The 72089-nt window shown below is 36.5% G+C and overlaps 4 protein-coding genes across 4 annotated transcripts in view; all 4 read left to right on the forward strand.

Annotated features, from left to right (window-relative positions):
- Nucleotides 1-908: 908 nt before the first annotated feature.
- On the forward strand, nt 909-14884 carry LOC113105894 (UPF0687 protein C20orf27 homolog). Its single transcript, XM_026267269.1, has 6 exons — nt 909-1101; nt 4394-4492; nt 9827-9963; nt 12295-12433; nt 12984-13109; nt 13847-14884. The coding sequence occupies exons 2-6, from the start codon at nt 4474-4476 to the stop codon at nt 13945-13947; spliced, it is 522 nt and encodes a 173-aa protein (XP_026123054.1). The 5' UTR covers nt 909-1101; nt 4394-4473; the 3' UTR covers nt 13948-14884.
- Nucleotides 14885-17907: 3023 nt separating this feature from the next.
- LOC113105880 (ventral anterior homeobox 2) lies at nt 17908-37151 on the forward strand. The gene is made up of 3 exons (XM_026267248.1): nt 17908-18996; nt 22105-22292; nt 33431-37151. Exons 1-3 carry the CDS (start codon nt 18747-18749, stop codon nt 33917-33919), a joined length of 927 nt encoding a protein of 308 aa, XP_026123033.1. The 5' UTR covers nt 17908-18746; the 3' UTR covers nt 33920-37151.
- Nucleotides 37152-57158: 20007 nt separating this feature from the next.
- Nucleotides 57159-68057, forward strand: LOC113105867 (shootin-1-like). Its single transcript, XM_026267224.1, has 17 exons — nt 57159-57300; nt 57441-57538; nt 57885-57945; nt 58138-58232; nt 59049-59229; nt 59346-59443; nt 59584-59665; nt 59752-59846; nt 64281-64415; nt 64507-64654; nt 65073-65271; nt 65378-65436; nt 65592-65692; nt 65928-65957; nt 66188-66241; nt 66609-66762; nt 67680-68057. Exons 1-17 carry the CDS (start codon nt 57249-57251, stop codon nt 67826-67828), a joined length of 1791 nt encoding a protein of 596 aa, XP_026123009.1. The 5' UTR covers nt 57159-57248; the 3' UTR covers nt 67829-68057.
- Nucleotides 68058-69829: 1772 nt separating this feature from the next.
- The window catches only part of LOC113105892 (protein TEX261), a 4439-nt gene continuing 2179 nt past the window's right edge, over nt 69830-72089 (forward strand). The window contains exons 1-3 of the mRNA XM_026267263.1: nt 69830-70026; nt 71013-71092; nt 71930-72083. Coding sequence (XP_026123048.1) covers nt 69957-70026; nt 71013-71092; nt 71930-72083 — 304 coding nt within the window. The 5' untranslated portion in view covers nt 69830-69956. The remainder of the gene's footprint in view (nt 70027-71012; nt 71093-71929; nt 72084-72089) is intronic.

Raw genomic sequence — 72089 nt, forward strand, 5'->3', positions numbered from 1 at the left:
CATGTAAGAAGAGGAGGATGAGGAGAGAAAGAGGAAGGTTTAGAGAGTGTTATCAAGGCTGGATCTGTCAGACCACAGGGTTTTTTCCTCTTTGTCTAGCAGAAAAGACAACATTATGTGATGTGGACATAGTCCTCAGGCGGGACTATGCACAAAGACATGATGCTGAGAAAGAATAAATCTCTTATTGATCCTGATTCTATAACTGAAACTAACAGTATTTGAGTGTAACATACTGTACTACTCATTTAGAATTTGAGTTGACTTTTCTGTGTGTGAGTTCTGAGTAAATGAGAGATGGCTTCAAGAAATGTGTTTTAGCAATTCAGAAAAACTGTAATTTTGCAATATTTTTTTTTTCTGATGTGAGCTGTTGACAACAGAGGATAGCGTTTACAAGCAGCAAAAATGTTTGTTGTTATGCAAGTATCCTTTTTTATAGTTTTTGGCAACACTAATTAATTTCCATCCAGTCAACAGACATTCACATGCCATTCTTTTAAATAGTAGTACTATGATTAACAACGATACACCACGTAAAACAGTACATACATATAGTGTTTTATCGATGTTAGTGACTGGTATAAATATAACATTGCACTAAATGGATATAACTATTTTAATACCTTTTATGCCGTTCTCAGAAGGTTAATCGAACAAAACGCATTTGTTGTAATTTATCTGCGTACTCATATTAGATTTATATTCATGCAAAAAAGGCGGATACGGCTAATTCATGATTCACTGGTGTAACCTGTCTATGTGAACGACCGCGAGAATCAGTGAGCGAATCATTTTGGTGAGTTGACTCAAATGACTCGAGTTGCTGAGGTGAATCAAAAGTTCCAAACACACACTCAAACACCCTCACATGCGCTGTGCACATCCAGACAGAACAGAAACCACGTGATTAACGCGGAACTTGTAGCCCCCGAGTGAATATTAAATCGAGAGCAGTCGATCGCACAGCAGTGCCTGGCCAGTTCTGACTGAAGCTTTGGATCGAGCGGTTCTGCTTCTGGTTCATTTCTGGAGCCTTTTTCTACACGCGATTCTAGACTGAAATATACAACAGCAGAAGCTCATTATCAACGAGAATAGGTGAGTATATTTCAAGCCATTGCTTTTGAAAACGATCGATGGTACATAAGTTTGTGCACGACTATTAGAAGATGACTCGAGAAGATCCATGCATTGTGTCTATTTTCATCGGATCTGCTTTTAACGCTTTGGAAGTCTGCATTTCATTGTTTTAATGTCTGTGGAATATATATCTACAGTCGTTCGAGTCTCAAATGCCTTTGAACAGTCTGCAGACATTGCTTTCTCAACACCAGACAGGATGTGAAGGCTTCATTAAGATATTTTGTAATGCAACATACTGAATGGCATTGAAAAGCGGAAAAGAGTTATAGAAGGTCCATTTGAAATGAGGAAATACCTGTCAGTCCAGGTTAGGGCTCAGTCACTTGCCTCAGGAAAATTACAGTGAACCATTAGTGAAGAATGCATGACAACAGGCCACAGCAGATGCTTCCGGGGTTTCTGTGTTTTTTCCAGATGGTTTTCAGGGTTAGGATGCATGTTGAATATGTTTCAGTTCTAAAGGTTTTGACATGAACATAAATGTCCTTGTTATATCAGTCCGTATGAGACGGTTGACCCAGTTTTATCTCCCTTTGTATCTTGTTAGTTACAGACTGGAACTGGTTCATATCTGTTGCTTCACTTCAGTTGTCACTTCAGCCAAAGTGTGTGATGTAGAGATGGAGGGGAATCTGTGTGATTTGACAGAGATTAGATTTCTGGTTATGATGTAGTGAAGAAATGAAGGGATTATTACAAGAGAAACTGCATTATTTCTGCCCTTCTCACTCTGAATTTATTTAGTCGTTTGTGGAAGTAAACCGAACTGAGAAAGAGAATGAAAGTGTGTTTTTTTTTTTCAGGGCACGCCCAACCACAGCTGCAAGGATTGTACTGTAAAATGAACAAGATATAATTTTTTCTACAACTGTCCTACCCACTCCCAAGTCTTCACATCTTAAGCTTCAGTTGCTCCTGCTATAATGTATTATATTAAAGTAAATCGACTGCATGTATTTCTGTAGCTTGCAGCCAAATTTAATGCAAAAAAAACAAAAGTGTATATATAGTTTCAGCATTTGGGGCATAAAATTAGTTATTGCAGTTAATGCACAAAAAAAGTTAATGGTGCACATCAGTTGCATTTGGTGCACAAAAATGGTCATTCCATTTAGCACATAAATAAATTGTTGATGCATTGCATTTGATGCACACAAAATATTTTTAGCATTTAGTGCACAAAATGTGTTTATTGCACAAAAATGTTTTTTTTAATTTGGCACACAAAATTAGTATCGTAATATAATTTAGTGGACACCTTATTTATTAGTGCACAAATGTTTTAGTTATTGCATTTGGTGCACAAAAAATAAGTGCACATAGTTTACCTATGGGTATGCACCAAATGCAGTATTTAAAATTGTATATATTTAGAAGAAAATGTGATGGTGTTTGGTTGTGCAAAACCCACTGCTATAGAGTCAGGGTGTTGCTAGGGGTATTCTGAGTTGTTGCTAGGTGGTTATTTGCTTGGCCAATTTAAAAGAGCCCTTCCACTCCACGATGATTGTCTTTTTCATGCAAGTCTGACATGATTTGATACTTAAAATTACGGTTTTGGTCAGGTCACTAACCCTAGCATGAGCAAAAGAAATAGGGATGCTCTTTTAGAAAGCATCACTTATGGCTGTTGTACAGCTTATCCTCTGCACTTTCCTTATCTTTCATTATTGAGATAGACAGGCAGGGACAGTCGCTCTCAAATGGCTAGAATAGCAATGAGAATGATTCTGCTTTTATGTTGTCCTGTGCTGAATGTCTGCTACGATTATGATCTGAGCTTTATGCCATTTAATTACGTTATCAAGCTTTCTCCTCGCCGATATGCATTTAACATACGACATCAGGCTCTTGCGGTATGTTTTTGTTTTGAAAGTAGAGTGGATGGGCTTTACTGAACAATACTAGACAGGTCTGATTCTCTCTTGCAGTAGACGCTGGTGATTAGGTGGGCTCCATGTATGAATGTGTGTGTCTCAGCTCCCGAGTTAATAAAAAAAAGTCCCTCCATACTCGTTCGTCCCAGTCTCAGCGCTTCTCTAATGAGTTGCAGAAAGATGAGCTCAGATAAAAGTACAGTCACCATCCAGAGGAAGAAGGGAGATTGATAAAACACAAAGTCTAAAACTTAAAATTGCTGACTGTTCAAACAGCACTTGAAAGTTGGAAGTCATTAATGCACATCCGAATGCGCTGAATGCATAACATCCCATCTGCTGAGTTGCCTTGATCTCGGCGGTGTTTGAGGTCTGGATTTGAGCCTTGAGCGGTCTAATCTTGGGCTTAGTCTGGTCTCATGGGGTCTAGTATTGGTGGGTCCCATTACTCAGTGTCCTAGTGTGGATCTGAGTCTCAGCTTATAGTCTATGACACTATTTCCAGTGTATTAAAGCTGATAATGACCTCAAACACTGGCTGGCATGTTATCTTGGCATTATAGAGAATTAGTTGCAGAATTTGGTGCTCAAAAATTAATTGCTTTTCGTTTACAAAAAATAGCTATCGCATTTAATGCACAAAAAATATGTATTTGGTGCACAACCAATTAGTTATTGCATTTGATGCACGAAAAATAGCTATTGCATTTAATGTACAAAAAATGTTTATTTGGTGCACACAATTAGTTATTGCATTTGACGCACAGAAAATATTAATTTGGTGGACCAAAAATGGGTTGTTGCATTTGGTGCACACACAAAAAAAAAAAAGAGCGCGAAAGAGAACAAGATAAGATTTGTTTATTTATTTTGAGGGGAGATATATTACTAAAGGATCAATTTTTGACCATTTGTGTAAGACAAAATATATTTATTTTGAAAGTTGCCCTCATAATTCACTTTTAATGCTTATTTTGCTTGTGCCTCAAGTGGTCTAGCCCAGGTTTAGCATTGGTCTGGGAGGGTCTCCTCTTGACTTGAAAGAAATTACTTTGAAATGGATGAAGAATCCTAAGAAGCACTCAGTGATGCTTTAATCCAGCTCTCTCAGAGTGATTTTCCTTCATAATTCTCCGCTCTGGGGTGTCTGTCCTGTTGCATTATGGTTAGTACAGCTGGCTCAGTTCACTGTGTGTCATGGCAACATGTGGCGTTTTAACAAACATAATGAGAACCTCTTAACTGTGTTTTTTCCCCTCTCTACATAATTCTTGTTTTCTTTCTACATCCGCTCTCTCTGTACGTCTTGCACTTTAAGCTTCTGTTTAATGATTCCTTTTTTTTGTGGTTCTTCTCTTTCTGTTTCTCAGGGTTGTTTTGAGGACAGATGCTATCTACGATGAGGCCTTAACTGACGCTTTCCTTGAGTTTCGTGTCGATCGTTGCTAGAATGGCCACTGCTAAGAAAGGTACGTCCAACCTTCACAACTAAACTTTATCATTTTGCAGGGGTTTTGACCTGAAATATGACCTGTGAGTGTTTCCTGTTTCTTTTTTTGTGTAAAGAAACATGCTTCCTGTGCCATACGTCACATACAATATATACAGTACTACTGCAGAACAACAGACATGAACATTATCATGAATTATTAGTGGTGCTTGTATGGCAAATATCACTCTTACTACTATTCTACTGACCTTACAGCGCTATATATATATATATATATCATTTTTGTTTTTTTTAAAAGAAGTAGGATTTTCAATAAAAAATGTTTGATGGAAATTATTTTTATTCAGAAAGGATGCATTAAATTGATCAAAAGTGACAGTAAAGTCTTTATACATTTATGGTGTTTCCACAAAATTAGAGGCAGCACATTTTGTACATGTTCAGTGTCACTGTTTTTACTGTATTTTGAAAAGCTTCTTTTTAAAACATCAGAAAAATGTACCAACCCCAAACTAAAATAACAAAAATAAAAAAAACTCATAAAGAGCTGCTTTTTAATAATAATCTGACCACACTTGAACTTCAATCTGTTTCTCATGAGTTCTGACAACCTGCTGCTTTTCCATTCTCAGGATTCAGGAATGAGACTTCGAGTGATTTTAATAAAGCTAAAATAATAATCAATTCTTGCTCAGTCGGTGGTGACTCAGCAGTTGCAAAACAAGTGGGCTGTTTCTTATTATCAGGAAATGTGTAAGATCTTGTCTGTTTTCACATCTGCCTTTCCAGATCCGTCGGAAAAACTCCCTAAAGATAAAGACGGTCTTCTTTCATTCCACTATTTATTGTGGGAATCAATCTGTCTCTCTCGCCTCTAGTTATTGTCTGAAGGCACAAAGATGGTCTCCATTTTTGATTCTGTTTACGAATGCGATAAAGTTTAATTCTGGATGAAGGCAGAGAGTCTGTTGTTGCAGCAGCTCCAGAACAGACAGCTGTGCAACATTCACAAAACATCTTCCCATCACCGGCTGTGTCGTTGAATATTAAAGCACGAAAACTGACCCCAGAACAGCTTTTTGCAAATGCTTATTTCCATAAGCCGGTTCTCAGAGGCCAGATTTCTTGTTGTTGCCATGGTGACTGTGTGAAGTTTTAGATGAGGTTCATAAAATGTAGTGCCTCTACATCACCACCAGGCATTCGTTTAACATCTCTACTCCCAGCCAGACTGCAGCATTTCAGATTGGTTTCAAAGAACAGATTGAGGTTCAGGCTCAAAGAGTCACATCTGGAAAACATTGATGACTCAATATACTCCAGGATCACTCTGATGATCACTCGGAGGAATACAGATCTTAAGTTAAGATCTTATATTATTATTTTATTTTTTCAGGAGACACTTTTATTTGCTGATACTTTGATATGCATGTTCATATATGCTGTTTTTGATATTCTATATTTAATATAGGGTTATATAAGGACAACTGAACCATTACCCCAAAAGTGACCTGTTTTGTTTTGCTTTTTGTTTTATTATTTCTTGCAGTTTTTACATTCTTATTTTCTGTGTAAGTAATTTGTTTGCTTTAGATTCTTGCTTTAAAAATAAAGCTTTTTATTAATCATTATTATTATTATTATTATTATTATTAATAATAATAGCAGTACTAAAATAATAATTGAATCTGTTTTTCTAGCTTGTGTAGAGTTCCACGGATGCTGAAGCCTTTATTATTATTATTTCTTTTTTTTTTATATGATTTATATTTATGTATTTTAGATTCGTTTTTAATTTAGTTATGTTTTTGTGTGCATGTTTTCTCTGTAAGCACACTGAGAAGCTTGCTTTAAAAATAAATTTTATTATTATTATTATTATTATTTCATGCTTTTTGCCAAATATCTGGCACTGGTAAAACATGTACTACTATATTTCTTATTATTTATTAAGTTGTTTTGACATTGCATATCAGGATAACCACTAGTGAAACGTCTATGTTCTTGTGACGCTTTTTCAACACGATACTCCTGCGTATGGGTCTCAGACGAGGGTCACAAAAACCCGAAAGTCATGGACATAAATACATAAAGTCGTCAGGCTCTGCTGGTGTGGTGATGTAGTACTCATGGGTCATAAAATGTAAATGACTACATGTGTGTCCATCTTAATCCCAGATCTCTGCTCCAGGTCAGAGAGTATTTTAACAGTGCACAGATGCATCTGTGTCGGTCGTGAGAGTGTTTATAGTGCTCTACATTGGCCGAACGGTTGGAGTCACATAACCTCTGTAATGAGGCCAATACTGTAGACACTCCTGCACAAATGCTGTCCCATCCCAGCTCACATTACATCATGTGTAATTTTAGCTCAGTAGCCATCTCTTCAAATATACTCATCCTAAAATTGCATGTGCTGATCTTGTTTATATTTTACACTTTGCATTGCACAATGCTTTTATAACATAATGCTCTTCATTTGTAGCACGCTTTAGATGAAAGCATCTGCCAAACGAATAAATGCAATGTTTATCGAACATAAACCTTGAAATATCTAGCCAATACTCTCATCTCTTATTTGTTTTTATAACTCCTGTTCTTTTCACACGATGTTCTGTGAATTTCAAAAGTCATTTATTTGTATTCATAGCGCAGGGATCTAAAGAGTCCCTGATGTAATCTGCAGTCTCTCAGTCGCTCAGTGGCCGCTTATTTCAGTCCACGTGTCCCGAGGGCTGACGATGTGCCCTGGATTAGCTTTATTTGACACACACAGTGCTAATGTCTGTAACATCACAATCTTATATTGTGGCCGCTGTTATTGTTGCTCATATTTTGGTTTAGTGATCTGAAACTCTGAACTCACATCCTGCAGTTGTGTCCGTGCAGTCATGTGGCTTTTTGGCAAGCTGTTAAATTACTATTTGAGTCATATCCAGATATTAGAATAGCATGGAAATGAGTTTTCGACTTTGAAGGATGATAAACCTGGAGCTCAAAACCCTCCACTTGTATGAACAAGGTTAGCATCTTTGTGAAATGCTCATTTAATTTAGATTTAAAGTAGAAGAAAAAGTTCACACAGAAAGGGAAATTAAGTGTGACATCTTATCTCCAAAATGCAATAAAATCAAGTTTTATTTGCAGAGGCTTTGATCAGACATGGAGGACTTTAGAGTGAAAATGAAGGACAAATCTCCACATCTGGTTTTCATTACAGTGTGAGCGTTTAGATTCTGTTCAGATGTTTGGCATTAAATTGATTAAATGTAACAGCAAAGGCATGCTACAGAAGATTACGATTTTTAAAATAAATGCTGTTTGAACTGTTCAGACTGTCTATTCATTGAAACATGTTTATTTTCACAAACATATGAATCAGAAATGTTTCTTGAGCAGCAAATCAGTAGATTAGAATGATTTCTGAAGATCATGTGACACTGAAGACTGGAGAGTAATGATGCTGAAAATACAGCTGTGCATCTCAGAAATAAATGACATTTTTTAAAATATATTCACAAAGGAAATGGTTATTTGAAATTGTAATTATATTTCACAATATTACGGTTTTGTCATTCAATAAATGCAGCCTGTGAGTAGTAGAGACTTCTCTCAAAAATATCCCTAAACTTTTAAAGGATGTGCGTGAAGACGTTAATACTTGGTTTCCCTAACCTAGACGTACCTGTACCCTGATCCTGCACCACAAATGGACTTTAAATGAAGAATTAGCATTGATCATGCACTTTAGTTTGAGAAATGTACCCCTGAGGCCCTGATTACTTGCTTTATTAAAGCAGACTGTTAAAGAGAAGAGCCTGGAAGAACATCGCAAGAGATTCTCTTTCTTTTAGCTTTGATATTTTTAGTTCTGGTGCTTTAATTAGCACTTTGAATGTGCTGTAGGTGTTCGACAGCTTGCACAGTAAAAGCTGTAAAGTATTTTAATAAATAATTACAGTTTTAAAAGGCTCTTATATTCCTGTTCCATTTTGTTGTGCTCTATCTAACTCTTTTTGAATGCATCTTACATGAACCTTTCCTAAAACCACATCAAGTGAACCTGAAACCAGTTTTTCAGTGAATAAATCCTGTGGGAAAGAAAGACTAAAAATAAAACCAGCCATATCAGTTATGTTCGGCTCAAAACATATTCATTATTAACCAAGCATTCATATCTGCATACTAGTCATATCCTGTTGTCTGCATTTATTTTTAAATTCTTTTTAGGTGCTTGTTTGATCCAAAGCTTCAAGGAATCATTCAGCCAAAACATTTACTCATCTTCAGGCCTCCCAAAATGAGTTTGTTCTTCCTCAGATTTGGAGAAATGTAGCATTACATCACTTGCTCACCAATGGATGCTCTGCAGTGAATGGGTGCCGTCAAAATGAGAGTCCAAACATCTGATAAAACATCACAATAATCCACACTACTACAGTGCATCAGTCAACATCTTGTGAAAAGCTGCATGTTTGTAAGAAACAAAAACATTTTCAACTTTAAACCATCGCTTTCAGCTAAACTATGAGTCTAAAGACAAGACCATCCTCTGTTGTCTCTCACATCCAAAGGCACCCACATAATTTTTCAGAGCTGTTTTGGTGTGCTTTCACTTTTTAAACGGTGCTTTGCAGATTTCTCCAGATGACTTTTTCACTGGAAGAAGCATTATTTTGGATAGAGGACTTTTGAAATTAAAAATAATACATTAAAAATTAAAAACCGCTTACTGATGGATTTGTTTCTTTACAAACATGCAGCTTTTCACTTCACAAGTCATTAACTGATGGACTGGAGTGCTGTGGATTATTGTGAGGTTTTTATCAGCTGTTTGGACACTCATTCTGACGGCACCCATTCACTACAGAGCATCCATTGGTGAGAAAGTGATGTAATGCTACATTTCTCCACAACTCTGTTCTAATCAAGAAACAAACTCATCTTGGATAAACTGAGGGTCAATACGGTTTTCAGCAAGGTTTCATTTTTGGTTAAACTATTCCTTTATTTTTAAAGCCTGTAAGACCTTGAAGTCATTTGGGTTATTGACCACATCTGTACAATTTATTCCTACTGATCAAAGTGTTTTAAACTGATTTGGTTTTGTATTCATTACAGTTTATACCTTTTTAAGCTGGTAAATTCAATGCACTGACTAATGTAAGGCCACGTTTGCTATAACCTTCTTTGAGTGAAGAAATGAAAACATTTTCAGGGGTCAGCTTGATTTGAATAATTTCAGCTTGCAGAACATTTATCATTCAGAGACTCACAATCTGGATGTGTGTAAACCTGCGGTCGGTGTGTAATTAGCACAGCTGTAAGTGCTTTTCTTTTGTTGCTCCTGCAGCGTCGTCTAAGACGGGGGGCGTTCGCTTCGCTGAGGAATCCTCTGAAGCCGCTCAGTCTCATGTGCATTTTGACGAGAAACTGCACGACTCCGTTGTGATGGTGATACCTGAATCAAACGGAAACTTCCTGGTTAAGGTGAGAGCTAATTAAATATCTGGAATCATTCATTAGCTTAATTTGAAGGTCTTCAGTCACGAATATAACAGGAAGAACACTGAACATTGATTTTATCTTCAGCTTCTTCCTTCCGTCAGCATGTTCTACTTGACTTCTAGCCTTGTTATTAAGTGAAGAGACAGTGACAGAACTCATGCCAGGAGCCATTCCAGCTGTATCTGGGATTTCAAGAGGAAAAACAGGATCAGGAAATGACACAAGCCAGACTTACACATGAGCAGCAGGGTCAATATGTCAGAGCATATGTGCGCTGACCGCTAGACCACAGCTTTGACCAAAGGTTTTTTTTTGTGCAATGCATTGCCACCAAGCTTCTCACTAAGACAAACTCTTTGAAAAAATACCCTTTACTTTTAAGCTGTGCAACTCATTTTGTAATGTGTGAAGCTGAATGATATCTCAAACCATGCAGCTTACGCAAGAAAAGAGCAGATGTTACTTTTCTAAGTGATCAGGCTTAGTTTTTTTAGAACTCCTTGCATGGATGGATGGATGGAACAATGCATAGAATAAATAATGAATGGATGGATGGAGCAAACAATGGATGGATGAATGAAATACGAATGGATGTGATGAACAAAAAAAATGGATGGAATGAAGGATGGATGGATGATAGAAAGAACAGTGGATGGATAGAATGGTAGATTAATGGATGACAGAAAGAATGGATAGAATGATGTATAAAACAATGGATGCATAGAATGAAGGAGGGACGGATGAATGTATAAAATGACGATAGAACAAAAGGATGGATATGATGATGGATGGATCGAAGAATTAATGGATAGAATGTTGGATGATAGGAAGAACAAGGGATGTACAGAATGATGGATGGATGGATAATAGATAGAATGATGGATGGAACAAACTGGATGGATGAAACAATGTTTAGAACAATAGATGCGTAGAAAAAGGGATGGATGGAACGATGGATGGATGGATGGATATATATATATATATATATATTTAGTTAATAAAATTTTAGCACATTGCATAATCAAAGCATTATGCTTTAGTCTTTCAAATATAATTCTTACATTTATATACTTTTGTAGTGTTTTTTTAAGTTTATTTGTATTTTTCATATCTTTATTTTATTTGTATTTTTGTACTTTTGTTTACTATAATGTAATTGCCATGAATCAGTGTGTGTTTGTTTGTTCATGTATAAAGGAATGTGTGTTATGAAAGTAAACGGGGCCTAGTTTGATATCATGTCGACTCGTAACATGTTTTAATAGTTTACTGAAGCTCCACTCTCACAAGTTGCTTGTTGTTGTTGTGAGAACAGTGACTTTTTGAACAGATTTGATGGCAAAGAGACTCAGTGTTTGCGATCCTCCTACTCTCAAATATCTAAGAGACATGATACACAATCATGCTTGCGTTCACTCTCTTCACTGCAGATGTCTCTCTCAAACTGCCCTGTGCTGCAGTATATTAACACCTGTAGCTCTGGACTGTCTGTTCTGTTCGATCAGAGCGTTTTTGACGAGGGCTCTGGTCAGATAAGACATAATTTGATTCTGTCATCCTTCATTGAGACCCAGATGCAGTTTGACGTTTCCTGGCATGCGTTCTGTCGCTTCTCCAGTCCCCTTTGTTTTTATTTCAAAACATCATCTTGATTTCCTTCCTTGTTTAGTAAGATCTTTAAGTAATGAACATTATATCTGACAGATTTTCAGTTACATCTCCGGATCATGTAATGGATTATAGAATAGATTTCGAATGTCTTTCATGCTCCTAAAATGAAGATCTTTCATAAAATTATATTAATGAATTTCATCATATTTTTTAATAATTTAAATCATCAGTATCTACGTGAAATTGCATAGTTTTTCTCTAGTTGGGCTTCTGGAAAGATTAAATTTCCATAAAATAAATAAATATATATAATTTATTATTATCTCAAATGGCAGGCTTTGTTGGGTTACTAAGCCAACTATGATTGTATAAATTATTGTTCGACTCTAAATGAATTGTATGAAGTTGACTATGATTTCATCATTGGTCCATCAAGGCTGATTTCATTAATGATATCGGCAATCAACCATGATTCATGAATGAAAGTCAACTAGGGATTCATAAATAAGTAAACCGTAATCCATACAATGATTTCATCACTCTGCTAAGATTTTATTAACATCATTCATCACAGTAAACTATGATCTCCGATAAAGTGCAAACAACAGACTGACTTCTAATTCTGGTGTCTCATAAATCTCATATAATCATAGACCTGCTGACAGCCAACCATAAGCTCTCTGCTTCTCTCCATCTCCTCAGGTGGGCTTCCTGAAAACACAGCACCGATATGAGATCGTGTTCACACTGCCGGAGATGCCAGAGCTCGGGAAAGACGTGTGTCCAGCCCCCATCCCCAATCCGCACCTCCGGATCACTAACATAACTCCGTCCTCAGATGGTACGTCCCATCGCTCAAGGGTCAACCCTCTGACCCCAGACAGCTGAACATACTGATGAAGACTTGTGTGACTTCTAGCAGTGATTCCCAAACATTTGACCTACAGTACTTCCTTTCCCATTTTTAAGTGTAACTTAACTCTTCAAATCCTTTAGGGATATTGAAAACCTTAAATTAGCTGCTATCCAACTTTTTCTTCCCGTAAAAATGGGTGTGAACATTTGTAAATTCTATGTGTCTGGCTTCTAGTCTCTTCCACATCCAGCTGTTTTTAGCTGCTTGATGTTGTTGTTTTCCTGCTTGGTATTGAAAATCAGTGTCTTACCTTATTATTTTAATGTATTAACTTAATTGTGAACACGCACTGATTTTAAGTGTAAACAGATCATTTTTGTGCGAGATGCTTACGGTCTGATCAAATGAGTCTGTTTTAAAAAATTGGTGGAGTGTTCCTTTAAGGCATTTTCCATTGCCCTGATGCATGGATTGCATAGACGAATCTGTAGATGACTGTATAAATCACATTTTGTTGTTGACTCCTTGTCTTCAGGAGGTCTGAGGGTGACATGTGAATATATGGCCCATCAGGAGGGGGTGATGTGTGAGGAGGTGCAGATTCTCAGTGAGAGCAAAGAGGATTCAAGCGTGAAGGTTAAAGTTCATGCTCGTGTCATGGGTAAGTGACAGCATTTTTATTAGTATCCTGGCAATTTCGTAGAGTTATAGTTGTTGAGAGGTTTTGGGGTGATGTTTAAGGCACACTCTTGAATGATATGCTGACTGAAGGAGATCAGTTGTAAGGTTATTTGCTGCCCTCTACTGGTGTTTTTATGTAAAACTGATTAAAGGGATATTTCAGGTAAACTCATCTGCAGTATGTGGCATAATGTTCATCCCCACAAAAATAACTTCAACTTGTCCCTTGTTGCTTTTCGCAAGATTTTTGAAGAAAATGAAGAACAGAGACAATATTTTGATATTCACAGATGCACCTATCTTGTACCGATCACGGCATTTTAAAAGTTAAAATAACAGTTTACCCAAACATGAAAACGTGCTGAAAATGTACTCACCTTTCAGGCCATCAAAGATGTAGATGAATTTGTTTCTATATCAGATTTGGAGAAATGCAGCATTGCATCCTTTGCTCATCAATGGGTGCCGTCAGAATGAGAGTCCAAACAGCTGATAAAAACGTAACGATAATCCACAAGTAATCCAGTGGATTATTGTGATGTTTTTTATCAGCTGTTTGGACTCTCATTCTGACGGCACCCATTCACTGCAGAGCATCCATTTGTGAGCAAGGAATGCAATGCTGGGTGAACTTTTCCTTTAAAACAGTGTGTTCTGTGCACTGATGATGCTGTCCATATAGAGTTTAACTTGTGACTTGTTTAACTTCTCTGTCAGACCGTCATCACGGGACTCCGATGCTGCTGGAAGGTGTGCGCTGCATAGGAGCAGAACTCGAGTACGACTCCGAGCAAAGCGACTGGCAAGGCTTCGACTAAATGCTTGAACCTCACAGACTTCCCAATCACTGACAGAATATTCCAGATTCTGGACTTCTGTTGTCAGCGTCACTGCTTTCTGCTCGCAGCGTTTGGAAACAAACTGTGGTTACTAGCTTGTTTGTACTGTAACTTTGCAATGCAGGAATGATCTGTTGTTTACTATACTGTAGCTCTCTGTGATTTGTCGTTTTTCTGGTTTGGATAAAAAAAAAAAACAATCAAATGGTGTGAATTTCAGTGTCATGGTGAATGTTTCTTTTAGATAAAAACAAATATAATATGCTATTATGTCTGTATTTCTGCACTTTCTCGCTCTAATCTGATGTGATTTTAAGGTTTCTAAACCAATTCTTTGAATGATGCTCGTGCTCAGTGTGAATCAGCCTCTTGTTTGCACCAGTAGGAGGCACTGCTGACCACAAAATCAATCTTACATGTTTCACATTGAACTTTGTTGGCATCTTGGCTTTAAAGGTTGAATGTTTTGAAATCTATCGAAATAATTTACTCAGAATCATTAAGATCCAGCAAATGTTGGAGATGTTGTCTGCCCTGATAGATTTTTAACAAGATCATCACATTAAGGGCTGTTCATCATTCATCTTTTATGTGTAACACTGGTCTGTTTTGTCGAGCAAAAGTGCCTGAAATCATGTACATTGAGTTTATTTTATTGATGCCAGCATGTAAATCGAGCCATTCATTACACATTGAATGTTGGGCAGCCTTATTCCAGCATAGTATTGTATGTCTATTCTTAACTCAACATAACTGCTATTATGAGGTCTCTGGATCTCTCTGTCCTTTCGAACTGAAATTTTAAATAATTTCTACCAGAGCAAATAATTTTGATGGTTTTCACTGTTGACGACTTGTCTGTTTCTGCATTTTTTTTGTACTCTCAAGCAAATAAAATTAACTTCTTGTTTCAAAATGCTTTTATGATCATTTGTGCATCGTGAAGCAATTGTAAATCAGTGCACTGAACAGCCACTAGTGGTCAGTGTACTCTAAAATAATGAACCTATTCACAGTTCCAGGAATATAAGGGCTTGGACTTTTGGTTGCTGTATTGGTAACTGATGAATGTACAATAAAACCACATGTTTGATAATGCATGATAATCAAGTAAATGATACCATACAAATGTATTAATGTCCACTAATCAATTGTCCTGCAGAAGATTGAATGAAATTAGAAAAACTTGTGATTGTGATCTGACTGGTGAGATTTTATTTCATTTTTAAAGAAGGCTAAAGGTAGTTGAAAACCTCATGCTATTTCTTAGAAACTTCATTTCGATCTTACTTTCAAATAATTCTGAAATGTAGCATCATATATTTACATAATGTATATGTATGAATAAAAAAATAAATGCATCATGCATTCCTCATTCATATTTTCTGTAACCAACATTAAATTAATTTAAGGTTACCGCCATTCTAGAGGGAGCTGTAGCAATTCATCTCGTGTTCAATAATGATAAAGTACGCTCCATATTTTATAGCGAGCCCAAATCAGCTCGTCAAGGTTTGTGTTTCGTGTGTGTCAGGAGGATCTCCTCCTCCGGGCAGAGTATTGTCTCTATGCCCGAGTGTCACTACCTTTGTGTGTCACTGCGACATCTGACACTGATGGACCGAAGCAGAAAACTCTGCTCAAAGCCAAATGAAGCCTCCTATAATACAGCTTCCTCACGACACTGCCACATGTTCACAGATGTGAGAGCATGCGATGCAGCTGGTTTGACTTGAGTGTTTTCAAACTCGTATTGATACAAACCACAAAACTGACAACTTCAAGAGATTCACACAAGTTTCCATTAACAGACTAAAAGATAGCTGCGGGATGGACAAAATAAGTGACTTTACATTTGATTAATTAACTTGCTATTCTTTGTTATTAAAATGTGTTTGCGAAAATACGAGCGCAAAAAACGCGACTGTATTAAAAAAAAAAGTAAAAAATAAATAAATTAAAAAAAAACTCGATATTGTTTGTATGCTATTATAACCTAACGGTTTGTTTTCTAAAATACTAAAATTTCCTTTGTGTTTGTGTATTAGACTACATGTTATTGTGAAATATTATCTACATAGTCTACAGTTTTATATAGCCAATTATTTAGAATAAAATACGTTGATTTTATGTTTTCGATATTAGTCTGTTCGCAAAGGGTTCACGACGTCTTAAATTGTTGCGAGTTTATGCCAGTTTCCTTGTTATCTAATTGATTTTTCGTTCCGGTTTAAACGTTTTCTTAGTTGTACCTATTACTGTTCACTTTAAAGATAACATTTTTAAAAACGTTAAAGGATGTTTATTTGGTCTCATCAACTAATACGGAAAAATGTAGGCTAATTGAATAATAGCTACTGATATTAGTTATTATTATTATTATTATTATTATTATTAACTACTGTTACGTTTTGATTTGAGCTTAAAAATAAATAAATAAATAAATAAATTAGATGCACTGTAACTTTATTTACCCAGGTTGAGAAGCCTAGGCTAACATTAAACGATGTTGAATGAATCGTATTAAGCCTCATTTTATTTAACTTGACAAAATATGTCTGGTAAAATATCCAACCAACTTTTATTAGAAGATGGAACGGAAGACCAGCTCCACTTTATCTTTTTTTTTTTTTTTTTTTTTTTTTTTTGGAAAGTCCATTTCTGTATACACAACTCTTACAGCATTGACTGTTAATTAATAAATTAATTAATAAACTTTTAGCTGTATACGTTTAAAAAAAAATCTTAATTTTGTTGTTTACGTAGGCTATAACACATTGGCAAATATATAATCTTGGATTTTTTTGTGTGAAAGACAAAATTAATAAAACTTTAATCCGTCTTCATGACAGTTATCGGCTACAGTAAAAACACAAGCTAGGTCTACTTGTGTAACTCAAACGTGTTCAAATTTAAATTTAATTTTTGTTTTGTTTTTTTTATTTACGTGATGTTCTGGAATTATTCGGCTAAAACTGGAGGGAGGAGGGTCTGTTTGTTTATTTATCTGTGTGCATGCTATATCTGCTGTTTTGCAACTTTGGTGTGTTGGAGGAAAGGCCCGTGCGTGAGACTGTGGGGCCAGAGAGCAGTGGAGCCAATTAAACCTCTCTTGACTGTACTGTTGGTTTGAGGAAGTGACTGACAGCTCCATTCATCCCGTTCACGGTTTAATCTGTGCTGAGCAGCTGAATTCAATAATGAGCCATTTCAGCACTGAATGATAAACACTGCTGAAAGTGGCAAAACTGCAATTATGTCATTGCGGCCTCCGTAATGGGATTGCGCACTCAGATAAAAGATTCTAATTGTGTTGTTGTGTATTATGGCAGCGGTTCAATGATGAGATGAACACCTGCGGTTCGTGCACCGTGAGGTAAACACAAATAAACCTCTCCTTCATATTTAGGGTAGACAATAACTGACAGAATGTGTACAATAACCTACATCTTACGAACCGAGCCCCTTTCCCATCTAACAATTCTGGAAGCAAATTCAAAGGTTGGGCTTAAGTTGGCTGAACATTTGTCAATGTTGAGTCTAAAACCCGAATATAATTAAACAACGGTGTCAAAGCAATATAGAAATGGACAAAAGTCATGATATATAAAAAAAAATTCTAAACAGTTTGCTTAGTTTGATGGCGAATATTGAATAGTTTATTCATCTACGCGTATCTCTGCAAAAATAAACATAGCCTACATCCCTAATTGTTTAATCTACTTTAAGATTTAGTTAAAAGACTTTTAAATAATTGTTTAGTATTTTAATAGTTGTGAACGGCTACTTTTTAATCAAAACGCATTCGTTTTGGACGATATTAAGAAACTAAACGCGGTTTCTGTGATATAGGTTAAAAAAGTGTAATCTAGCCTAACTGTAATAAATTATACTTAGCCTACCGAGCGTAAAAAAATAGTCAAAAAAAAGTCATTAAATCAAGACAACATCGGGGATCGTTTACTTCGCGGAACGCTAAAGTGCGTTTAAACCGCCTCGTGCTTTTACTCGTTTCTGTTTACCGGAAGTGACGTCGCTGCTGTCAGTCAACGTAAAAAAAAAATACTTGCTCTACTCTGGAAATTATATGTTAATATGACGGCTGCAGCCTTTAGATTGTGTTCAACATATTCTAATCACACCCACATTATGCCCACACGTTTGTATTCTGTTGTCTATTATAAGATACTCCTGAATTGGTCCCTCGTAAAAAAAAAAAAAAGACCTCCCCCTCCTCCCGAAGAAATCCTGAAATCCGTCGGCTCTTTCTCCAGAGCTTCTGCTGAGCCATGATCAGATACAAAAACACACCCAGTGTTCACAACGAGGAACTCGACTGTACGAGTCTAGAAAGGGGAAAGTTTGCGCTGCTCGGTCCATGTTTGTTGTGTGGAATTACTTCTACGTGGTGAAGCAGTGAAGCGCCTCCCAGTGCCTCGGTCATAGACCTTGAAACCTAGCACATATATGCAAAACGCATTTTGGGTTGAGCGCGATCCTGAGCTGAGGAGGGTCCTTCCACTTGCCCACAGGGCCCCCTCCACCTCAACCTTCCTCCCTTCTTTATACATCTCCTGCTGCATGGACGCCCGATGCCGGGACATGCTAAAATATTGGGGCAGAAACTCGGTTCCGTCGCTGGATTCTAATTTGATGTAGGCTATTGCTGGGAATAATCTCCCTGTTTCTGACAGAAAATAACTTATTCTGACTATTTATTCAAAGTCAGAAACTGCTCAAGAAAACTAAGTGAACACACAAAACAGTTAATTTATTAGATGTTTGATCAAGCCACGAGTATGGGCGATGGAATCGCCGAAGACCGAAACCACTGTGGATCCAATTCGGTGTGCCGTGACCACGGCAGAGACTCTAAAAGCCGGACGGAAGTGGGGAACCGGTCACCTGTGCAGAGTTCTACCGACACACCCGGGACTTCGGCGTCCACACCGACTTCATCTGGCGAGGAAGGACACGATAAACTTTTAGGAGTCGATCCGGACTATTGCCGAAGGATTCTGGTCAGAGGTGAGTGAGCGAATGTCAATCGTAAATGTGCTGGAGCTAAAAACGAATTCAGTTCAAAACTAATATTTTTTTTACTTATGCAACCAACAGACTCACTTTTATTTTATTGCCATTTAATTAAAAAAAGCTAAAATATTTTACCAATATCTCAACACAGACCAAATTTTACACGAAATGTTCAGTTTCGTTTAGAGCATTTTGTTCTTATAGTGGTCGTGATTATTATCATAAACACCAATATCTGAGATTAGTTTACAATACTGACCAATTATGACAAACATTAATACAAAAATGCATGCACAAAACTGTAGGCATAAGCTCCCAATAGACCACCACAAAATCTTAAAATTATGCATAAAAAAAAATATATATATTAATATAGGAAACTTAACAGATATTTAAAGCATCATAGTTGCAATTTATATAAAAAAAATATATGTAGAAATAAAAAATATAAGTGTTTTCGAGAGGTGTCTTTTTTATATTTTTTGCAATTTATGAAAGGGATTATGTAGGCCCATTTAATATCATACAAACTGCAACCAGCAAACTTGAGTATTGGGCTTATTTTATGTGTATTATTAGGCTAAATGTTAATGTTTGCGAGCCAAAAAAAGGTTAAACAACAACATAAACATGCAAACATTAAGCATAATCGAAAGTGGTTATTTAAATTTATGAAAAATATCTAAAGATGTAGCCCACTTTTAAATGTAGGTTAGTTTTTAATTATTATTTTTTTTTTTTTTAAACACAATGCATATTCTATATTTCTTTGGCAGAACACCCTTTATTTACAGAGGTAAAGTATTTCTAAAGATATTATAAAATTGAGAAAAGGGAACAACTGTCAGAACAAAAACTAAAAATAAAATTAAGTCCATACAAATGGTATTTCTATAAGTAATTTAGGGAATATTGTAAAATAATTTCTGGTAAAGTGATATTATAGGCTATTTTCGTTCAGGAGATGTAAGCCATTCACCTCGTGATAAAAAAAATTAATAATAATTCACGTTTATATGCATATGTTTCGTGTTCCAAAACACGAGCCAAAAATGTAATAATACATAAATATCAATGCACTAAATATCTGACTATCATCTGAATTGTTTGCACCATGTAACTGTAACGAATTTGACATTTTAAAATGACAATTTGTGGCCGAATTAGTAACTGCATTGCAATGCTATTCAAAGCATTTATATATTTCCAGTGTAACTTTTTTTATGAGATTTATTTTGTTGTAATATATACAACAGAGCAATACTTGATTATAATATTTATCATGCTCTATATATGATTTCATTTAAATTCCTTTTAACTATATGGTTTATGAAATTAAATGCACACAGACTGTCCTGCAATAGTGAACAGCCGAGCTAGTATTTGGGTTGTGATTGGACGAACTGTAGGGGATCGTAGGGGATCTGAGGGGTTTTGGCGCAGTAAGCCCGCAATCCCCGGTGTCACTATTTGTTTTTAAAGCTGACGATTGAATGCGCCCGAGTCCTCGTGAGAACCGGGGTCAACGAAAGGTCAGCAGGTCTGTGTCATAGGCTCATAGGCTCGCGGTGATTTGAAACAGCCAGGAAAAATAAATTAAAGAAGGGTTCGCCATTAACATTCTACCTCTTTACATTAATCTTATTGTGATATTAAATGTGATCATAAGACACTGAGTTTGGTTGCCAGGCAGACATTCAGAGAGGCGGAGCTAAATATGAATACTTTACCACATAATTTTAACACCAAGCTAATTAAACCCATTCTAATAACATATCACATTAATATGATTTAAGTTACTATTTTTGAAGCTCTGAAAAAATCATGAAAGCTAGATACTTGTCTTGTTGTAGTCACACCCTAACAGATGACTCACTGCAATATCAGTTTGTTTCCCCAAAGCATTTCCCCCATAAAATAATGCACATTTTGGTTTGAGACATACGACTTAGTATTTCTTTACTTTACTACTTTTGTAAGGTTTAATGATGGTGAGGCATCAATCAATATGAAAAAGTCACTTTATTAAAATTCCAATATATTCAGTTTCATTGGCAAGTTTAAAATGAGTTCACATATTAATTTCGGTTTATTATTTGTCAATAATATATTTTATAATGTTTGGTTTCTAGGAACATTTGAAAAAAAAAAAACTCCTAATGCTATATAATTGTGTAGATAATTCATTTACTATTTTGAGTAAATATTTTTTTCAAATGATTCAATTCTATTGTACTGTATAATGAGCGTATCTTATTTGCTCAAAGACTCAAAACCGCTGGATATTTAATTCGAAAGTGACGTGGAAATCAATAGTATAGATAAAAAATATAAAGTGGTCAATAAAAATATTGCATTTTAACAATAAAACCTTTCTTACATTTGTTTATAAAATGTATTAACCAAGACTAAGAATATATTGGTGGCAGATATTGTATGAATGTAATTATCACATAATTATCTGATATTATAATTTCTGATGTTGCATGTCATTTGTGATATCAATAAAATGTTGTATTACTGTGCCGATCATTTTATTTCATGTCGACAAAAAATAATCTTGAAGTGACCGCAAACTATGCACTTTCTTGTTCTGTCTGGATGAATATATGAACACAAATGTTATAATGTAAACATGTTTTCGTGATTTGATCCAACAAACAGAACAAAAGCTCGCAGATCTCAAACCAATCAAGGACAATGACAGGATACTGGAGTTTAAAGCTCCTCTTTGGCAACCTAATTGATGTGTACTAGATTTTGCATGCTATAAAGGTGAAACAAAATTAAAGCTAGATCAGTGGTCAAATTTTCTACATTTTCGCCACTAAACGTATCACTTCTTACTGGTACTATCAGTAATCAAACGTCTTTAGAAATCGAAAGAAATGCACATCTTTATACGGAGTTAAATTCAAGTCTGTTTACCTGACAATATGTACAAATTGTTTTATTCGGTGATGCACACTCTTGTCGTCGTGCATATTTTTAAATGCGTTATAATATATGAATCGGGGGTTTCTCCCACTCCTAATAATGTAAGAGAAATTGCTTATTTCAAAACGAATGGTGAATCATGTAATGCGTGTGTGTGCTGAACAGACGCCAAGGGCACCATTCGGGAGATTGTTCTTCCAAAAGGCCTGGATCTGGACCGGCCGAAGCGCACGCGGACCTCGTTCTCGGCGGAGCAGCTCTACCGGCTCGAGCTCGAGTTCCAGCGATGTCAGTACGTGGTCGGGCGCGAGCGCACGGAGCTCGCCAGACAGCTCAATCTTTCAGAAACTCAGGTATGAAACGCACTCATGCTTGTTAAATATGATAACAGTGAGCTTTGCTTTTGATTGACGTGCCGCTTTCCAATGCAATGCAAATCTAAATTTTAATAGCCTATAAAAATGTTCTGTTTCATCGTTAATGTAGCCTATAGCTAATTATTATTATTATTCGTCTTGTAAACTATTTCTAAAAATGATATTGATTACATTTCTGTTTGCAATTTGATTGTGTCTCTGTAATACTCCTGAATTCCTCTTCATGTGATATGTTTTGATAATTTGATCCCATCGAAGTTATTTTTCAAGATTTTTATTGTAGCACTGTGTCGTATAGCGCGGTAAAGGAGATTAGATCCGATTAGATTAACTGGTAGAGAGGTGTCATAAATATTTACGTCAGATAGCCTTTGCATTTTTTTTTTTTAGAGTCAGCAAAATACCTCAATATTTATTTTAGGGAATGCTTGTTATTTTAAAATTGTTCTTGATTTTTAAAGTGTATTTACAAAAAACATATTTAGCCTATTGGGTTATAAAACTAAATAGGTTAAATCTTTTGCGTAATATCCTCAAAGATAATACCATGTTAAAAAAAAAAAACTACAACACATAGTCAGCTAAAAACACTAAAATGTTTTAACACGATAGATATGAATGCATTGATCTGAAATTGAAAATAAATATATCTACAAGAAAATAATTAATAAATGAATGGATAGATGGATTGATAAATAAATGACTGAACGAATGAGTTGTTTTATCCAAGCAGTCAATGGTTGGTCAGATGTTATAGCAAACTTGCTGAAAATGTAACAAGTGTAGACGTCAAATTGAGCGCTGGAGCAATCTCTGCAAATGCTGCATGTCAGCCACCATTGTTATGAACACAATACTCATAATCAGTATTCGCACAATGGGCGTTAGTGGGAGGAGCATTGGGGGGGGGGGGGGGGTCAGTTGTCCAGTCATCATCCATGCACTTCAGATGTACTTGATCTATTTTTAATGTTGCCGAAATCAAACATTTTCTTATTAATTAAAGTTTAATTTACTTAAATGGTATCATCCAAGTGATTATTTACTATTGGTCATCTAATATAGGCTAACTTTACCAGCGTGTTTTCAAAACCGACTATCACACAGAGAATATCCTGAATAAATCACCTCTATAAATGGTGTTAAGACGCAAGGTATTACGTGGACATTCATCATGGCTTCAGAACTCAATTTTTCAAAACACGCAATTTTGCTTTAATGCTGTCTTTTTTATGTATATAAATAACAGACAATGATGTAGCAATTTCAAAGCAATTTCAATGTATTATCTGCACTGACCACGGGTCTTAGATTGCCATAAAGTTGGATCTGAAAAATATGATTTCATGCAATGATAATCTATTGGTTTGATTCAAACAATGGTTTCATCACATCGCAAAGGTTTATTCAAACAAACCGATTTTATAAGGTTAATGGAGCCATTTATGATGTTTGCAGTCATGTTTTCAAACCTTGCTATATTTTGATTTAAACTGATCCAAAAAATAAATAAAATAAGTGTTACCCAATTAGAAATTCATGAATTAATTAAACGAATGATTAATAATACCCTTAAATCAAATTCTTGTAGAACGGTGGCATACTGGACATTAAAATATGTTTCACCAAAAAAAAAAGAAGAAGAAAGAAATCATCACGTTTGTTTAAATGTAGTCTGGTGGCAGGTCATAAATGTGACGCTAGGGGCGCTGTGCGGATGTCATTATTACAGATGCATTTATCAGTGATTTTTTTAAAACGATAATATACAAACACATGGATTTTGAAAGATCCATATAACACCATTATGCTTACAAAAAATAAAAGGAGAGATCTCTAAGTTTTAGAAGAGCACACAATGGTCACCTGATATACGTTTGAAGCCTTGTGACTTGCACCATCTTAAACTAAACCATATCATGCAATCAGGTTTTATTTTTTTTTAGCTAATATTAATTGATATTACATTGAATAAAATAGGCTATTTGTAACTAAATCGTGTTGTTGTTTTTTTCCATACTGCAGGACCATTCAAAATTAACTAGGTCATTAAAATGTCGAAAAACGTAAGATATAGTTAAGCATTAATCTTGATGATGAAAGAAATATTATATAAGATATTTAAACTAATATATAAGATATACGTCAACTAGACTGAATGCTATTAATCGAATTACTCAAGAATCCAAAGTCAGCTTTGAATAGTGCATTTTCCTGGCTCTCACAAAATAGCCTATAGAATCAAAATCGTGTAATATTGTAATATTTCTATAGAATTTTTAGAAGCACCAATTCTTGATTTAAATTAAAACTAATTAAAGCTTTGCTGGTCTGAAGAACTCGCAGTCAGTGTATAAACAGGTTTTTAATTCGTGTCAAAAGTTTTGTTAAGGCAGAATTAATCTCTTCATTTAAATTAAAATGAAGAGCCAAAAAACCCATCAGACGCAGTATACGGGTTCATTATTGACAATGAATATATATATGTATGTACATTTATGTATAAAAAAAAAGGAAAATCCGCTTTCATTAAATTTAATTGAACTTAATAAATAAAGTCTAAATAAAATAATAAATACAACGTAAATCGTTTGATCACAAATCATATCTGTTGGATCTTAAAACTATGAACCAGCTGGTCACCAAAGTGATAAAATGATGTCTTTGGAGGCAATAAATCATGTTCAATACAAAAAGCGTTTACATGTTCATTTAAATGAAATTGCTTTTAAAATTTACATATCACAGATTGAGTGCTAATACTTATTCATATCCATTTATGCTCAGGCAAATTATCTTGGTGCAACAGCTTTCAATTCGACCTGCAAACTGCGAATGGAAAATATGTGCATTTCATTTTATTCCACTGCGTTATTTGTTGATGTAAATATGTATCCATTAATTTAATTCATAAATAAATGAAAGCAAAATAACATAAAACTAAACTAACCTAATGAGTGTTTTATTCTGCACGTGCAGTGTTTTGAGCATTTGACTCACGTGTCTACAGAAATGAAATATTTTTATAAATAATGCGAATTTAGCCTATTTTGTATCCTTCGACATCACAGTGGGATCTGTAGGTGTTTTTATGTTTCTACGTGTACAATATCGAAAGACTTCACACTATTCAATCATTTATTCCAATATTATACAGCTTTATCGAATTCCAAAATTTAGTCCAAAATGACTTACTAATTATTTACAATTATACTCATAAATATGCAGTCGCGCGCTCCCGAGTTTAGGACTGTTTTGTATATCTTATGCTAGTTATGAATCGCATGCATGTATTAAACTAGAGGAAAAGAGAAATTAACAACTCCTGTCAGGCGCGCGCACGCGACTTGTTGCGCTTCAGTTGTGAAAAGATTTGCAATGGCAATGAATTTCTTCATAAAACACGACCAGATCCGTATCTTTACCTTTTCAGTCTTTTGCGTTTGGGTTCTAACCCAAGGCGATCAAATACAGCCCTCGTTTATTTTCTCGGGAGAGAAGCACAATCAAGTATGGACTCAAGGTCTCGTTTGAGGAAAGTGACGATGCATTAAGCTGCTTTTTGTTGTTGTTGTTTTTTCAAGCTTTTATTTCTTCAATGCGTCTATCACGGTTTTAATAAAATAATAAAATCTAGCCTCCATATTCAACGCAGAATTGTTTTCGTTCTCGCATAATAATTTACATAGAATAAAGGAAGTGGTGAGTCTTGTGAAAGCAGATAATAGAGCTTTAAATTATCTTCAAACTGGATCTATTTTAAAGATATGGCACCAAGTAATCATAGTAAGAGATTTTTCCTCAATGCCATGGATAGATAGATAGATAGATAGATAGATAGATAGATAGATAGATAGAATCATGTTGCATGATTTTGTACCATTTACCTATGACACCTTCACTGTACATACAATAGTACGTCTTTTGTAATGGTGTAACCACTCTTACAGAGGACAGTCATGGACCGTTAAGGAGTTTAATTCAACTTTTTCTTTTGATAAACTGTATTTCACAGTTGAAGGTGACTCAGCTTGTGAGGTTTAAAAGCAGCTCAACTTTTTCCCTGCAGCTTCTCAGGGGATCAGTTTACATCACATGGGGGGGAATAATTGGCTAAAAGTGGAGTATTTATAAATGATAGGAATTCCCAGTTTGTTTACATCAAAACAAGGGTTTTTGGTCAGACCCTGTCCCCAGCAGATGGCTCCCCGCTCCAGCGTAACACAGCAGGGATCCGAACCGCACATGACTGTATGGGTGTTCAGGGCCCGTAGACTCATTGATCATGAAGCAGATCCCATGTCTGCAAGACGTTTATCATCGGAGATACTGCTGTTAATTTATATACAGACTGAATCGGGAGCCTTTATTCAGGCTTAGTTCAACTTTTAACCTTATTTCAATTGTGCTTCGATGGCTTGGCTTCACTGAAAGAGAGCCCACAACATAGAGGCTTGTGGAAAAATGAATCGAAGAACAAGAACAGCTTGAGCCGTGGCATCCTGACCTGTTTGCTTAAAGCGTGAGGAAATAAACAGTTTTTTTTTTGCAGTACTTTGTTTCCTTGTGTTTATTAAAGTGAGAGCTTTTTATGAGCTGAGTGAATGACGGTTCACCTCAGCGTTTCTCTATTTGAGCACAATGAGTCTCTTCCATCAGTCTGACCTTAACAGACATCAGCAGAACACAGGGGCTGGCTTCAGACCGGACCCTTTGATGAAAGCCAACAGTCATGATTATGATTTATAAGGTTCTCTCAGCAAGTTTCAGCTCGCAAATATGTTTTGATCGAATAAATATTTGGGTTTTGGGTTGAGGTTGATGTACAAACAAAGCGGGCAAACATCACATCTGAATGTTTCTCAATTCGCAGGTCCTTGCAGTGATAAAAAGCAGCTTTAATAGAATTAAATTGGCAGGTCTGAAAGCCTTGAGTGAGTCAGTGTGCGCAATCTTTTTAATCAATACAGCCAGCAGCATGTTGCCACAAAGCACAACGCACGGATGGAATCTCACACACACACACACACACACACATTCTTTTTAATGACACATGAATACCTTTTTCTGTCATTTTCATTTTGTTAAGGTTGATCTTTCAATGCTGAGATTTTTGTGTTTCTCTTTACCTTGAAATTGGAGTTTACAGTTATTTTTAAGGCGAAGAAACATCCACATTTGTTGTTAAACTCTTTAAAATAAAGGTTCTTTATTGGTGTCTATGTCAGCATGAAGAACATACATGGAATCTTTCCATTTCACAAAAGGATTTGTAGAATGTTTTTCTTCTAATGCATTGCTCTGAAAACCTTCTGATGGAAGTTTTATTTTTAAGAATGTGCCATTAAATTTGGGTTTACAGGAATGTTTTGGGTCATAAAACATCCGGTTTCATTTAAAGTGGGTTGAGGATGTTGACGTCAACACTGGCTGTATCTTCTTTACTGCAGACAGGCAAAGCTTATATAAGAGTACCATTTTGAAACATTTAAAGTTGAACTTTAACTCTCTTTTGAGCCTTTTGTGTATTTCCCTTAAGGTTTACCAATGTTTGGTGTACAGAATCATCCTGTTTCACTTAGAAATCGATTGCATTAATCAAAGTGGAATGTCATCTTTCTCAGTGGTTTTGTGTTAATCAAGCAGGGCCTTGAATTTTTTTCTTTTCATTGTCTTTATAAATAAAATATCACAGACAGTCAAGGACAGAAAGACTCTTACTTTCCACATTAAAATGGTTTTAAAATGGGAATGCATTGTTTGGTGAATAAAAGCGGCATGAGAATGACCAAGGAGTAATTACCTTAACTGTGTAGCAAATTCAGAGAATGCATTTGATGCATTTGTGTTCGATATCACTGAAAACAACTACGAACGTATACATTTATGAACTGAATGGCGTTTTTACTTGTCTGAATATTATGTGCTTAAATGTAGCAACTGGTGGCTCCACTGTGTGGTCTTTATTCCCAAGATCTCTGGGATTTGCTTCCCTCACATTGTACCATTCTTTTGTTGCTTTTGGTTCCATGAGAAAGCCATGGATTTAATGGATGAAAGATTGTGTAAGCCATGAATAAATAGGAAGTGTAAGTGACTGAAACAAGAGCTTTAGAAGGAAAAACCTAGTAACTTCATGATAGATAGATAGATAAAGCACGTTTCTGGTTGCTCTTAACTCGAAGAAAATCATGTCTTGCTGTACATCCACCACTGAGCTGGTGACTTAACGAACGCTTTCGTTGTTCATTGTTCTCTTCTACATCCAGACAGCATGTAAAGTAACGTAACGTCTGGCGGAGAAGAGAAGAGATGAGATCTAGAAGAGGAAAGAAAGAAAGGCACCAGTTTAAACAATCTGAGCACTTAGATTAGAAGATCAATTTCATTTTAATTTTGCAGCTTTAATTTGCTTTGCTGATAGCAGTATGTGAGAAAGCTACTTTAGGAGCAGAAAGTATGGGTCAGGACTTTAAGCAGCATGCGCAGGTCAGGCCTCAGAGGAGCGGAAAATTTGATAAGATTGAAGGGCGGTGTTTGTATGTAAGTCTGCTGTTTGTCATCCGTCAGCCAGATTGTAATACAATTATCTGATAGGATCAGAGAGAACCGAAAACTCTAAACACTTATCTCTGTTTAAGAGTCCCAGATCTGAACACTGACTTTAAAACGAGGAACAAAATAAGAGATGAATTATAAGTGAGAAAAAAAAATGCTAAAACTGGCAGTCCCTCCTTCAGCATCTGCATTGGAAATTCCCTCACATTAGTGTTTTAATCTTTTTTCTTCTTCTTTGTTTTATTAATATAACACTATTATTATATTCATATTCATAACAAGTGTTTTAAATATACATGAAATAAAAATAATTACATTAATAACAATATTATAATAAACAAAGTATAGCATTTCAATGTAAATTAAATATTTACAATTAAATATAAAATAATTACAATTATTATAATCATAAAACAAAGTATAATGTTTTAAATGTACAATTAAAATATAAAATAAAAACAATATTATATTAATGTATAGTATTTAAATATTTAAAATATAAATTGATAACAATATATATATGTTATATAGCTAACAGGGAATAGTTTTATATGTACATTAAATTTAATAACAAAAACAAATATAGCTATATTAATATCACAAAGTATAGTGTTTTAAAATGTACATTAAATTGTTTTTAAATCAATTAAATAAAAAATAATAATATTTAAGGTGGGAATGCATCATTGCAGTGGAGTTCTCTATTAGACTGTGCTGTTGAAGGTCGACCACTAGAGGCGCTGTGGTTCAGCAGGGATGCCTTTTAATCCAATGGGAGGACACAATTTCTCAGTATCTGCCCACACACTGTAAGCCTAATTGCCCGATCACACAGGCGATGTCATCCAGTAGTGCTGGGGGAAGGGAACTAATAATAGTCCAAATGCTTTTGCTGTTAGGAGGATTATAGAGCCCTATCTACCAGCCATCGGTAAGACTGGGTTGACCGTTGGCTGAACCTGCGCAAACATGTGCTTCGTTAAAACTAGGAACAAGGGTCAGGGTATGAGGAAAAGTGAGGTAAACAGGTGTAATTGGGTAGGATGATCAGGTAATGGCAATAGGAAGAAATAATTTTATATTTGCATATGCATGCATGCAACGCTGGTCTTTTTTCACCACTTTTCTCTTCCACATTACAATACAGGTGAGCTGCTCGTGAACAGAATGTGTGGACAACAGTTGACTGGACATAACAGCACAAGTATGTTCACGACAAACCATATGTTGTTTCTACCAAGAGAGTTTCTAAATACATCAACTCAGGCCTCGGCTAAATTAAGAATTCCTCAGTAAAGATGCATGAGATTAATGACCTACAAGCTCTTTAAAGAAGAGAGGTCACAGAGGGGTCACCAGAATGCCTCGTCGTGCTGCACAGTGTTATCACATGTCTGGGATCAAGAGGGCAGTTAACGGCCAGTGGAACTTCTGGACCGGGTCAACAGAGGTGTCAAAAAGATCAGCAGACAGTCAGCTGCGTGAGCATCTCACTCTTTTTAACCATAAAATACTTTTTTATTTTGGGATTTTCAATGTGTTGCTCAGGGTTGTGCAAAATTCAGAGCTGAGGAATGCATATCTCTCTATCTAGCATCCATCCATCATTTTATCTATCATTCTATTCATCCATCCATCATTCTCCCCACCATCCTATCATCTATCCATCTATCATCCATCCATCATACTATTATCTATTTATCTATCATTTTATTCATCCATCTATCATACATCTTTCTATCCATCAATTATCCATCTTTTCACATATCTAGTCATCCATTTATCAGTTTACCCATCTGTCCCTCCATCCTTTGTTGTTTTTATCCATCCATCATTCCATCTATCATCCATCATCCTACCCATCCTTCATCTATCCATCCATCGTTCTATCCATCTACTATCCATATTTTTTTATCTATCATTCTATTCATCCATCAGCCATCTCATTCATCCATCACTGTATCATCATACATCTTTCTGTCCATTAATTATCCATCTTTATCATCTATCTATTCACCCATTTATTAATCTGGCCCCCCATCATTTGTTCTTTTATCCATCTATGATTCCATCTATCTTTCTATGATCTATCATTCTACCCATCCATCGTTCTATTATCCATTTTTATCATCTATTCATCCATCGTTCTATCCATCAACTGTTCATCCATCCATTCATCCCTCATTCTTTTTATCCATCCATCATTTTACCCATCTATCTTTCTATCCATTCCTCCATCTAGCTAGCTTGCTAGCTTCATCTTTTTCCAGCACTTTCCAAAAGGCAATGAACACTCAGTTTGTCTTGACAAATTTAGCTCTAGACCGTTCATGCCGCTCGTTTCATGAGCCCAACTAAGAAAACTTGCAACCTTATTTTCATCCATGTCAAATTTAACTGTCAAGTCAAATTTACCATGACCACAGTACATGACATCATCATCATTCATAACTACATGTACAGAACAACAACATAAACAGAGAAGATTACGCTAGAGAATACAGGGTCTCCAATTACAGCAGAACTGATACAACTGATATAGCAAAAGTATCTGATGAATTGAAATACTGGAGTTCATTCTGCACCAGTGCATTGTGTTGATCCTGAGTTCGCTGAAGAACGAGAGCAGGGTGGATTGGGATGCCGCCGGCCAGAGAGCAAATCCAGGTCATCCAGATCCTGCGTTTAGTAATCTCTGCCCCATCGGTGAACCCTCGATCTCATTAAAGAGGATTTCATCCCAATAGTGTAGATGTACGATGGAAGAGATTTGCTTTTGTCTTTTCACTCCCATATTTCATTTTTTTTTCTTTTGCCTTCTATTGAAATAAGGGTTTTGTAATCTAAAACTGTAAGCTTAGCCCACTATAGGGTTTGCAAAAAAAATCTGAATATCAATACATAGATTACAGGCTTAAAGTATAAAAAAGCTTTAAATATATTGAGCATGTAACTATACTCTCGCACACATACTATTGATGAACACATCATGGCATGCTCGCGTAAGCTTGAAAGGGATCGCTCCACAATCTCATTATCCTCACACTAATGGCCGCGTCGAGTCTATGATCTCAGTCTTACAGATCTCGGCTTGCAAAACTGTTTGGCTTATGTTTTATTCGGCTGTTAGTGTCTTACTGAGTTTACACTTCATTTCCGGAGTGTGTTTGTTAGCTGATGTCATCACGGAGGTCATCAAACCGCCGAAAACAATACAGGTCCTGGGTCATACAATTTTAGAGACTCTAATGAATTGAGTTTGTACCAATGACAGGAACTGAAACTGTGTGATGGATCCTTCAAATGGTGAAACACTGTTTACAACCAGATAGACAGATAGATATAATGTATATAAATGTTTGTTTAACACTACTAAATCTAATGTCAAGGCCTCTTTAGTTTCAAATAATGGTTGCTAGTTCTTCAACCCCTTTTTAAAATTAATTAATGGAAAGTGAAGTCAAGTCCCATCTTAGGTTTTTCTTGGTGAATATCCTCACATATTTCACTATACATAAATAACATAAGTAAAACAGGCTGCTAATATTGTTTCACATTGCTTCAAACGTCAAGTTTTCACATGCGGCAAAGCTTAAGTCCTTTTTTCTTGTGCACGGACATATCCATATTCAGAGAAAAGCGTCAAAAGTGTCTCAGAGCAGACGAACACAAGTGTGAAGTGGTGTGCTTGATGGGATCTGAACCTCAATCATCCCATGTTCTCGAGCCCTAAACATTAAGAGTGAGAAAATGAGTGTGAATGTGCATTTCTGAGAGCTCACAATGTGTTGATGTGTCTGCGCGCATGTACAGTCGAAAATGGCGCCATCTCCTCCTTTATGGTCCCCAGGGAGGGACAAAGCAGCAGGTGACAGGTAAAAACCCGGTCAGGATGAAATGCATTTTTCATAGGACTGATTTCCTCTATGTTTATGAGTGGAGCTTGGTCTCGACCCGTCGTCAACCCCAGAATACACTCTGCAATAAAGCAGCGCTGTATCAATTAAACATGCAGGACAAGGACATGCAGAGTTCAGTGCACTTTTTAACCTGGGGTTAGAAGCGCTTTAACTCGAGTTCATGCTTCATCGATCTTTGCTTATGAGAAAGCCATAAGGAGAAGCCTCCCATGTGTGTCAATGTTACTGAACAGACAAACCCTGTTTTTGTGGTAATCTGTGATGCTTGCGAAGACATGTTTTTCCAAACACCTAACCAAAAATTTTACTTGACCCATACAATGACTTTCAAAATCGCAGTCTTGCAAACTATTCAGAGATGAAAGCTTAGAGCTTAGTTTGTTTATAGCCTACATTTAGCTTTCATCTGATTGATTTAGGATTTAAGATGTGATCATTTGTGAAGATTATCATGATGAACAAAATGTGTTCGAATCACAAGCTTCTGTAAGTCACAGAGCTTATTTTCTGAAATCATCCAAAAACGAACTGAAAAATCCCATTGGCTTTTTGTTAAGGAAACCAGGCTAACGAAGATAACTAATCAAACGTCTCGTACTGTAAATTTCTCTTACAACTTTCAATCTTGTTTGGCAGGTGAAAGTGTGGTTTCAAAACCGCCGCACCAAACAGAAGAAGGACCAGACTAAGGACACTGACAAACGGTCGTCGTCCACCTCCGAATCGCTCGCCACATGCAACATCCTGCGGCTGCTTGAACAGGGGCGCCTTCTGTCTGTGCCTGCACACCCACCCAACCCACTGCTGGCTCACCCACACACAGGCAATGGCTCGCTCCTGGGCAGCCCATCCGTATCCACTTCCTCTGGGGTGAGTAGCAGCACCACGCCTCCCGGGGCTGCGGCGGTTGGGACGTTTGGACTGTCGCTGTCTTCTTTAGGCGGCACCCCACCCTCGCCACGCCTCGGGGTCCCACCACCCTCCCTATGCTTTACCATGCCTCTCCTTGGAGGCACCCATCATGAACTGCCATCGGGATATGGGTGCGGATCCTCAGCGTTTGAGCCGTACATGAGGATAGAGAGGAAGGATGGAGAGTTAAATGGGAAGAAGACTGTTTCCTAAAAAAATTCCCAGCTGACTGGTACCTTCCCCCTTCTACATGTCTCAGGGGTCTCACCTGTGCCATGAACAACCGGAAGGTTCGCAAACTGACAGAAAGAGACTGAAAGACAGCCTCTCTTGAGCTAGTGCCTATAACCAAACTGAGGCCGGTCAGACTCCATCGTTTCAGTGGAGGTGAGCGTTTGGGACGAAGCCTGTAATTAAGTATCACGGTGTTCGGTGTATTTCATCATCCACAGGTTTCCTTCCATTTTTGCATTACTTGTGTGGTGAGAAACTTATTCTTTGTGAACGATGGAAAATGCTGTAAATGTAACTGTAATTGTAAAAGGCTAAAAATCATTTCGCAATTTGGGTGTTAAAAACATTTTTTTATGCTGCTCTAAATTAATTGACTTTGGAGAGCTTCGTGTCAGTGTAAATGTGAGTCTGTGTGAAAGTATAAGAATGAGAGAATCAGGAGAGTGAACACGTACAGTAACGATAACAAGGCACTGACAACTTCTGTGGCATTTATTCTGTACAAGACCTTGGTACTAATGAGAGTTTAATGGACAGAATGATTATTCATACAGCAGTGATGCAACATTAAATCTGAGCATGTGGAGAATTACACGGGTCTTTAACAAAATGCAAAGTAATAGCATCTAGAAGTGCTCATCAAGTTGTCACAATGCTCAACTTTGCGAAACTGGTCTCTTCTCTTGGAAACGCATTAATTTCTCAATTGAAAGCGAGGCCCTTATAGGCTCAACAACAATATAAGGACACTTTTCACAGACTGTGATGTTATTAGCATTGCAAATCTAACAAGGTTTTCATTAACCTTGCATTTCAGAAACTGGTTAAAGCTGCTGCATGAGTGTTTCTAATGCAATTGCTGAGGTAGTGACCGCAAAATTGCCATATTTCTTTCTTCTGACCAACTTTATCAATCTCTCTCAAATACTTTCCTTTTATTGAAAAGTCATCTTCACTATTGGGACAAATGAGATCCCATAAATTACATTTCCTGTAGCTTCCCTTCACCACTATAGAAATTCACCCAACTATGGTTTACTTCCACTTCTGAATATCCCCAGTATGTGCACATCATTTAGACACCGGCTAGGCTTGTACATGCAGACCCATGCAATATTTTCACATTTAAAGGATGATTTTGTAGCTTGTGTCATGAAAAGGCTGCACCAAGAATTTTGCATGTAAAAGACAAAATCCTATTCACACTGGGAAGAAACTGGCAGAAATTGTTTTTTTTAGTCCTGTAATGTCAATTTACACCATGTAAATCAATCCACCAACAAATTAGATTTGGGGTCTCAAAATAGATGAGTGTTATTGTTACAGTCTGGTTGAGTTCAAATCCGTTTTATCTGAGGTTTTATTTTGCATTGAGCAACTGGGTTGTATTTAGCATTAAAGCCTGTGCTTTTTTTGCTTTGCTCCAGAGGACCCAAGGACCTTCACACTTGTTTGTTTAGCTCTCAAGCAGCATTCACAGAGATGGTCATTTCAGTCTCTCAAACTTGCTGAGTCTGTGTGCCTACAATGTTTAAGTTTGATGTTTTGCATAAAGTTGAACTCTGTTTAACTTTGTTGCTAAACAGTTACTCCTACTCAGAGTACATCACCCCTAAAAACTAAAAGTTAATGGCTTCTGCTCACATTGCTGTCAGTGCGAACGCCCTTTAATATGAATAGGCATTTTCAGTGGCTTCTAAGTCAATCCTCTACATGTGGAAACTTCCGAGAGAAAAAAAAAAGTAAATTGCGAAGTCCGAATTATGAGAGGATAAATTTTTCTGTGGTGATGAAAATAATCTTCCATTGCTACAACACTGTCCCTTCATCATTTCTATCCTCTGACAGTGTGCTAGGTTGGACAGTTGAAGAAATAGTTAAACCCTAAATGAAAATTGTCATTCACTCACCCTGTCATTCTAAACCCGTACTAACTTTCACAGAAAGCCAAATACTCTATGGAACAAAAAAAAAAGAGAGACATTGATGAATGACTGATATATTAGACTTCAAATCTTCTGAAAGTCATATTAGCATTTAAGTCAAGTATCAAACAAACAACACTTGCTCTTGTGTTGCTTTTTGAAACTTGAAAACTCCAGTCCCTATTCACCGTGCTTTCATGGAAAGAGCAAGAATGTCTTTGAAACAACACGATGGTGAGTGAAATTTCATTTTTTGGGTGAACTAGTCCTTTAGGTCAAGGTGCAAGTGACTTTACCCTGTTGAGTTGCTCTTCCATTGCTTTCTGAGAAAGACACTAACACAGTTTTAGTTTCTTATACATCTAGTATTTGATTGCAAATGGATTGTAACTTGTGCAAAAAGTTCTGGTCGCAGTGCTTGTGTTGTTGTCGAATACAGTTATTTTCTGTAAGATTCTTGTATAATTCACCGCAGCATCATTTAGCCTGAAGCGCTGAGACCGACACTGGCAAAACTGTTCCTACATCTCTCAAACTGTTTCCTAGAAGAACGATGATGTGCTGATCATTTTGTTAACATAATTACTGAAAAACGAATGGTACATCTCACAGACCTGTACATTTAGAAAAGCAGCAGAGTTGTAGATTAACAATGCTTTGTAAACTTCATTGAGAACTTGTTGCCCCTTTAATTATGGAACCATATGCCTGAAACATGTTTTCAAAGTGTGTCGAACAAGCAAAGAGCGTATATATAAATAACATAGCCACAGATATGATTGTAAAATGTGGTTTGAGTTTACTGTGATTGTGTGGAAAGATTTTCTGTTTTATTTGATCTCACTTTCATATTTCCTTCCATTGTTAAAGGGTCAGTGCTCTTGTTCTGGCACAAAGATTATGTGTAAGTAAGCCATAAGCTTTTTGGCAGTACTGCATTTGTGTGACCGTGTCAGGAAATTATAATAATAATACTTAAAAAAAAAAAAAAATTACATGATGGCACCAGCTTCTCACAAATAAGAAAACACTTAAACAGTATGTAAATATGAGTCTTTGCACAGTATTTTCCTGTTGTATTATGTGATCTTACAAAAAAACAAAAAAAAAATTATGAAAAATATAAATGCTTTACAATTCTTTGTCTCATTAACTATTTGCACTTATTTAAAAATGTTTGTTCTGTGGCAAAAGAGCCTTTCTTGTGGTTTGGCTAAAAAGCCAACATATTGTACAATATGTACATGTGTTTTTATTCATATGCATATAAATATATGTCTATGTAATTTTCCTTGTCATTTTTCTGATTCTCAGTCACTGCTAAATGCTCTCTCTCTCTCTCTCTCTCTGTGAGTGTGTGTGTGTGTGTATATAAAGAGTATTGTTTCATTGTTCAGGAAACAAATACAATTTGATTACTAAAATAAATACATCATTAAGCAATGGTTTTCAGGTTTCAAAACAGCAGCATGCCGATATTTTAACTGTTCTGAATATTTATTATATCAGTTTAGGCTGATCAAGGATTCATTTGTTCTTCTAGCCCTTCTTTCTTTAAAGCTGCAGCTCTTTTCTCCAGACGAGGGGGCGGCACAGTTATTTTTCAGGAAATGGTGGACAAGCGGACACAATATGTTTAACCACATGTTTAGTCGCCTCAATCTCCTCCCTGCACTGCTCTCCCTTTCAGAGTCTCGCCTGGACAATCACCTCCAGGGTGCCAATTAAAATGATTGGCATCTTTTCTTCATGGGAGTGGATGGATGGAGGGAACGGGGACTGGATGGGTGGCCTGGTGGTCTTAGTGTAGGTAAAAAACTAAACAAAAATTAGATTGGGTGAGGAACTCAAATGATAGGAACAGCATTCATTCAGATAGTCCTTCTTAACTGGTTTGGTTCCAGGACTCGATATTGGGATCAATTTAAAACATCAAGTGGTGACCCGGCACAGAACCAAAACTGAACACAAATAATGTCTTTAAAATCAAACACTGAAATAAATCAATATAAAAATGTACAAAAATAAATAACTGACTAATCAGCCCATGAAATTAATGTACAATATTTACATTTGACCATTTCCTCCTATGTTCAAGTCTATTTGTCTCGCTAAATATGCATCAATAAAAAATGAATAAAATGTTAAAAAGAACAGCATTTATTTAAAATAAAAATATTTTCTAACAATATAAGTTTTTACTAGCTTTGATCAAAGAAATAAATTACATTAAAGTACACTAAAATAGAAAACCGTAATTTTAGATTGTAATCGTTTCACAATATCCATGTTTGTTTGTTTTTATCTTTGATCAAATCAAATCAAAATCAAAAGTCATAATATAACTTTTAATACATAAAATATGACATTTATTATAAGTTATTCATTGTATACTTATTGTCTAGTTGAACTCTAACTGTTAATGTATTTTGCAGTTATATTGTTAACTTAGAGCAAACCAGTTAAAACATCGACATAGCTTTTATTCATGCAAATTTGAATTTTTCTTTACTGCTTTGTAGCAACACAAAATATTCCAAGCTGAAATCATTCCTCAAAAGCTTTTGCTTCAGCTCTCAAATTGGATTCTTTCTGCATATTCAAAACTGCAAGCCAAGTCCATTCACGACAGAATTTTTCAGCAAACAGCTTTGAAATGACACAAAGGTGGGTCAATAACGACAGCATCCTCATTTCTTTGGCAAAAATATCCCTTTAAGAAAATGGCATAATGCTGCAGGACTTTTAAACCCAGAGCATTTCAAAGGAAAATAAAAGAGAATATAAAAACTTTGTATTTATCTGCACTCAATAGTACAGCTTGGCAACAATTCAGATGCCACCTTGACAAAAAAAAGAGCCCCATTAAAGCAACTCTGTCCATCAGCAACTGCAATATTTTCCTTTTCAGTGTAAAAGCCGTTTTGGCCTTCACGCCTTTAACCACACATCGCTGTACCGACGCCACCCTCCCTCTTCCTGTGCGATTCTTTTCTCTTGTGCTCTCTCGGCCTGTCTGCGCTCTCTACACCCTGTTCAGTGACCCTGCAGGAGGTTTCGTCACTAATTAGGGTCGCTAATTGGGGGGCAACTGGGCCGGGGTCCTCTCCACACCTGCACCAGTCATGTGACCCATAGAGAGGTGCGCGGGGTTGGAGGTCACGGGGAGGGGGGCACGGATCAGCTGTGAAGGTTCTGGATTAGCGAAAGGAGGGTGCGCTATAAGGGTTAATTACAGGAAGACCCCGGATCCCGACCAGCTCTGCAGAGCCTCCTAGCATGAGCCGATTTTTACAGCTCAGGAAAGATGAAGGCCGCTTGTTTTGACAGACTTTGCACAAGAGGCCGCCCCCACCATGAAAGAATGATAGCAGCACATTCCACAGAACGAGAAGAGGAGGAGGAGGAGGAAGGCATGCAATGAAGAAGAGAATGATCAGACGATCCATCCAACAAACCCCTAACCAGACGTATTAAACTTTAGGACGTGACTTGTCCTACTTCGTTGCAGCGACGTGAATGAAATCTGAACTCGTGTTTGGATGAAAAAAGGTTTGCAGTTGGATTTCTAAGCTATCTGACTTGCGTTGTTCACATGGCGCATTATAAAAAAAGAGCAGTATGAGACATATACCACACGTAGACACTAAAACAGGCAAGTGCTTAGCAACTGTACAGTGATAACTGCATTAACTGCACTAACTGCATTTCATCACCAGAGCAACCATTTAAACACCTCAAATGACCAGCATTGCCCTAGCACTGTGAGTTCTGCTGAAAGGGATAGTTTTAAAAAAAAAGAAATTTACCCCATGATTAACTCACCCTAAGCCATCCTATAAGACTTTCTTGTGGCTTTTCCAAGTTTTATAATGGCAGGAAAAAGTGGTTGAGATTTTGAAGCAAAATAAAATGCATCCATCCACCATAAAAAAAAAAAATGCTCCACATAGTTAATAAAGGGCTTCTGAAACAAACTGATGCAAATGGAGTGGCATTCCAGCAGATGACGTAGGACATAGAGTTAGCGTAACTCTGGTGAGAAAATGCTAATCTTGTGAGAACTAAGTTTTGTTATAAGCAAATCCTCTTTTTGTACTTCTAATTTGTGACAGGTTTTTTGTTTTGCTCTCTCCTCTGCACTTTCACGTTTGTCACTCATCAGACCTTATGCAAAACCCTATGTTCTACATCATCCGCCGGATGCCACTCTCTCGTTAATGCACAAATGACTTTTATTTTTTATAAAGTTTAAATATGGATATTTATCTTACACAAACACACCCCTTCCCTTCAGAAAGCCTTTATTAACCGCCTGGAGCAGTGTGGAGTACTTTTTATGCATGCACTTTTTTTGGGGCTTCGTAATCTCGCCCACCATTCAATCCCATTATAAAGCTTGGAAGTGCCAGAACATTTTTTTTTATATAACTCCAATTTATATTTATCTGAAAGAAGAAAGTCAAATACACATAACATGGCTTTGAGGGTGAGTAAATCATGGGCTAAATTTCCTTTTTTAGTGAATGATCCCTTTCAAAACCACATATATTTTCTTCAGCAAATGAGAAAAAATATTTTTAATTTTATATTATTTTAATATTATTACTCTCCATTTATAATCATAAACAATGAAGAGATTGAGCGGAGAATTGCGTTCTTGTTTCGTTGTTTTCTTTTAAACTCTTTATGGCTTATTAAGACACAGGAGATGTGTGTATTTGTTTGGTCTGGATTGAGTTGAAAGGTTTGGTCCACGGTGAGATGAGCACCACTCCAACCTGAAGCCCTTTCAGAGAGAGCCAGAATGAGAAACAAAGTTTGGGTTTGAGAACACACAGCTGCTCTTTCAACAACACAGATATTTCCTGAGAGCCGAGAAGAGAATGACGGCATTAAAACGAAGAGCACCTGCTGAAAAGAATGGGAGCGTCATTGATTGTTCAGTAACACAAGAGAAACTAAAGCAGTTTCTTATATTAATGGCTCAATGGAAACAAAGAAAACATTTTTGGCGGCCCTTAAAGTTTTCCCTATTATAATGAGTCTTTAACTAGGTACAATGAATGCTCTGTTGAAATGTGTGAAGCAAATGTTGAAATGACACTGAAATACATACATGAAATATTATTGATTCGTAACGGTTCAGTAAATTTTGTTTCAGATATTTCTTCTAAAACTCCTTAGGACAAATGTCATGGGAAGATATGTGCAAAAATTCCCTTAATAAAGGAATAAAAATGTTTTTGGTACATTCGTATACTATTTAGCCTGGAAAATCTTTTAGTCTTTAACCTTTTATATTCATTATGCTGTTTTATTTAAGCCTAGGCTGTTTCTCACATTTAGCACACTATCCTGCGATGATTTGTTAATTTTTTGAATAAAAAAAGACTCTGTTCTTGGCTTTCTGCAAATGGTAACATCAATGTGCTGCATAAAACGTTGATTGTCACCTTTTCTTTGAGAACAAGTCTATTCCTCACCTAAATCCACCCATTTTTTAGACCCAATGACCCCAATTTTCACATGAAGTCCTACTATAAAAGCCAAGGACGTGTTTTCTCCATCTGTGCGATCAAGACTCCTCCACAAAGACCATGAATTTGCTTTGTGTCCTTTAACATTTGTTCAAAATCAATTAAACCTTGCATCCCTGTATTATTTCCAGCTTCTTTTGCACAGTTCAGTTTGATGCACTTCTGAACTGCAGCCCTCACACATTACTTCAAAAGCTGGGCTGTGATTTCATAGTTCAGCCTTAGGTTTACTTCATAATAACTCTGTTTTAAACAGTTCACTGTGATCAGTGTTACTATGAACTGATATGAATCATTACAAACAATTTTTTTTTTTTTTTAGAGATGACCACTGAAAGAACACATTGAAGTATTTCTGCCACCCATCCATTTTTATAAACATCCATTTCAGTTAAATGTTCTGGCATCAGACAGACTTTGAATGTTGATTTGCTAAGAAAAAAAAAAAAAAAAAAACAAGAGACAAAAGACAATATAATGTATGTACAGATGTGCTATATACAAATCATGCATGGGAATTTGAAAATATGTCATTTATGTTAAATAAATACACTGAACAAAATTATAAATGCAACACTTCTGTTTTTGCCCCCATTTTTTATGAGCTGAACTCAAAGATCTAATATTTTTTTTTAAGTACTCTAAAGGCGTATTTCTCTCAAATATTGTTCACAAATCTGTCTAAATCTGTGTTCGTGAGCACTTCTCCTTCACCGAGATAATCCATCCACCTCACAGGTGTGGCATATCAAGATGCTGATTAGACGCCATGAATATTGCACAGGTGTGCCTTAGTCTAGCCACAATAAAAGGTCGCTCTAAAATCTGGAGTTTTACTGTATTGGGGGTCCGGGGGGACAAAAACCAGTCAGTATATGGTGTGACCACCATTTGCCTCCTTTCACATAGAGTTGATCAGGTTGTTGATTGTGGCCCGTGGAATGTTGTTCCACTCCTCTTCAATGGCTGTGTGAAGTTTCTGGATATTGGCAGGAACTGGAACATGCTGTATCCAGATCAACACGATCAAGATCATCCCAAACATGCTCAATGGGTGATAAGTCTGGTGAGTATGCTGGCCATGAAGGAACTGGGATGTTTTCAGCTTCCAGGAATTGTGTACAGATCCTTGCAGCATGGGGAAGTGCATTATCATGCTGCAACAAGAGGTGAAGGTCATGGATGAAGGCACAATGACATATGCCTGCCCATACCATAACCCCACCACCACCATGAGCCACTCTATCCACAACATTGACATCAGCTGCCCTGTACAGTGAAAACCGGGATTCATCCGTGTAGAGAACACCTCTCCAAAGTGCCAGACGCTATTGAATGTGAGCATTTGCCCACTCAAGTCGGTTACGACGACTAACTGCAGTCAGGAGATGATCTTGGAGGTGAAGATGTTGGATGTGGAGGTCCTGGGCTGGTGTGGTTACATATGGTCTGTGGTTGTGAAGCGGGTTGGATGTGCTGCCAAATTCTCTGAAACACCTTCGGTGATAGCCTATGGTAGAGTAAAGAACTTTAAAGTCATAGGACATTCCAATTGCACACGCCGTCAAAACTTGCGACATCTGTGGCATTGTGTTGTGAGATAAAACTGCAAATTTTAGAGTGGCCCTTTATTGTGGCCAGACTAAGGCACACCTGTGCAATAATCATGCTGTCCAATCAGCATCTTGATATGCCACACCTGTGAGGTGAATAGATTATCTCAGCAGAGGAGAAGTGCTCACGAACACAGATTTAGACAGATTTGTGAACAATATTTGAGAGAAATGGGACTTTTATGTACATAGAAAAAGTCTTGGATCTTGGAGTTCAGCTCATGAAAATGGGGGCAAAGTGTTGCGTTTATAATTTTGTTCAGTATAATACAGTGTCTTGCGAAAGTATTCATACCCTTCATTTTTTCACATTTAGTTATGAAGCCGCCTTATGTTAAACTGCTTTAAATTACTTTTTTCCACATCAGTCTACACTCCATTCACCATAATGACAAAGCAAAAACAGTATTGTCTATACTCTTGCTGTGTGTTTAGGGTCAAGGTAAACCTTCTGCCCAGTCTGGGATTCTGAATGTTCTGAACTAGGTTTTCATAAAGGCTATCTCTATATTTTGGTGCATTGAGCTTTTCTTTTACTCTAGTTCCTCAGTTCCTGCCGCTGAAAAACAACTCCTCACCATGAGGCTGCTACCAGCACACTTTACTCTTGGGATGGCACTCTGCAGGTGATGAGCAGAGCTGGTTTCCTTCAAACATGATGCTTAGAATTGAGGTTCATCAGACCAGATAATCTTGTTTCTCAGGGCCTGAGGGTCCTTTAGGTGTTTTTTTTAAATCCCAATTGTGTTTGCATGTGTCTTCACTGAAGAGAGGATTGAATCTTGCCACACCTCCATAAATCCCAGATCGGTGGAGTGTTGCAGTGAAATTTGGCCTTTTGTAGGCTTCCCCAATCTCAACATATAATCATGGACCTCAACTATAGTGACCATCATCTCCACTGTTTTGAGCGTGTTCTGCTCCAGACAGCCAGTTAAAGAAAATTATATTCCAAGTGCAGCACACATGAAGTTGTCAACATGATGTAAATATCAGACATAAAGAAGTAGTCCTTTACAGGTTTTTTTTTATTTGATTGTGCTGCTTTTATATTGTTTTTTCTGTGTTTGACTGTTGTGCTCAAGTCTCTTGCAGTCTCTCATGCATAAAAACGCTGCGGTCAAGTTAAAAGAAGTTCACTCCCATCTACTTGCATGTTTTACCTATTCCACTACATGTGTCGCATCTTTGTCAAATCAAAAGTGCATTTATGGTTAATTCAATGCGCATAACAACAATTGTTATCACCGGAATTTTGTCAAAGTGTCTAATTCTAACATTTGGTTATATTTCTGTCCAAAATCATGATTCCTTGAATTCTACATTTGTGGCAAAACAATACATTTGAATAAATTGATAAAATCGGGAAAATCGGCCAGTCCTACTTTACTTATAAATAGAGATGGATGGATGGATGGATGGACAGACAGACCAACAGAATGACAGATCGATAATAGAATGTGATGGAAGCTTAATGATATGTCAGAGAAACACCTCATATCTTCTCTCTACCTGACCATTGACCCAGAGCTCATTGCCTGTGGCCTCATTAATAGCGAGAGGTCAAGCAGTTGCCCTGAAAAATGTTCAGGTCACGGCCACCCATCCACACACCGACAACGACACACAGACTGTTGCGCACCACCACTATTACTCCAGCTATAGTGCTGCACGGAGGAACGGCTGAATGAAACCGAGGTAAAGGACTGTATGTGTGTGTGAGCGAGGGAGAGGCAGCGGGAGGAGGGGCAGGTTGGGAAGAGCACTTCTTTTGAACAAATGTGTGAACAAAAGCCTGCTCAAACTGTCGGCCCAGAGGCCTGGGGTGTTTACGGCTTCTGTATCTATAACCAACAAATCAAGGCTTTCCCCCTCTCCACCACCCCCTCAGCCGCCTCTCTTTATTGGGAACGGCAAATTAGAGCCCCGTCCATCTGGGTGTTAGCACCAATTACGAGAGGAAGCTGTCAGGCCAGATTAGACCCTGTAGAGAAGGCGGGCATATAAACTGCCTTTATTAGAGGAAAAAAGCAGGACAAGTACAGAAAATTGTTGTGCAAATTTCACTTATTTAGAATGACTAAAACTAAAAGAGTTTTTGATTTAGCTTGTCGCGCATTTATTCTTCCATGTTTTAGACATAATTCTGCATAACTTAATACCAAATAGCTATGCATAGAAAAGTTCAGTGTCAAACTAAGTAAAAAGAGCATTCAGAGACTCTCCATTTTAAAAATAAGGCCCTCAAAAGTGGGTTTTTAGCAGTGATGCCATCGAAGAACCATTTTTGGTTTCCTAAAGAACCTTTCAGTGAGCAGCTCTTAAAAGAATCACAATTGGTTTTTTTTGATATTTAAAAATCTTCTTTCCACTATAAAGGACCTTTAGTGTAATGGAAAGGTTCTAGGGATGTTAAAGGTTTTCATTAAACTATGGAAACAAATAAAGTACCTTTTTAAGAATGTATGGTGATTCTTTTGTTTCTTTCAGTTACTCAAACTTTTTTTTTTCACTGTCAGCTGCACTGAAACTCCCATCATTAACTTTTGCACCGTCGGAATGCTTAAAGACCCACACAGCCCCCTCTCTTTCGCACTAATTTGCCAGGACCAGGTGTGCAGAGGCCGGGCGGAGGGGGCGTGCAGTGAACTAGAGGAAAGATTGCGAGAGTTTTTGGGCTCGAGGGAGGGAGGACAATGAAAGCCACACAATGGAGTCCGAAAATCATGCCAGGGAGCAGTGATGCGCATCCTTAGGCCGAGTTGGGGGATGTAATGGGCCAGAACCAAAATTGTTTCATCATTACTTGAGTGTGTGAAAACAACAAATAAAGTTAATTTTGTTGCATAACTTGATTGTACATTTCTAAGTGAACAGATGTAGTATTTTTGCTTGATTAATAAAAATGTATGGAAAAACATTGTTTAAATGTAAAAATATAGTGATATCATCTTAAAAAAACTTCATATTTGCATTATGTTTTTTCATTTCAGTCTTACTACTTTCAATTTCTTCTCGATCTGCATCTATTTGCTGAACTAGAAATCAGGCCTAATATAGATATATTTCATCTAGTTTAACTTTGATATATAAAAAAATAAATAAAACAAGAAATTAATAAAATATACAGACAAATGAAACAGTGGTTTACTTTTTTTCTAGGCTTGATTGTGTTTATGGTGTGCAGTATAAGGGGCCATTCACACAGAAAACGTGTGAATGGCCAATGAATTCCAATGTGCTATTAGTTAAACTTTTAAATGCAGCACCGCTCATCAATGTCAGTTCCAAAGCAGTGAACCAATCAGAAGAACTCATAGGCGGGGCAAGCATTGAGAGCTTTTGTTTACAGTAGCAGGTTGGCATGACAACGTTTGTATTTGACAGCAATGAGGCCAAAGTCCCTTTAAGATGAGTCATATCACTCGGCGGCCATCTTTGAAATGCATCTTGGGCATGCAAGTGCAAATCATTTCTCTTTAAATGGGGAAACATCAAATTCTCCAAAACTAAGCTTAAAGCTTTAATACAACATAGCAACTGCATGCGCATCCATGTTTAACGCATTTTTCTCATAGCTATGTGAAAAATATGTCTGTCTATATAATTGTATAAATGGAACAGTTCATTGTTGGAGCTGGCGAACTGATGATCTGAATGAGAGAGAGAGAGAGAGAGAGAGAAAGCGATAGAGATGCAGAGTAGAGCATGTGCAGAGCAGAGGGGCACGAACAGTAAAAAGAAAGCTGGTTTAGAACATTGATTTTGAAACATGTGAATCCATTCGAATTGTTTGAAGACAGAATTGCAATTTATATGTGAATAGATTTTTTCATGCACCCCTAGTTTTGAAGGCATAGCAACAACTCTTCCTCTACTCTAAAGCAGCTCAACATGGCCTTGCTCCCTTTGTTGCACGTTCCCAGGGGCGGGGTTTATCAGGGTTTGTGATGTCACAAACCCGGGGAAGTAACTCATTGTCCCTACGATATCTTGATAAAAAAATCTCCATTTACATTGAGCTTTCAGCTTCGTAGCATTTGGTTATGTTCGAACAGCAACATTACACACTAACTAACGTTAAAAAAGTGAACTCGCAGTCAACCATACCTTTAAAAAAAAAACTGTGTCAAAAATTTGGTGGGACTTAGCAGCCCCGCCCCTTAAGCTTGGTAAAGCCACATTTGACAGTGCATACGATCTGCTCCGTGCGATCACATCTCTGGACCGGAGCCAAAGTCCGGATGTGTGCTGCCACGGTTCGCGTGAAACCAGACCTAATTTGCACCAATTGAAAGCATATTCACAATGTCTGAATCATTCTCTATCATCTACACTGTGCACTACGTGGCATTCACTGTACAGGAAATACTACACTGTGAACAAGTGAGCAATCTCAGCCAGCGATACAGCTTCTAGAGTTACAGTGCAGGAGGTGGGCGCTTCAGATTCTAGAGAGCATTTGATGAGAAGATGAAGTATGAAAATTTGTTGAGCTGTTTTTGCAGAAGTGATGAACTGCAAACGTTGAATGCTTATTTCTTCTAAATGTGAATTTTGTCAGTTTTGGAGCACATTGCCTTATAGATAACGTTAAGATTAACATATTGATGCTGACACCCCCCCCAAAAAACGTTAATTTTGATTTCATGGGGACTTTAAGTAACACATTTTCAGCGTAGCAGTGTGCTCTTCAGGCGTGGTATATGAACGGACACAGTGAGAGGGGGCCGTACGGTGAGGTGGGGAAGCACTAATAGGCCCTAATTGAAATGGATGTGCAGCGCAGACAGAGACTGTGGAAGTAATCTGCAGTGCCACAGCAAATAAAGCGCGGCAGGACTAGAGTGTCCACCTCATGTGACAGACTGTAACGTAGCCTGCGAGAGGGCAACGGCCCCCTTTGTGCAAACCACAAAAAGAGGCAAGAAGGCCTGGCAGGGACCAAGAGCTGAGAGCCACAGCCCGGCTGCAGGGGAAAGATGGACTTCAGTGCTGCAGGAACAGCATGGGATCAGGAAGTTGTGGAAGGCTGAGAGAAGAGACACATGAGAAATATGGCCAGTCAAAAACAAACACATAAGTAAATGCTTTTATTAGAGGAAAAAGGAAACGTAAATAGGGAAAAGTGTTGTGCAAATTGAAATGATTTAGTCTGAAAATTATCTTAAAATGTTTTTGATTTAGATATATAAACCATTCAGTAAATAAATAAATGTATTTTTTTGACTGCATTATGACTAATAAAGTCTCAACATTTCAAATAAATAAATATAAAAATTAACTGCTTTTATAAGAGGAAAAAGGAAGGACAAGTAAGGAAAAAAAGGAAGAAAAACATTTTTGATTGCATAGCGATTAGAATCAGTTTAGTATAGTAGTATATTGCTTCAGAACCCAGGCATAAATTTCATCTTCCCCTCTGAGTGCTGATATGTAGATTGCTGTAGTCACATGATCAGAATTTGGCAGTGGTAACAAAAATGCAGGTGGCTCTAGTGGGAGCCAGCAAAAAATATAGAAAAGGGGCTGTGTATAATGTGTGTGTGGCATTTCCATATCCTCTCCAAATTCACTTAAGCATCTTGCCAACATTTCTCTTGTCAGGCTTTCCTATAACCGTTTACACTCATTTAAAAAGAAAAACACACTCACGAAAACTACATTAACAATTCCAGTCACTTGAATTTAACAGATTATCTTACTACACAATAAATATTTTAATTAATTCATTTTGTAAAAAATAATAATGAACCAAATACACACTGGTTTCTTCAACCACACCACTTAACTACAGAAATGATCATACCTCAGACTTAAGGGTGTGCGATATTTTTTTTGATGATGATAATTAAAACATATTTTGCTAAACATATATTTTGTTTTATGCTGGTACCTTGCTTGATGTAGGTCTGTCATGAATAAATAAATATGATACTAAAACCACCAGCAAGTCCCTGTCTTAATGAGTGATAAAAGAGTAAAAGAGTGATCCATTGAATCATTCATTCAAACAATTCATTCAAAAAATCTGGCTCATTTAGAAACAAAGCAAGTGGCTGTCTTTATGAATAGATTGTTAAATCAGTGCGTCATTCAAAAACAGATTCATTCAGGAATATAACACTGCGGTGTCGCTCTGAGACAAGCAAATGTTAATCTAATAGCTTTGTTTGGAACAATTCTCACCAAAAAAAGGAAGAAAAAAAAGACAATACTGTGTCTAAAATAGAGATGTTCCGATACCCTTTCTCTTCCCGATACCGATTCCGATACTTGGCCTCAGGGTATCGGCCGATACCGAGTACTGATCCGATACCTGTGTGTGCATCTGTATATACAGCTGTATATACTACTAGCCCTGTGTAAATTACTAGAATTATTTTATGGTGTGCTTCTGGTATCGGATCGGTATATGGGTTCATGTACTCATCGATGCCGATGCCAGAATTTGTTGTGGTATCGGTGATATTTCCGATACTAGTATCGGAATCGGAACAACTCTAGTCTAAAATGTACTTCACTCAGTACTAACTTCTTGTTTTTGTTGTATAAAATTAATATCACATTCGCGATCACGCTCACGCACACATATTCAGGAAAACATTAACTGTATAATTTCGTTCAAATATAATAAATGAAGCCATATGGGGATATTGCATGTAGAATACTCAGATTGGGTAATTGGGAAGAAGCATCTAGCAACCACCTTAAACATACTTGCAATCACCAGTATGTCCTAGCAACCCCCTAGAACACCCTAGCAACCACCCCAAACCACATGGCAACAGCTTGACAGCTACAGTATCACCTCAGCATTCTAGCAATGTGTTTTGCACAGAAAAACACTTTTGCACAGAAAAATGCACTCAGAAATTGCTATTAAATTTCACAATAATACAAAACAAAACGAGAGCCGTGCAGCCAGCTGATGTCCATTTAGGTGCTGCACATCTGAGGAGCGGTCAGTGAGCTGTTGGGTGTGTGAGCGTGTCGAGGAGAGGAGAGGAAGAGGAACTCTGTGGGCAGCGCTGGACCCTTGCACGCAGATGTGTTATTATGCCGCACTAAAACCCTGACAAGACCTGCTGCGTGGGGTCCTGACCTTTACGGAATCAGTGGTCCTGCACGTCAGAACTAATGGAGGTTTGAGAGAGTCCCAACAGAGAGAGAGAGAGAGAGCATGTGCAGCATTACTATTGCTCCTCTATAATAAAAGAAAGAGGGGAGTGTTGCATTGTCCGTTTAACCAATTAGAAGTGAGTTACAGGGGTGAAATCACGATCACACATCACAGCCACATTTGAACATTTTTCAGGATGAACTCTTTGAAGTTCTTTTAAATCTTTTAAAGTTAAATTGCTAAGGCTAATTTCAAAGCAAGAATTTAATATAACATAAACATTCACAATTAAATTATATTTTCACTTTTTTCATATTTGTATGCAAAATATAACAAAATTACACTTGCTTGTGTACAAAGAAAATAGTCTAAAATAATGTATCTTAATTATTAGAAGTAAAGACAATTTTTAAAAATTCTGTTCACAGATATTTAGGCTACACTTATTTCATTCATTTATTTTTCCTAATTTCTTCATTTATTTAATCTCAAGCTTGCCTTGTTTTTTTAAGAAGTCTCTTTTGCTCACCAACACTGCATTTATTGATCAAACATACAGTAAAAACTGTAGAATTGTGAAATACTACTGCAATTGGACTGTTTACCATTTTCATTGGGAAATCAATATAATAAGCTGATTTTAAGATCAAGAAACATTTCTGATTATTATCAATGTTGAAGACAATTTTGCTGCTTTATATTTTTGTGGAAACGTAATACATTTTATTTTCAGCATTGTCTGATGAATAGAAAGTTCAAAAGAAAAGCATTTATGTAAAATAGAAATATTTTATAACATTATAAATGTCTTTGTCTGTCACTTTTGATCAAAAGAATGCATCCCTGCTAAATAAAAATGTAAACTTTTATTCAAATACAACACGTTTTAACAGTAGTATACTTTATTAATAGGTAAATTTTACTTAAATTATTTACAAAATTATAATACCATCATCTGTATTGAAGTAAATTGATTTTAAATATTTATGTTTCACATTATTTTCTTTGTACACATGCAAATGTTCGATTAATTATTACACAAATAAAGAACGTGAACTGAAACTGAGCCAAGGTGAGAACAGATAAATAAATAAAAAGGGAAGAAGAACAAGGGGCCGATTTAAAGAAATTGACTCCCGCTGATATGGGGCTACATCCTCATCCTGCTCAGTAAACGGATGTTGGGACAGAGGAGGAGACAAAGGCCTTAAAAGGGCTTAAACATGGACTGAAACAGGTGGTTGTTACCCTGCAGTGACCAATCACACCCACTATAAAAAGGCTAGTCGGCTGGGATGTCCTGTTTTTTCCCCCAATCAGGATCATAATAAATCAACAGTTAACATGACAGATACGTTTCATCCATCATTCTGCTCACTGTATCTCTATGTCTCTTTCACTCGTGAGTCACAGCTTTCTGGCGACTGTACCACTGTGTGCCGTGGGCCAGACACTGCTTCCTGAGACGTCATCATCGGGACACAGGGCCGGTCTGTCTGTGCCACCATGTGCCTGTCCTGATACCTTCCTCTGTCCCAGCCAGCATCTTTTAAAGACTGTCTGTGACATACTGTCTGTACCACTGCGTGAACAACAAAAGTCAACCCCAATCACGTCCCGTCTGCGACTGCCAGTCTCTAGAAGTTCGCTAATCTGAAAAACACATTTACTTCAAAAAAACATAAAGACTTTTGTATCACAGATGACTGGAAGACACATTACACAGACAGAGAACAAAATATTGATAGAAACTCTTCATGAAAATCCAAAATTAAAGCTTTTATAATAATAATAATAATACTAAATAGGATTATGTCTTAAAAAAATTTTTTTTTTAATTATGTTTAAATTATTTCTCATAAATTCAAGATAATTGTTTTAATCACTTAGGTCAATAGAGTTATGTAAATTAATCTAAAAATGTAATTTATGTGTGCGTGAATGTTTGTATGATTGTGTGAATGCTAAAAATCTCAAAAGTAAAAAAGTTATTTTCAAGAGTATATATATATATATATATATATATAGGCTAGTTTTAATGTGTCCATGTTTTACATAAAAAAGATTTAATTGCATGTAAAATGTAGGACACAACTAAATATGGTAAACCTGCTATATTATTTTAATTGACAGATATATTTAATAAGGTGAGGAGTACAGGGTAAGACAGGCCAAAATGCATTTTTATGTCTTTTAGAAGATAATTGTTTATGTAACATATAAAATAGCCACTTCTAATGCGATCATCCGTGCCTTAGTAGCTTTAAACCTAGTAATGGGGCAACACATTTGCATTTTATTCTAGGAAAGTGCTGTAAATATAATCATATTAATTGGCGGTTTCTGAACGGAATTGAACACTTAAGTGAGAACTGTGTAAATTATGACAATATAGATCAAGAAGTAAGCAAGCATCCACCAGCAGCAGCATTTATCTTATTAAAATCATAAACTTCAGCTGAAAGTTCACTGGCTCATGGTAAGAGAAACTCACTCATAATGGGACACTAGCAACAGGTTGCTGTTCACAAGGCCAGAGCGCCACCTAGAGGCCAAGTGCAATCATGACCAATGGAAAGCCTCATTGACAAAGCCTATATCACAGCCAAACAATAGCAGCTGGATTTGTTCTTCCGAAAGAAAATATCAGTGCCTGAAAGGCAGCATAACAATTATTCAGAGCTTCAGACATCAGCAACTGAAGCAGATGGAGGTATTATGACATCATAACCGACTTGTAAAATAATTGAATTAATTAAATGAATGAATAAATAAATTAAAATAAAATAATTGATTTCAATATTATAATATAGCATTCAATGTTATTTATGATAATTTAACAATTATTCTCCTATAATATAGGCCTAAATATAATATAATACAATTTTGTGGCAAAAGGAATAATTATTAAAGAACAAATTCAATTATTAATAGTTATTTCTGACAAATTATTAATTGATAACAGTTATTTTACAAATGGTTCATGAACAGGATTCTACTGCCATTCCAAAAGAGTGAACATCCTTTATAAATATTAAAAATAAGTATTTAAAAAGTTCTTAAATATTAAAGCAATATTGCAAATAGCTAGGTCTCCCCTAAGAAGTTATAAATTATTAGTTATACTTAATTAGTCATTATCACCGGATTCATATAAGCTTTTTAACAGGTCGCCATTGAAAATCCTTAATCCTTAAAATAAATCACCAAAAAACAATGAAGTTATTTTCGACAAATAATTAATTAATAATAGTTCTTTGTCAAATATTATACTGTATATAGGTTTCTATTGCCATACAAATAGTGCATAAAAAGTCCTTTATAAATATTAATATATTAAAATATTAGGAACTATTCAGAAGCATTAAAACGATTTTAATTATTATATTTAATTACTCATCATCATTACCAATTTATATGAATAGTAAAAAAGCCATAAAATAAATTAACCAAATGTATTTACTAATAACAGCTTTTGACAAATTGATATATAATTATAGTTTTGATTAATGATTATTATTTCTGACATAAGCTTCAATAGCAGAACAGGAAGTGTGAGTGTCCTTTCTAAAGACCTGCCCTTCTGGCATCACCAAGTTTAGGTTTGTTTGCGGAGCACAGTGAAGTCACTGAGGGGCCACTCGTATCTCCCAGGCTGCCCTGTCACATCGCGTCGCATCTTACAGCCCTGAGTCTGACCCATCCTCTTCCTCCCTCTCGCTCTGTCTTCTGTCACGTTGTTCGGTTTATGTGGTTATAAGTGAGAGAAACCCCTGCTCTTTATGTTGTAAAGCACACAGCTGATATCGACTGATTTAATCAATGCTCGCTGTATGTTTGTGTTCGGGTAAACAGACGATAAATCGGACCCCTCCCATGGTATGATAATATGACCCAATGACCCAGCCGTGACCCCCTATCAGTCAGCCTCTTTACGTCATGTTTAATCCTAAAGTACTCTCATTACTGTAATGGTGCATTCTGAATGTGTGCTTTTAGGAACCTGGGGGCAACATTTCAGAACGGATCACCAGTAGAACGGCTAAACCTGACAAAACCATGTGGTGAGGATGTCCTCAGAAGAAAACAAGGGTTCATAAAGGCAGTAAATAATGTCTTCATGCATTAGAAATACCTAAAGGTGTCGCTTGTTGTATATGAACACCAGGTTTAAACAGGAAGCCTAAGGAGGACCTACACATGTGATTCTGTCTCTGTGTGAATGACGTGAAAGAAGCAGGGAGAGCAGGGACAAATGCAACACTAGATCTGTTCAGCATGCAGAGTGATGGCACTTATTTAGCACATGCTCAGTGCTGTTTTCTCTCTGCCTGAAGAAAAGAAATATTTTACTTTGTGAGAAATGTAAGATTTGAATGAATTGAATGAATTTCAACTGAAACGGCTTAATTAAACCAGTTGATATATAATTCATCCCAGTCTTCCCTGCTGTAGTTTAACTATATATAATTAAAATAAATGACTAAAGATTACATGCTATAAATATCCTGCATAAAGCATAAACACAATTATTATTCTCACATTATTCTCATTCTTATCATATGCTGCTTCTAAACATTGGACATCCACTATAGTCTTTCTAAAGAAAAACAAAATAGATAGGCCTTTATTTTACTTTGTGAGATATATAAAAAAAAAATATATATATATATTTTATATGTCAAGCAAGTTCGGATGCATTTCAATTAAAACTACTTCGTAATATTACGCAATGAATCCCACTCTCCATTGGCTAGTTTTTTGAAATATATATTGATCCCAGACACTTTTATTTTAATAAAATGACCAAAGAATCCTTTCATTAAATATCAAAAATAATAATTAGGCATTTTACACACCAGTAATGGGCACTCGACTTAAACTAATAACATTTTAACAATATAATATGAAATCTCCTGTCTGAGAAAAAAAAAAAATCCTTTGAGAAATTTAACAAATCTATGAATATAATTAAAATGTTTTAAATGTGAAGAATACAAATGCATTTTGACTGAAACTACTCAGTAATATTAAGTGAATATTAAATGAATCCCATTCTCTTTATGGACACTCAACACCACTCAAATCCAGTCCAAATCCAAATCCAGTGAGCGAGACGTGAATTTAAATTGTATTTATTTACAGTTTACAGTTTTCTAAGGCAAACTAATGGAAGCCCAACATGCACAAGCTGCTTGATCCCCCCCCCCCACAGTTAAATTAAGATAACTTAGTAAAATACTCAATAAAATGCTTTACATTTTCTGAATGTCAAGGATCCACTATAGTTCATATATTTCAACGGCCTGCTGAATGCTATAGACTAGCTCTGGTATCATAAAGCAGGTTTTGTTCACTCTGATCACTAGAAAAAGTGTGTATGAAGAAACAGATCAATAATCTTGCAGCTCATCTCTCTGTAACCCTGAGCAAGCTATTATATAGAATAGATCAAAACTAAATTAGATTTGTCTTTATGTAATGTTAATATTCAGGCATATTGGATTTGTAGGCAGCCTTTCAACTGATTTTGTATAACTCTAAGACCATACAAACTGCATAAGTTAATTTTTAATGTTACATGCCAGACTGCATCAACTATTTCTCTCTGCCCTTTATATAGTTTTGCATTTATACAGTTTTCAAGGTCACAACGTTTGACCAGAGACCAATGGAACAGACGATCAAAAGATTATGGATTTGGCAATGAAAAAAAGTATTAGAACACAGGCAATGCTGTTTTGTAAATGACCCAATATGCAATTTCAATATATATTTTATGTATTTGGTTACTGATGTGAAACAACTCCACCATGAAACAATCAACACGTTCCAAGATATCAGAAAAATAAGCAAGATAAAACAAGATAAAGCAATGTAAATTAATGACACTCTTTGCATTGCAAAATAATTATTTAATCAGCAATTTAGCAAATTCTACACTCTAAAAATGCTGGGTTCAGTCTGTTGGGTTATGTTTTTTGGGTTATTTTTAATATTTTAACCCATGTGTTGAGTCATTTTAATGTTTAATATAAAGTCTTTAATGTGGTGTAAATTATATTATTTTATGCAATGCAGCATAAGGATGTGATGTCAGTCAGCTGCGTCAGCTACGGTCGTTTCGCACTTGAAACGCCCTTACGCACCTTGCATAACATAACATAAATGGATTTGATTCATTATAATACTGTGTGTAATTTAATTTGATGTTAAAATATGTTTTGTAATCTCAGTACTCTTTGTTTTCGGGCAGGTTGGAGTCCATCACGCTATCTCTCAGAGTGAAATGCTAGGCCGCGGACTAAAGTTTGTAGTTCCCCCATGAAAAGCAGACCTTCACGAGCTTAGACTTCAGCAACACGCCGACACAAGAATTAGCAATATTTCTGTAAAAACTGATTACAGAGAACGGTTGAATACACTTAAATGAAAATTCTACTTTTAAATGTGCCTTTTTTATGTCTAAAATGCTTGTTAAATGAGTTTAAATGTATGTTATAATGTATTTACCTGAATAAATTTAATTTGTCTTGTATTTTGTCCATGGGTATTTATTATTGCTTAATAATAAATATTAATCTTTTGATTATTGCGATTGCCTATAGTTATTCTGTGTGTGATTTTTAATTACCAGCCCATTTTAAGCCAGCAATATAATAATTTTAAACAATAGATGACTTAAACAACCCAGTATGTGTTCTGTCCAATATTTGCCGAGCGCTGGGTTGCAAAAGAACCCAAGTTTGTTTTTTAGAGTGTACACTGTAAAATTAAACCATTTCAGGGAATTGCAAGTGCAAAAGTCAAATAATCATCTAAATGCTTAAATGTATTTTAATCATTTGTTCAGATCCCACTGTGTCACGAAACACTGTGTCACAAATGATGATTGTCACTTTATCACATCCTTTCTAAATAGTCATGTTGACGCAGTTTATGATAAGGGCAAAGTAGAATGGACTTTTGTATCAATTTACACAACAAAATGGGAAGAATAATAAGCAAAGCAGTACACTGAAGTTAGTTTCAGTTCTTCCTCCTGAGAGCAGTCAAATAGAGAGTGACGGACGCAGAAACAGAGGGATCTAGAAGAGCAGATGGTAAATGATGTGGAATCTTGAAGAAGAAGAAGAAGAAGAAGAAGAAACTATTTCAGGTTGGATAAATTCACTTTTTTTCTTGCTTTAAAAATTGCCTAAACGTTCTAAACTCTCAAATAGTTTTTTAGTCTACTGGGTAATAAAAACAAATGGTCATAAAAAACATGGCTGCCTTTTATTAATACTGTAAATATAGTGTATGAAACAGATGGACATGCTGAAAACTTCAGCTGTAGCCTCTCAAATTCTGAAGAGGAGAGCACCCTGTCTTCAGAAGATGAAAGAGACATTGAGGTAAATTCTGCCTATGGCATTAGAGAGCACTTCTTAGTGAACACTGAAAAAATATTACTGTTTGTAAAACAGCATGCAGTAATGATGTGCAGAAGAATATTTCTGATATGATCATCTACACATTGAGCTCTACTGAATGCCACACATTTTGTCATCTGCTAATGCAAAAAAAATTTGTGCAAAAATCTTATTGCATATTATAGAAATATGCAAGAGAATCGAATCAACTTCATTGCAGGCCTTCTCTTGTCACAACTACAAGATGCAATAAGATAAATAAATGAGCAAATGTGAGATCCTCAAAGTTTTAAAATGACTATTTATCATTGTATAATCTGCTATACAGTGCGAGATTCTGGAGAAAGAGCGAGATGAGGCCAATGAAAAGCTGTCAAGGATGGAGGAGGGTGAGACATTAGTGGAAGTCTTTTGGAATTGCTATATCCTCATATTTCAACTTATTTACTGAAAGAGTCTCACTATGAAAGGGTTACAGAAAGCTTAACTATCACTGACTAAACCTTGGAATAGCTGTGCAACATAAGCTACTTAAAGTTTGACTGAAAATGTGCAAACGTGATTTATGTAACTACTTTCAGCCTCTGCTCAGCTGCTCAAGGAGCTGGATGTGTTAGAGATGCAGTTTCAGATTGAGCGATCGTGCCGGGAGACCGCAGAGGCCTTTGCACTGAAGGTAGATACACTTCTCTTTTCTCACAAGTCTACAGCTTGTATTTGTGCTGCTGATTATTTCACATCCCTACAGTAATTACTAACAATGACATTCTCTAAACTGAGTCATTAATCCAACACTAAAACAATTAAGGCTTTTATTGGCATCTATGGCTCCATGAAGAACATTTAAAGGAATAGTTCACCCAATATTTAAAATTTGCTAAAACTTCAGGCCATCCAAGATTGTGTAGATGAGTTTGTTTCTCCGTCAGAACAGATTTGATGAAATGTATCATTACATCATTTGCTCCCTGATGGATCCTTTGCAGTTAAGTGGTGCCATCAGAATGAGGGTCCAAATAGTTTATAAAAACTTTACAATAATCCAAAATCATCACTACAGCCCATCAATTAACTTCTTGTGAAGTGAAAAACTACGTTTGTGAGAAACAAATCAACCATTACTGCATTTTAACTTTAGTCAGTTGCTTCTGGACTAAATACAAGTCCATAATCCATAATGACACTTCCGCAGTGAAAAGTCCATCCCTTGATGTCCTCTTACATTAAAAGCACTTATTCACTGCAGTGGATCAACTGGTGAGCAAGTGATGTAATGCTACCTTTCTCCTACGTTTCCATGAAGAAACAAACTCATCTTGGATGGCCAGATTATAGGCCTGGCCAATGGTGCCACACACTGTTCACCTTTAAAATGATATAGAATAGTGTTCGTATTGGATTAATAAATAAAGGGGCAAGAGATATTGAGGCTCATATTGGTAAAAGTCATCATGCCACCCTTTCTCAATCTTTGAGACTTTTGAACCCACAGGTGAATAAAGATTTCAAGGCATTAAAGAGACAAAGCCAAGCCATACTACCCCTGATTCCAGAAATGCCAGAAAATTTCTCTATCCTGAACCTGGACCCCGAGGCTGATCCCAGCTCTGAAACGGTCTCTGAGGAAGAGAGCAGTGAAGATCCGCTTCTCATGAGTCAGAATCAAATTAGAGGTAGCATCATTTATAAATAACAGAAGCCTTGAAAGCAAAAATATACCCTTAAACCTGTCCAAGATTAGAGAAAGTGAAGATTCTGGCTCTTTTTTTTCTGCAATCTTTTTGTACAGAGCTACAGTCATCTTTAGACCAATTGCTTGGAGAAAAAATTCAACTCACTGCACAGGTGGAGCTTCTTAAGAAAGAGAACGAAGATTTGAAGGACCAGGTATAGTGGCCTAGTATTAGACATGCATACAGTTGTGAGATCTTTATGGGTCTCGTCAGTGCCTTACTTTCTTTATATGTAGGTTAAAATCCTAAGACACAGAATTTTACTAAACTTCAAACTCTTACTCTATTCATAAGTTGGTTTTGGAGGTCGGAGAGAAAGAGGCCCTTCTGAGGAAGTTCAGCAAGCAGAGCAGGACGGTGAATAAAATGAAGAGAGGTGAGTCAGCTGAATGTATTTTACCATTAATGAGCACCCTCAGATCAAAAGATTCATGACAGTTTCTCTGTGTGTTCATGCTCCAGTCTCCCAGCTGGTTACAGAAGAGTTTACAGAGATGTCTCATAAGCTCGAAATGGAGCAAGGACTCAGGCAGCATGCTGAAGTGTTTGCACACCAGGTATAGGTGCTTCCACTCACACTCCATTATCTGCAAATTTAACATCTGTTTTTGTTTAGCAGACAAAATGCCAAAAATCAGCTACAAGTTCTGCATTATGAGTGCTGTGCTAGATACGACGATGTATTGTCACAGAGATACAAGTATCGATACAGGGCCAGCTATTGAATACAAGAACACGATTTAACACGGAGTAGAAAAATAATGATTAGAGCATAATATATAGGTTACAACAAGGTTTAAGCTGGCGACAGAGGAACACAACTGGATTGCCTGATATAAAGAGACGCAATCCCCGTAACAGACTTCCCATTTGTGCAATACGGAAATATTTGCCAAGTCTTTGTCAACCTGGCAACCTTGTGCACACGTTCTCTCTCCATTGTGGATAAACGCGCTTGCTTTCTGAAAACCCCAGTAAGCTTGCGGTTTAGCAATCTCCACTTCAATATTCTATTCACAGAAAAGTGTAATTCATCACATGTTCATTTATTAGACAGAGAGAGAGAGGCTTTGTATGTATGAATTACCACCATTTTACCGCTTTTCTCTGTTAACAAGCTGTGGTTTTAATTCCTGTACAAAAGATGATGTTACCAGTTCCTTGTTTTGAAAGATAATACTGCTCTTGAGCGATAAAAGCTAATTGATAAAATTGCGGGGCCGTGCTAAAAAGTTTGTTCCTGAATGTCTGAGTGCAGCCGCAAAGTGATCTGTTTGAGTGACTGAATGTGTGTGTGTGTCTGTGTGTGATACAGTAGACAAGCATTAGTTTAGAACGCTTCTAATTTTTTATTTTTGCTTCGTAATCTTAGAAAGTGGTGTTAATCTGTGCAATGATAACGTAACAGCAATGTAAATATGATTTTTTTTTATATTAGAATGAGTACATTAAATATAAATTGAATAGAACGAGTAGAACACATTATTATTTATGGGCTTAAAACAAGATACAAACAATCAGAATATTGTACTTGGTGGGGAGTGCCCAATGTAAGCATGAAACATATGCCATTACCTATATTGTACTGTCTGTGGTACAGTTACAGAGGCCCTTCAAAATGCATTGCAAAGGTCGGCTGCATGCTCTGCCAATAATTAGAAATGGCACTATCGTATGCAGTGTTTAATAAAAAAGCTATTTTACTCAATTCTGCTGAGCTGAAATTCAATGCAGTCCTGTAACGTGATAACAGATACACAGACTTATGCTGACCAAGCCATAAATGTTAACTTTTGAGCATGTACAAGTTTAGGACACTTATTGTTAGTCAAACAAAAAGTGAGCCAACGTCAATCAGCAAATGTGAAAAAGTAGGAATTGAGCCTATACATTTTTGCTTATGGATGAAAAATTTGTTGAATATATACTCTTTAGATTTGTTGGCAGAGTCAGAGTAATAACAAATAATATCTTTCAAGCTAAAAGACTGTGCAAAGATAGGGGGTTTGTTTAAATGGGAATACGAGTCAAGCCAAAATTTCTGAACAAAATCACAAGAATAGAATAAACATATTAAGGTTTCCTCTTCATTTCCACAAAATAAGCAGGTACAAGGAATATCAACATATCTGGAAAGAGTTGAGTTAACAGGATATATTTTATGCAGTATTTTAAAGTGGACTTCTTTGGTCTTATTAGGAAGAAAATATGATGCGATAACAATTTTTCCTTTGTCTTTAGAGTGTTACAAACTCTTGGTGCATAAGGAAGATCTGTAAAGTTGCACAGATTAAAAGCCTCAAATCCAAAGAGATATTCTTTATAAAAGTTAAGATTTTTCTACGCCCCCCTAAAATGGCTTGTTTTAGCACACCCCCACATCTCTAAGTCACTTTGTGAGAGGATTTGCATAAGGCCAACCAGACCACACCTCACTTTTCAGACCAATGAGCTTTGTAAAAAAAACTATACATTTCAGAAATAGAGAGGCATAGAGAAGAAACAATACTGTACAGTATGTGGAAACTATGCGTTTTCTTTTTTTATTAAACCACATAAACATTTCATTACACCAAACAATGTTCTTTTTAGCAACATCGTATGACCCCTTTAAGTGTTTATCTCTTTTGGACAGACTGTCTCGTATTCCTTCACGATGTTTAACGCGGTGAAGACGCTGAACCCAACAGATAACACTGGAAATACACTATATGTAAAATATAGGGTCTCATAAAGCGGTTAACAATAATGGAGCGAACTACTCACCCATTGGTGAACGTCTGTCAGTTCCACATGCAGTGACAGGCAGACAAACAGCACTTAAGTCGGTAAATCTGACTGAATTCGCTTAACTTGAATAGTTTATTGATATAACGTTACATTACTGTCGACTCAGTTCAGTGCGGAGTCGGAATCATTTCCGGATGTAAATCGCCTTTCCTCATGTACATTAAGTTTTATGACGGTTACGGTTTTAACAAATCCCACTGATAACCGCTCTCCATAACAGGTTTCTATAATTATGTCCGTTATTGAGAAAAATGTTGCAGAAATCCCGGAGCCTAGTTTTACAGAGAAAAGCTTGACGAATTTCAACTGACGCTGAGTCACGCGCTGCAGAAGTGTGTTTGAATTGGACCGTTCAAAAGAGCGCGCGATCAATATAAAGCGATGTGATTTTTAAGGTTTATTGTGATAAATTATTAGATTTTTCTATGTAAAAAAAAAAATCCATAACCACTCGACATTTTACCGGTTACCAGTGGCCTATTTAAAAATAAGTTTAAAGGTGCGCTCAACTACCGTAGCTACTATTTTCACACTGTTGTTTCAACGGTCATCATCAGCATCGTAAATCCTCGAAAGAACCATTTTTTATGTATTTATCCTACATTTATAAAACAATACTTTGTATTATATCACCTTTGCATCAAAAAAAAAAAAAAAAAAAAAAAAAAAAAAGTAGAAGAAGCGCCTGTAAATGTGGCTGTAGGCTACCTTATCTTTATTAACATGTGACTTTATTCACATTTTTAGATTCAGGACAAGTTCATTTGTATAGCACATTTCATACTTAATTGAACAAAATTTTATAAAAAAAATTGGTTTACATAAAAGAGGCGTAAGATATATATATATATATTATTTTTTTAAGCAAGTTAAAAATGTCAGACACATAACATATACTAATCGTATGATAGTTACCTAACAGCTCAATTAAATAATCTGGACATAAAAACATACTTCTCACTCAGAGGCCTACAGTACATGCCCTGACTGACAACATGACAATATCTGAATCAATAGACAGTAGATGTGAGGAAGTGCAGTTTTTCTCGATTTGTTCAAGTGTGCACAAGGGCCTTGGGAGATTTTGGCTGTATCCGGTCAATTCCCACAGCTGTGAACCTGCATTAATGAAACAAACACGAAACAAAGACGAGAAAACACTGGATTGAGATAACACACAGTCTTTGACCATGCCAGTCCAGCTGGCTCTGTTAATACCAGTAGGTTTAGCCTTCATTCAGTCTAAATGAGCATCTCCGCTTAAAAGTGGCATCTGTCTTTGCATTCCTCGTCTCTTCCTGCGGTAATTAGCACCCATCGAGATGGCAGTTTGAAAATCGGCAGCTCTTTAAACCCCTGTCCTTGTTTGACACTTCCTTTTTGTGTGCTTTGTGTATATTGTTCCCCATTTGCAGACACAGACATAATGGGGGTCCCAACAGGGGGCCTTCACCTGTGAAAGGGACCCCCGACGGTTCGCGCACCACTCAAACTCATTCTGAATGTGCGGCCGCACACCACACAGCTTGAGTGACATTCTTTCTCCCCACCCCTTCCGTTTGTCTGTTTTCCCTCTGTTTTGAAAACACATTCATCTTTTTCACGTTCAGTGTTTTTTTCCAGTCACAGAGAGCCTAATGACGGACTAATTCGAAAGGGAGAAAATACAGGCCGTCATCACACAAAGAGAGGCGCCCGTTTACTCGTCAAGCACATGCGCTCTTCCCTGTAATTGCTCCTCCGCAGGGGTCGCGTTTGGTGGTTTAGGTCCGTGCTTCTTGAAAGCCGAATGAAAGGGCAATGAATGGAGGTGAGAAGTGAGAGTCCAAACACATGACAAACTCGCACTTCCCTGTCCTGCTCGCCGTTTCTGCTTTTCAACAAGAACGTTTCTTGTCATCTAAAATTTCAGGGAGATAATGGATGGTTTGATTTTTTGGGTTTTCCAAACTGAACTAATTCTATTGAGGTTTTGTTCTGCTGAATGACAGTTTTTCCGATAATTCGCTGCATGAATAATTAACATGCCCACTTTGCACAACAAATGCAATAAAAATGTTGGAAAGGTCTTTAAAACGAACTTTGAATGTTGGCTTGTAAATAAAAAATATTTAGACCTTCTGTAGTTTGAACTCGGACATTTGAAGAGATATTTGATTGGGTTTGATTTGATTGGATACTGGATTGTTTTTTCCCTACAGATGCTGATGAAACAGCAGGAAACCCAGAGAAAGATTCAGAACGCAGAGACTGAGAAAAAACTTCAACAGGCTCTGAGTCAAATGACTGAAATCAGCAAAGATCTGGAAGAGATACGACTCTGTTACCAAAACCAGGTGAATGTGTCAGTCTGGTGAATTCAGAACAGTAAAATGTCAACCAGTGTCATGTGATATTCGAATCAGCTTTAACTTTCTGTCTGTCCAGATGTCTCAGACAGCAGCTCAGGATCTCAGCTCGCTTTCAGATCTGGCTGCTGTAAGAACAAAGCTGGAGATCAGTGAGAAAGAGAGGAGCGAGACTGAGATTCAGCTGAGAGACTCTGAACAATCTGTATCTGCACTTCAGGAGGAAAGTAGGTCTTATTAAGAAAAATCGAAATATCTAGATCATGATGCAGAAAAAGTGATAGGACCTTATATTAAATAAAACACCACTTAAAAGTGAGACAAAACTCACATGAGATTTCAGCTGTTTCACCAAGACAGAGTTACATCTCAGGCTTTCATTTCCAAAATCATGTCCATCTAGAGTTTCAGAAGACGTTCCATCAATGAGTCAAACTCATGTTGGTGAAGTCTGAAATGAAAGTCTCCATATGAAATGCTCTTCTAAGACCAAATGAACAAAGCTGGTTTTTATATTAATTTTATAGCACTATACTAAATTTAACAGGAATATAAGTTGATGCTTACATTAAACATGAGATTTGAGCTTTGAAAGAGCCATCACTGTTATAAAAAATGTGATTGCAATTTTTAATCATCATCTAGTCAAGCTGCTCAAGGATAAACTGAAAGGGATGGAGCAACTTCCTTCAATTCAATCTATCCCGCTGAACGTGGCCAACAAAAAATTAGCTGATCCACAACCACTGATACAGCCAGCACGTCCTCCTCCTCCCCCTCCTCCTCCACCTCCTCCTCCTCCTCCACCTCCACCTCCACCTCCTCCATCTTCAGCTGTCACCGAGTGAGTCTTCACATCCTTTAAATGTTGAGATATTCCAACCATAAAAATACATCACACATGCAAAGTCTTTGAAAATTCATTAGAATTAAACCCATTGTATTTTTAGCCCATTAAAGGCTTTGAGGGACAGAAAGATGGGAGAAAACAACGCCACTCAAACCGCGAGTAAGACACTCATACATTTCATATGACCTGTGAAAAGCAAAATCAACACGTCAGACAAGACGAAACAATACAATCATTTAAAAGGTGATGTTAAATCAAAGACAGCAAGCACTGCTCTTTCATCCTCGATGAATACTGTGTTGATTTTCTCACAGAACCTGCAATTAAGGAGGATATAAAGTCCAGAGCTGTGGATGAAATGATGGAAAGAATCAAGAAAGGCATTATTCTCAAACCTATTCTCAGAACGCCACAGGTGGGTCTGTCCCTGGTGAATTATTACATGTTTTGATGAACATAAATTGTACAGTGAGGCGCCAACACTGTCTGTATGAAAATAATCGAACGGGTGACAGGAAAAATCCTATGAGCATGTGCACATCACAAATGATTCACACAGTAGAACAAAATATACTTATGCTATAGACATGCCTTGAATATAGGCCTGTTTAAACAGAAAAATAAATATTAGACATGTGGTTTCATTCCAGGCTGTGTTAGAGGATGACAATGCATGGAAGGTTAGTGATACTGCACTATTTCACATAGGTTTTTAGTTTACAATTACACAATATTGTGGTCTTTCATGTCTTTCTGCAAACATGTCTACTGTTGCATTTTAAAGTATGTGGAGGTTTCATGGGTAGTTCATGCCTAACTACTTTATACATTGCTTGAAACGTATGTGTTTAGAAAGTAACTGTTCAGAAATGACTAAATGTTATTCATCAGAAATAATGGACATTTACAGGAGCAGAAGTCTGAGAATCGGAAATCAGCTGTGCTGGAACTGCAGGGGATGCTGGTAAAATAAGATCTCTTAAAATATAGATTACTTTTATAACTCGGACTAGCTGCAAGGTTGACATTAAAATATACTTAAGTGGCTATACATAGTACACACTATACTTTCATATAAGGAAATTAAATCTGGGTGCAAATACTTTGACGCCCATCAGTTCAAACATTTTCTCGTCAAGACTGCATTTATTTGACTGAAAATGCAGTCAAAAATATTTAAAGATTATTTCAGTTTCAAATCACTATTTACTATTTGAATATATTTTACATTTGAATTTATTCATGTGATGCAAAAAAGCTCTCTTAAGTAGTAAAATGCATGATCTCTCATCTTTTATATTAATGTAACTTCATTGTCTGGTTCACCTCAGGAGTGCATGAGGAGGCCTGGCCCTCGAAGGGTGGAATCCAAAAAACGCTACAGCCGTAATGTTGGGGAGGCGGAGCTTCAGACTGTGCTCCAGAGAAGGAGGAGGGCCATGGGGGATGAAAAGGGGACCCCTTCTTCTCCATCCAAACCCAAAGGTAGCCTACTATCTCTCTCTTTACTCTTTCAAAGGCCTGGAAAGCATCATTTAATAAACCGCTGATGCATTTAAATGTGCTTCAGCTTATACAAAACTGGTCATCTCTTAAGTTTATTTTTAAAAAAGTACACAGTACATTAAAAACAGTGAATTCTGAATTTATTTGCTGATAATTTTTATAATCTAACAATTATAAAATCACCAGCATTCTTTAATTTATCTTTATCCCTATGTAACCTTTATTTCCACTAATGTTTTATTAAAATGTTCTATTTCATTTATTCTTTTATCACCTGAGATGTAATATGTTCAATCTTAAAAAAAATACTGAAAGGAATTAACTATATTTACTATATATTAACTATGTTAAATACACACACACACACACAAACACACGTGTATATATGTATAGTTTTTTTTCCCAGAACTGACTAATCTAAAAAAAAGTACACACAAAACATTAGAAAACTTAATTTATCTAGTGTTCATTTTTACATTAAGTGTTCATTAGTAGACAATAAGTAAATAAAAAATAAATAATAAAAAAAAGATTAGGCCAATATAAGGTTTAAGCTTAAAGTAACTGAAAGAATTTATAAAAAAATAAACTTGTAAACACACTTTCTGAAAACTAGTTTTAATATGCAGTTTTGCTTCTCAGTAGAAGTTATCTTAAAATTTGTATATATAGTTTTTTCAGTAAAAAGATACATTTTTGGAAAGAACATTTTTTAGATTAGGAGTTTAGAATTTTTTTTATCAGAATCAGATTTATTGGCCAAATGGATTTTTTCCCAGTGGTGCTTAAAAGCAGCCTCTTCATTTATTGATTGATTCTGAATGTTTGTGCGAGCTGCATTATAACGCAGCCACTTAACTAAAGCTTAAAGGCGATGTTTCCTCTCCCACTCACAGATCCACCCTCAGCCGTGTCCGTCTCGATCTCCTCGCCCTGGGCGGGGGAGAGTGGAAGCTCCCCGGTGCTCCGGAGACTTCAGCAGAACCGTGAGAAGAGAATGTCTCGCATAAAGGCTTCAGAGTCCATTATATGGGAGGAAAAGTGAGCTTTGAGGGTCTTTTAGTCTGACCTTCTGCACTTTTGAGAAACGTGATGTTGAACTAAGTGTGACTTCAACACCTATTTCCTTCTGCCAGATGCCTCTTGGAATTAGTTTAAAGTAAATGTCACAAAGCTGAATAAAGCGTTAACCCTGTTAACTGTGCGATGAAAAAACCAAGGACCCGAGCATTCAAAAGTGAATTATGAAAGAAATAAAAGACATTCTTCCTGCACATACTCAGTCTGTCTTTTCTTTACACTCAGTTTGCGTTTGTTGTTGTGTTGGACGTTCGTGCTTTTGAGGTGAGAATTCTTCCATTAAAAGACTTGACTTTCTTGAATACTTGACATGCACAAGTATTTGTACCTTTCAGTCGGTTCTCTCGTTTTGCTAAATTAAAAATCATACACTGACATTTTTAAAGCATTAAAATTCGAAATAATTTTAATGTGACATTGTTTTATATTCATAAAACCAGCAATGCAGCATTGGTTTTATTGTGTGTCATTCTTGGTGAATTTGTTGTTCAGGTTTCTTCTGCTATGTTAATATAATGCCAGAGAATCTCATTTGGACTGAGATCAAGAAATTGGCTCCATGCAAGTCCATCTTGTCATTTTTGATCCATAACCTTGTTAATTTGACAGAAAGGTAAAATAATTTTTTTGCCATTTTCCAGAATTGCTTTTTCATGTTTACCATTTTTAAGAGTCAGTCTCCTGCAATATCCAAATAGTAAAAATGGGCCTTTAATTGCTTGCAACACATGGGGGTCAAATACTTATGCAACAGTGTTGAAACAGCCTATATACTTAACTTTAAAGACTTTAAGCTACCATGGCTGAAAAATATCATATTTTTGGTAATTTTTTTCTAACAATGTCTGTTTAAATAAACTGATATTGATTTTTTTTTTAACTGTAAAAAAAAAAAAAAAAACCCAGCCATATTAGGTAAGTATCAGAATATATTTCTAAGTCGCTGTACTATATGTGCTGTCAGTGTCAAAGCCTTTAGGTGAGTTTATCCGTCCATCTGGATGAAAAGGGCAGCCTTTTCTCCTAACACCTCCACACTCCTATTCTTTGATAAAAGCATTTTAAATGGAGTACAATTATTTTCCACTCTCACTCACTTTTGCCTTTCTCTTTTTAAAAAGCATTTCATTCTGTAAGGATTCCTCTCACCCAAGAGAGCTTTTCATCTAACAAACACTATAAAGAATTCATGTTTTTCCCCAGAAACTGAAAGGTGTCTGATTTAGGTGTGTGTACATTTGAGCGTGTGTTTGTGTGAGGCAGAAGGAGAAGAGATGTGTAGATGTGGATGTAAAATGCATGACCAAAACAAGTGAAAAAAAAATTCTAAATGTGTGAGGTCTTTGGAAAGCCCTCTTTTTTTCTGAATGTCTGTATGTCTGCCTGTCTGAATTTGTTTCACATGAAAAAAAAGAAAAATAATGTTTTTTTATTTTATTTTATTTTATATAAACGCTCCTAATTGCTGTGTTAACAGAGCTTTAATACATCTAGAAAGATTTGTATTTTGTTTTATTTATTTTATTTTATTTATAAATGCATCTAATTGGTGCATTAGCAGAGCTGGAATCTTAGATGCAATTTGATTGGATTGGATTTGATTTATATTTATATCTATCTGGACAATTTATTTTTTACTAATATTTGTTTTAGAATTACTACATTATAAATTATTTAATTTAATTTAATATTATTTATTTTATTTATGCACCTAACTGAGAGCAAAGCTGGAATCTTAATTTTTTTTTTTTTTTTTTTTTACAATCACTACACAATTCTCATAATCTTTATATAATTTAATTAAAAAAAATGCACCGGGAATCTATCTAGACAGATTTGATTAATATTTGTAGAATCGCTACAGAATTCTCACACTCTCATTTGCGTTATTTCTTAATTATTTGCCCGGTGCAGTACCGCCTCCCGCCTGAGTGGCGCTGTTGGTGATCAGACTCCCACATCAGCTGCGCGCTACGTCTGAAGAAGCCGCAGAAGAAACTTTGACCACTTCAGTTGTTAGCCTAGCAGTGGAGACACAGATCTCCTTTATTGTTTACAAGTCCCACGTTTGTCTGACTAGCCCTTTTTAAAAGATGTGGTTTATTTATTTACTCAGCTGGTTGTCGCTGGTGGTGCAGATATGTTTCGTTACTCTCGCTATCGGTGAGTTTTATTTCGTCGCTGTTAGCCGCTAACTCTGTTTGCTGACGCGACCGAAGAAATCCCACCACTCCTATGCCTTATTATCTATAAAATATCTGTTTATTATCAATAAATAGCAGCCTATGGCAAATATAATGAGGTAAAACAGAACAACAGTGGACTGAGCTAAAACACAACAGGTCATATCTCTTAGGCTAAAGTAATTTTATATAATTGATTAGCTCATTTCGTTTCGTTTTGATGCTTGCATCTTTTATATATAACTTAATTAATATATTTCACACTATGGTGAGGCAGAATATAGGATTGTATTGATTGCTAATTGCCCCTCCCATTTACATGGTTTGACCCTTCGTCTTTGAATTAACTCTGTCTATTGCAAATGAATGATGGCTATTTTATAACTCTCTTTTAATGATTGTGGACAGTGTCGTAAAACAGTGAAATGTCTCTGTCCACGTAGGCAGTTGTATTAATAATGGTGACTGAGAATCTGGCTGCCTGATAAAGCAGCAGTGTTTATACAGTGTTTACTAGATAGATAGATGGATTAGATATATGCTGTGAAAACATTTGAATGAATTAAGATTAAGTTGTTGTGGTTTTGCATGTGTGTTGATCACACAACATACACTTACATGGTAACACTTTACCTACAGCATTGAAATATAATGCTTTACAAAAGCATTTATGATGCATTAAGCCTTGCAATGCACATTATAGTAATTTCTAATACATTATAATACTGATCATCGATACATTGATCTGCTTTTAGAAAATATAATGCACATGACAAACCAGTTCAGATGTAACAAGGACTCTGAAAATATTAAAATGCATTTTAACTTTAGTTACAATGATTTGTGAAAAGAGATAATGCATTGTAATGAACATTATGAATACCCTTTATAATGGATTATTTATAAAGGCTTTAAGTGAAGTGTTACGTGTTACGTCTTTTCTCAATTTGCTATTTGTCTCTACAGCTGCAGGCCTGTATTATCTGGCAGAGTTAATAGAGGAGTACACAGTCTCCACCAGCCGCATTATAAAATACATGATTATGGTGAGTATTATCTTTGTAAACTTTAGTTTGGCGTGCATGTGATTGCATAAAACAATCATTATTAGTAATGCTTGCATAGACTATTATTGGAGGAACTCAAGTCATATCTGGGGACCAGAGTGTCTGCTGTATCTTTAAACTGTCTTTGTCTAATTTTGCAAGTGAGAATCACATGCATTTGTTTACAAAAAAAAACAAAAACAACGACAACAAGTCAGAATGAAAGTCCAAGTCATTGTTCTGTGTAATATATTTGGATATACCTGAGGCGAGCCTTTCCAAATACCTCTAGAATCTGTGGAATGGAAACTTTAAGGTCCGAAATAAAAAGTAAAATATCATCCGCATAAAGAAATCTGTTGTTTATACGAATTTACGGAGATTGAACAAACGTTTTCCTGAATTATAAGTTGTGCTAGAGGCTCGAGCGACAACACACATAACATTGGGGATGAAGGGAACCCTTGTCTTGTGCCTCGTTGTTCATTGAAGGGTAAAGAACGCACCTCGTTAGTTACCACAGAAGAAGACCTTAATCATATTCACGAAGCCTTCGCCAAGTCCAAAACAGACCAGAGGTAGTCCCACTCCAGCTTATCGAATGCTTTCTCCCATACCTCCTCTGAAGTGACAGGCTGCCCTAAAAGTTCAGCTTCTTCATGACTAAGACGAGGTACATTGAGAGACTGCAGAAAATAAATCAGTATTGGATGCATTTGTTGATATCCATGGGTTAGTATAGTAAGCATCAGCACGATGTCTTCTCTAACAGTGCTTCAGACAGTTTTTTGTGACACATGCATCACGTCTGGTCTAACTCGTGCCCTCATCTCTCAGTTCTCCACAGCGGTGCTGGTGGGACTCTATCTGTTCGAGGGCTTCCCCACGCTCATGATCGGAGTGGGTCTCTTCACCAACCTGGTTTACTTCGGTCTGCTGCAGACGTTTCCTTACATCATGCTGACCTCACCAAACTTCATCCTGTCATGTGGTGTGT

Source organism: Carassius auratus, chromosome 7, assembly GCF_003368295.1.
Source record: "Carassius auratus strain Wakin chromosome 7, ASM336829v1, whole genome shotgun sequence".
Classification (NCBI taxonomy): Eukaryota; Metazoa; Chordata; class Actinopteri; order Cypriniformes; family Cyprinidae; genus Carassius; species Carassius auratus.

Excerpts from the sequence above, each read along its gene's own strand:
- LOC113105894 (XM_026267269.1), top strand. Across the intron at positions 9,964-12,294 it reads ACGGAAACTTCCTGGTTAAG|GTGGGCTTCCTGAAAACACA; the intron begins GTGAGAGCTAAT and ends CCATCTCCTCAG. Across the intron at positions 12,434-12,983 it reads CATAACTCCGTCCTCAGATG|GAGGTCTGAGGGTGACATGT; the intron begins GTACGTCCCATC and ends CCTTGTCTTCAG.
- LOC113105880 (XM_026267248.1), top strand. The coding sequence starts at position 18,747 with ATGTTTGATCAAGCCACGAGTATGGGCGATGGAATCGCCGAAGACCGA. Across the intron at positions 18,997-22,104 it reads CCGAAGGATTCTGGTCAGAG|ACGCCAAGGGCACCATTCGG; the intron begins GTGAGTGAGCGA and ends TGTGCTGAACAG. Across the intron at positions 22,293-33,430 it reads TCAATCTTTCAGAAACTCAG|GTGAAAGTGTGGTTTCAAAA; the intron begins GTATGAAACGCA and ends CTTGTTTGGCAG.
- LOC113105867 (XM_026267224.1), top strand. The coding sequence starts at position 57,249 with ATGATGTGGAATCTTGAAGAAGAAGAAGAAGAAGAAGAAGAAACTATT. Across the intron at positions 58,233-59,048 it reads CAGAGGCCTTTGCACTGAAG|GTGAATAAAGATTTCAAGGC; the intron begins GTAGATACACTT and ends TTGAACCCACAG. Across the intron at positions 66,763-67,679 it reads TTCTCCATCCAAACCCAAAG|ATCCACCCTCAGCCGTGTCC; the intron begins GTAGCCTACTAT and ends TCCCACTCACAG.